Source organism: Lolium perenne, chromosome 2 (genome assembly GCF_019359855.2).
Source record: "Lolium perenne isolate Kyuss_39 chromosome 2, Kyuss_2.0, whole genome shotgun sequence".
NCBI classification, from domain to species: domain Eukaryota; kingdom Viridiplantae; phylum Streptophyta; class Magnoliopsida; order Poales; family Poaceae; genus Lolium; species Lolium perenne.
In genome coordinates, this window is record NC_067245.2 from 4,401,504 (window position 1) to 4,473,592 (window position 72,089).

Below are 72,089 nucleotides of genomic sequence, written 5' to 3' on the forward strand. Positions count from 1 at the left end.
AGTAAAAACATGGGTTGTCTCCCATAAGCGCTTTTCTTTAACGCCTTTCAGCTAGGCGCAGAAAGTGTATATCAAGTATTATCAAGAGATGGAGAATCAACATCATAATTTTCACAATTTGTCCCATTAGGTATCTTAGATGCTCCCTTATCTATAGTGGTTTTAAGAGATTTATCAATTTTAGGCCTATAATAGCTTTTTGGTTTAGGCCCCTTAGAGACATACATGAACTTTTGCTCCTTACCCACATAAGCTTTCTCTCTAAACTTTATAGATGAAAAGGTTGAACCCAATGTTCCCATAGCCTCTTCAAGTTCACTAATCCTTTGGGTTTGATTATCATGAATAGCACAAGATTCCAAAATGGCAATTTTCTCATTAATTCCACCTAGAGATTTATCAAGTTTATCAGTGCTATCAAGTAATGCTCCCAAAGTAGTATCAATACTTGGAAGGTTTTGCTCTATGGTTTCCAACTTTTTCATGACATCTTCAAGAGAGGTTTCAATTTTAACTTCATTAACAGGTGGTATTCCAAATAAACTTTCAATAATGCAACTAGCTTCTAAGGCAGGAGTACCTAGGAAGTTACCTCCCGCGAGACAATCAAGAACATACTTATTCCAGCTAGAGATACCAACATCAAAATTCCTCAGTAGGATAGTGGTGGAGTGTTTCTTAGTGCATCTATTATGGGCATCACTAATTCTATACCAAGCATCTTTTAAACATTCTCCCCTTTTTGCTTAAACGCGCGAACTTCAACTTCAGGATTACTCATTTTAGCAACAGTAGATAAAGCAAACTAGATAAAGTAAATGCAAGTAACTAATTTTTTTGTGTTTTTGATATAGAGTGCAAACAAGACAGTAAATAAAGTAAAACTAGCAACTAATTTTTTTGTATTTTGATATAATGCAGCAAACAAAGTAGTAAATAAAATAAAGCAAGACAAAAACAAAGTAAAGAGATTGGGATGTGGAGACTCCCCTTGCAGCGTGTCTTGATCTCCCCGGCAACGGCGCCAGAAATTTACTTGCTGGCGTGTAGTTGACGTGGGAGTTAGAAATCTCTGTGGTGTAATTTCCTTCGATCCCCAGCAACGGCGCCAGAAATTTAGCTTGACACGCGTACAGCACGCGACCGTTGGGAACCCCAAGTGGAAGGTGTGATGCGTATAGCAGTAAGTTTCCCTCAGTTAGAAACCAAGGTTTATCGAACCAGTAGGAGTCAAGAAGCACGTTGAAGGTTGATGGCGGCGAGATGTAGTGCGGCGCAACACCAGAGATTCCGGCGCCAACGTGGAACCTGCACAACACAACCAAAGTACTTTGCCCCAACGAAACAGTAAGGTTGTCAATCTCACCGGCTTGCTGTAACAAAGGATTAGATGTATAGTGTGGATGATGATTGTTTGCAGAGAACAGTAAAACAAGTATTGCAGTAGATTGTAGTCGATGTTAAAGAATGGACCGGGGTCCACATTTCACTAGAGGTGTCTCTCCCATAAGATAAATAGCATGTTGGGTGAACAAATTACAGTTGGGCAATTGACAAATAGAGAGGGCATGACAATGCACATACATGATATGATGAGTATTATGAGATTTAATTGGGCATTACGACAAAGTACATAGACCGCTATCCAGCATGCATCTATGCCTAAAAAGTCCACCTTCAGGTTATCATACGAACCCCTTCCAGTATTAAGTTGCAAACAACAGACAATTGCATTAAGTATGGTGCGTAATGTAATCAATAACTACATCCTCGGACATAGCATCAATGTTTTATCCCTAGTGCCAACAGCACATCCATAACCTTAGGGGTTTCTGTCACTCCCCCAGATTCACGGAGACATGAACCCACTATCGAGCATAAATACTCCCTTTTGGAGTTACAAGCATCAACTTGGCCAAAGCATCTACTAGTAACGGAGAGCATGCTGTAGGATAACGTTGCATAGAAAACAAAAAATTTCCTACCGCGAACACGCAATCCAAGCCAAGATGCAATCTAGAAGACGATAGCAACGAGGGGATGATCAAGACTAACCCTTGAAGAGATTCCAAAGCCTATAAGAGTAGGCTCTTATTGCTGCGGTAGACGATCACTTGCCGCTTGCAAAAGCGCGTAGAAGATCTTGATCACGATCGCTTCCGGCGCCACGAACGGGCAGCACCTCCGTACTCGGTCACACGTTCGGTTGTTGATGAAGACGACGTCCACCTCCCCGTTCCAGCGGGCAGCGGAAGTAGTAGCTACTCTTGAATCCGACAGCACGACGGCGTGGTGTCGGTGGAGAAATCCGGCGGAGCTTCGCTTAAGCGTGCGGGATATGGTGGAGGAGAGAGACCGCTAGGGTTTGGGGAGAGAGGGGGGTTGGGCGCCGGCCCTCTAAGGGGTGCGGCCAAGGCTGAGGTTTGAAGTAGTCAGCCCCCTCTCTATGCCCCTCATTATATAGGTGGAAGCCCCAAGAGTTCTAGTCCAAGTCTTCGAATAAGACCCCAACACTAAAACCTCCCATATGTGGGAAACCTACTCAAGGAGGGAGTCCTACCCAAGGTGGGACTCCCACCTTTCCTTGAGGTGGGTTGGCCGGCCACCCTAGGGGAGTCCACCTTGGACTCCTCCCCTTTAGGGTTGGCTGGTCATGCAAGTGGAGTCTCTTCGGGACTCCACTTTCCAAAGTGCCATTCTTCCGGACTTTTCTAGAACCTTCTAGAACCTGCCATAAATGCACCGGATCATTTCCAAACTTGGAATATGACTTCCTATATATGAATCTTATTCTCCGGACCATTCCGGAACTCCTCGTGATGTCCGGGATCTCATCCGGGACTCCGAACAAATATTCGAACTCCATTCCATATTCAAGTACTACCATTTCAACATCCAACTTTAAGTGTGTCACCCTACGGTTCGTGAACTATGTGGACATGGTTGAGTACTCACTCCGACCAATAACCAATAGCGGGATCTGGAGATCCATAATGGCTCCCACATATTTAACGATGACTTTAGTGATCGAATGAACCATTCACATACGATACCAATTCCCTTTGTCACGCGATATTTTACTTGTCCGAGGTTTGATCATCGGTATCACTCTATACCTTGTTCAACCTCGTCTCCTGACAAGTACTCTTTACTAAATACCGTGGTATGTGGTCTCTTATGAACTTATTCATATGCTTGCAAGACATTAGACGACATTCCACCGAGAGGGCCCAGAGTATATCTATCCGTCATCGGGATGGACAAATCCCACTGTTGATCCATATGCCTCAACTCATACTTTCCGGATACTTAATCCCACCTTTATAACCACCCATTTACGCAGTGACGTTTGGTGTAATCAAAGTACCTTTCCGGTATAAGTGATTTACATGATCTCATGGTCATAAGGACTAGGTAACTATGTATCGAAAGCTTATAGCAAATAACTTAATGACGAGATCTTATGCTATGCTTAATTGGGTGTGTCCATTACATCATTCATATAATGATATAACCTTGTTATTAATAACATCCAATGTTCATGATTATGAAACTAATCATCTATTAATCAACAAGCTAGTTAAGAGGCATACTAGGGACTTCTTTGTTGTCTACATATCACACATGTACTAATGTTTCGGTTAATACAATTATAGCATGATATATAAACATTTATCATAAACATAAAGATATAAATAATAACCACTTTATTATTGCCTCTAGGGCATATCTCCTTCAGTCTCCCACTTGCACTAGAGTCAATAATCTAGTTTACATTTGTAAAGATATAACACCTTGGCCTTCCGGTGCTTTATCATGTTTTGCTCACGGGAGAGGTTTTAGTCAACGGATCTGACACGTTCAGAAACGTATGTATTTTGTAATTCATTTGCGTCTCAACGCATCACTCATTTCCAAATGAGTCGGCATTAAATATGTTTGGTCTTCTGGTGGAACCTTAATTCCGCGGTCTGAAATATGTCACTAATATTGTCACACACAATATAGCTTCAAAGTTCTGACACTATCGGAACTACACCAAGTTCTCAAAGAACTTCTTGACTTAACATCCTTTGTCATTGTCAAAACAATGACATACTCTGCCTTCTTTTGTAGAATCCGTCACAATATTTAGAACTCTTCTAAATCTAGCATAGACAACTTCTAGCTCATTGTGCTACCTTTTAAACAACACTTAGTCTAATTTGAGATTTGAAATTTTATTTTCATATGTGACAAAATTAGTATCGGTGCAACACCTTACAGCGATTTGTTTTGTCATTTCTCCATATAAAACTATATATATACTTGGTTCTTCTTAAGTACTCAAGAATATTCTTACTGTTTTTCAGTGATCATCACATGAATCATGCTCATAACACTCTTAGAGCATAGGATATCTGATTGTGTACATATTATTCGTGATCTATAATCACTCATGTGTTTTTACTCATTGAGTGTCAGATACACTCAAGTCTTGTTAAAACTTCACATGACAAGAACATCTTCTTAATATTTCTATATTGAACTATTTCAATATCCATTCTATGTACTTTGACTTAAACTTATTTTGTGTTTCAATCTATCTTCATAGATCTTGACACTAAATTTGTTTCAGTCCATATCTTTTCATTGAAGTTAATTTCTCAATGAAACCTTTTTAATCAAGTATATAATTACATTATTTATAACCAAGTATATGTCACCTACATAAAGTATTATAAATATGTCTTAGCGCTCCCACTTAATTTCTTGCAAATGCAAGCCTCTTCATCGTCTCTGATGAAATCAAAAACTCTTTGACTATTTCATCTGGTGAAGATTCAAACTCCGCGATACTCACTTCATCAAATTGAAGTTTGTATACCTATCTAATATTCCACGGACCAGCAAAACTCTTGGTTGTATCTTGTATACACCTTTAATACATACTTGATAAGTAATGTATTTTGCCATCCTACTAGAATAATCCATATAGACTATAAGCATTTCTACGGAAGATCTAATCTTATCGTAGTCAACTCTTTGAACTTTGTCGTAAACAATTTTTCGACAAGTCGAGCTTCTTCAAGGATATTTCATCCAAGTCTATAGATCCATTTACTTTCAAAAAGTATTCATCTATTATGGATTTCATGGCGCATGGCCATTTTAACGGAGTCAGGGCCCATCATAACTTCTTTGTTTGTAGTTGGTTTATGATTGTTCAAAATCAATCCTTTGTCCACAAATCATTTATTTGATCACAAAGTAAACCATACCTACAAGGTTCAATATGTACTTCGATCTCCATGGCTAAAACACTTTGTAGTCATGGGAGCCATAATCGTTGTGGCCGCTTAGAAACCAATTCCGATGCTGCGCTACTCTGATCATTATGCTCAGGTTCATAAACCTTATCAAATTATATTGTCCTCCCACTCAAATACTTCACTAGAAACAATTTTTCGGAAATAAGAAACATTGACAAACACTTTTGTCTTTGTCTCGTGGGAAGAATTCCCAATTAAATCTCTGGGATAACCAACAAAGACATTCATCCGATTTTGGTTGTATACTCTTAGACCAAAATTTAAAGAAAGGACTATTAGGGTTTATACCCATGCCATAACTCGTATGGTGTCATTTCAACGGATCATGATGATGCTCTATTCAGTGTAAAAGCGGTAGTCACTAAAGCATAATCCACACAAAAATATAATGGCGTCATAATATTTTATCTCATCATTAATCCAACAAGATTTGGATACATCTCTCGGATACTATATCATCATTATGATACTTCAAGAAATGTGAGTTGTAGAACAATTTCATGACTCTCTTTGATGTTCGCTAAAACTCGTAATTCAAATATTTCCACCATGATCCAATCATAGATATTTGACTTTTCTATTACGATGATTTCCACTTCATGCTGAAATTTATTTGAATCCATTCAAATGTTTCAAACTTCTTCCTTATTGAATATATCCACATATATACTCAATTCATTGTTGAAAGTTTTCATGAAGTAGAAGAATCTCCCGCACACAACTATGCCCAGTGAACCGCATACATCATCATGTATTTTTCCACTAAGTTAGTTGCCCGTTCAACTTTTGGCCTATGAACGGTATTTTAATCATTCTCTTCAGAAAAGATTTGCAAGCGCCAAATGATTCAAAAATCAAATGACTCCAAAAATCCATTTGCATGGAGTTCCTTTATGCGTTCCTTTCTAACATGACCTAAATGGCGGTTCCACAAATAAGTGGAATTCAAATCATTTGCCTTATGGCATTTTAGCGTCAGTTTTATGTATGTGTGTTTCACCATTAAGATTTATAATAACTTATCCATCGTACATGGAGTAATGTCATAATTTGAACAACTCATTGTTTTCATTTGACCAGAGCAAAATAACAATTATTAAGTTCTTTATTATAAATTCTAAGGGCTAGATAGAATGCCAACGACGAACACAATAACACTTTATTTTGTTCCAGACGTGCATTCCTATCATATTCCTTGTCAGTCACTCAGGCCATTGTATTCTTGTATTGCGTTGTTTTGTATGACACTTCATACCAACCAATATGGTACTAATACCCAAGAATTTCATAGTGTGACCTAACTAGGAATACAACCATAACATGTATATCATTTATATACACCTGAGCTAGACTTTCTAGTCTTTTCTTTCTTTCTGCCAAAATATCTTTTGCAGTTTCTCTTTTAGCTTTCCTCATTATTCAGAAAAACACTTCAACATCAATAACTTCTAGGTTTGTTAGTCTAATACCAATAACCTTGAAGTACTTATTTTGAAGTTGATCATCATATGACAAGTGTTCTAGATTTCACTATTAGTAACTTTTTAATACGATGAACAATTTCACTCATAATTTTATCCATCAATTCATGACAACTTTCTGAGACCATGTCTGTACATGCTAGGCTCATAAAGTTTAACCTTAGTATTCGCATGTGCAAATCTGGCTTGCACCCGTTGTATGCACACGTAGAATCTATCACACCCGATCATCACGTGATGCTTCGATACGACGAGTCTTAGCAACGGTGCATACTAAGGATGATAACTTCATGGATATGCGAATATCGTTAGTGCCCCAATAGTTGGAGGATTGTGACGCCTGGAGTCTTCAACCTTCATACATTCCCATAAAACTTATGAGTTTATGTAGTCTCACCAAATTATATTCTATCATCTTGCAATAAGGTCTTAGATATCACATATATCTCATACCTTGATTATTTCTGAAAACTAAATTTTCAGCTCCTTACTTTTCAAACAAATTTGAACTTCAAGTTTGACGGAGACAAGATAACTTTAGGTACTAATTGAAACCATAGCTCTTTGAATCAACAATGTGAGGTTTACTAAAAGTTTGCAATAGGACTTAATCAATTCTTGATTCTTTAACAATACGGTACCAATCCGTAAAGTTTCTTGTCAGATTTTAACAGTATTTCTATCTCAATAACAAGACTAGCGCATGGTAGAAAACGGATGCCAATACTACAAAGTTAATTCAAAATACTACTCAGACTATGTTTATGATAATTAGTTCATGTTTTAATCTAATTACTAATGAACTCCCACTTAATACAACATCCCTCATAGTTGTTAAGTGGTACACGATCCAAATCCACTACACCAAAACCGATCATCACGTGAGATGATGTATCTTCAATGGTGAACATCAACATGTTGATCATATCATCCATATGACTCGTGTTCAACCTTTCGGTTTCCGTTGTCCCGAGGCCATGTCTGTACATGCTAGGCTCGTCAAGCAAACCCAAGTATTCCGCGCGTGCAACATGGCTTACACCCGTTGTTTGTGAACGTTGAGTCTATCACATCCGATCATCACGAGATGCTTCGAAACGACGAACTGTTGCAACGGTGCATACGAGGGGAGAACACTTTATTATCTTGATATTAATGTGAGGGATCATCTTATAATGCTACCGTCGCGTTCTAAGCAAAATAAGATGCATAAAGGATTAACATCACATGCAATTCATATGTGATATGATATGGCCCTTTTGTCTTTGCACTTTCGATCTTCATCTCCAAAGCACGGACATGATCTCCATCATCAACGGGCATGATCTCCATCATCGTCGGCGTAGCGTCAAGATTCATGGCGCCGTCTTCATGGTTGTTCACCTCATGTAGCAACTATTACAACTACTTTGAAATACTACTCAACATGAAAATTAAAGACAACCATAAGGCTCCTGCCGGTTGCCACAATACAATAATGATCATCTCATACATATTCATCATCATATCATGGCCATATCACATCACCAAACCCTGCAAAAACAAGTTAGACGTCTCTAATTTGGTTTGCATATTTTACGTGGTTTAGGGTTTTCGAGTAAGATCTAATCTACCTACGAACATGAACCACAACGGTGATACTAGTGTTGTCAATAGAAGAGTAAGTTGAATCTTCACTATAGTAGGAGAGACAGTCACCCGCAAAGCCTCTTATGCAATACAAGTTGCATGTCGAACGAGGAACAAGTCTCATGAACGCGGTCATGTAAAGTTAGTCCGGGCCGCTTCATCCCACTATGCCACAAAGATGCAAAGTACTCAAACTAAAGATAACAAGAGCATCAACGCCCACAAAACCATTGTGTTCTACTCGTGCAACCATCTATGCATAGACACGGCTCTGATACCACTGTAGGATAACGTTGCATAGAAAACAAAAAATTTCCTACCGCGAACACGCAATCCAAGCCAAGATGCAATCTAGAAGACGATAGCAACGAGGGGATGATCAAGACTAACCCTTGAAGAGATTCCAAAGCCTATAAGAGTAGGCTCTTATTGCTGCGGTAGACGATCACTTGCCGCTTGCAAAAGCGCGTAGAAGATCTTGATCACGATCGCTTCCGGCGCCACGAACGGGCAGCACCTCCGTACTCGGTCACACGTTCGGTTGTTGATGAAGACGACGTCCACCTCCCCGTTCCAGTGGGCAGCGGAAGTAGTAGCTACTCTTGAATCCGACAGCACGACGGCGTGGTGTCGGTGGAGAAATCCGGCGGAGCTTCGCTTAAGCGTGCGGGATATGGTGGAGGAGAGAGACCGCTAGGGTTTGGGGAGAGAGGGGGGTTGGGCGCCGGCCCTCTAAGGGGTGCGGCCAAGGCTGAGGTTTGAAGTAGTCAGCCCCCTCTCTATGCCCCTCATTATATAGGTGGAAGCCCCAAGAGTTCTAGTCCAAGTCTTCGAATAAGACCCCAACACTAAAACCTCCCATATGTGGGAAACCTACTCAAGGAGGGAGTCCTACCCAAGGTGGGACTCCCACCTTTCCTTGAGGTGGGTTGGCCGGCCACCCTAGGGGAGTCCACCTTGGACTCCTCCCCTTTAGGGTTGGCTGGTCATGCAAGTGGAGTCTCTTCGGGACTCCACTTTCCAAAGTGCCATTCTTCCGGACTTTTCTAGAACCTTCTAGAACCTGCCATAAATGCACCGGATCATTTCCAAACTTGGAATATGACTTCCTATATATGAATCTTATTCTCCGGACCATTCCGGAACTCCTCGTGATGTCCGGGATCTCATCCGGGACTCCGAACAAATATTCGAACTCCATTCCATATTCAAGTACTACCATTTCAACATCCAACTTTAAGTGTGTCACCCTACGGTTCGTGAACTATGTGGACATGGTTGAGTACTCACTCCGACCAATAACCAATAGCGGGATCTGGAGATCCATAATGGCTCCCACATATTTAACGATGACTTTAGTGATCGAATGAACCATTCACATACGATACCAATTCCCTTTGTCACGCGATATTTTACTTGTCCGAGGTTTGATCATCGGTATCACTCTATACCTTGTTCAACCTCGTCTCCTGACAAGTACTCTTTACTCGTACCGTGGTATGTGGTCTCTTATGAACTTATTCATATGCTTGCAAGACATTAGACGACATTCCACCGAGAGGGCCCAGAGTATATCTATCCGTCATCGGGATGGACAAATCCCACTGTTGATCCATATGCCTCAACTCATACTTTCCGGATACTTAATCCCACCTTTATAACCACCCATTTACGCAGTGGCGTTTGGTGTAATCAAAGTACCTTTCCGGTATAAGTGATTTACATGATCTCATGGTCATAAGGACTAGGTAACTATGTATCGAAAGCTTATAGCAAATAACTTAATGACGAGATCTTATGCTATGCTTAATTGGGTGTGTCCATTACATCATTCATATAATGATATAACCTTGTTATTAATAACATCCAATGTTCATGATTATGAAACTAATCATCTATTAATCAACAAGCTAGTTAAGAGGCATACTAGGGACTTCTTTGTTGTCTACATATCACACATGTACTAATGTTTCGGTTAATACAATTATAGCATGATATATAAACATTTATCATAAACATAAAGATATAAATAATAACCACTTTATTATTGCCTCTAGGGCATATCTCCTTCACATGCAAGATCATAAACAACACATAGATTGATAATCAACATAACATAGTATTCTCTATCCATCGGATCCCAACAAACACAACATATAGCATTATAGATAGATGATCTTGATCATGTTAGGCAGCTCACAAGATCCGACAATGAAGCATAATGAGGAGAAGACAACCATCTAGCTACTGCTATGGACCCATAGTCCAGGGGTGAACTACTCACTCATTACTCCGGAGGCGACCATGGCGGTGTAGAGTCCTCCGGGAGATGATTCCCCTCTCCGGCAGGGTGCCGGAGGCGATCTCCTGAATCCCCCGAGATGGGATTGGCGGCGGCGGCGTCTCTGGAAGGTTTTCCGTATCGTGGCTCTCGGTACTGGGGGTTTCGCGACGAAGGCTATTTGTAGGCAGAAGGGCAGAGTCGGGAGAGTCACGAGGGGCCCACACGCTAGGGCCGCGCGGCCAGCACCTGGGTCGCGCCGCCCTAGTGTGGCGCCGCCTCGTGGCCCCACTTCGTCTTCTCTTCGGTCTTCTCTTCGGTCTTCTGGAAGCTTCGTGGCAAAATAGGCCCCTGTGCATTGATTTCGTCCAATTCCGAGAATATTTCCTTACTAGGATTTCTGAAACCAAAAACAGCAGAAAACAGCAACTGGCTCTTCGGCATCTCGTTAATAGGTTAGTGCCGGAAAATGCATAAATATGACATAAAGTATGCATAAAACATGTAGATATCATCAATAATGTGGCATGGAACATAAGAAATTATTGATACGTCGGAGACGTATCAGCCCTCTCGGTGGAATGTCGTCTAATGTCTTGCAAGCATATGAATAAGTTCATAAGAGACCACATACCACGGTACGAGTAAAGAGTACTTGTCAGGAGACGAGGTTGAACAAGGTATAGAGTGATACCGATGATCAAACCTCGGACAAGTAAAATATCGCGTGACAAAGGGAATTGGTATCGTATGTAAATGGTTCATTCGATCACTGAAGTCATCGTTGAATATGTGGGAGCCATTATGGATCTCCGGATCCCGCTATTGGTTATTGGTCGGAGAAAGTACTCAACCATGTCCACATAGTTCGCGGACCGTAGGGTGACACACTTAAGGTTTGATGTTGAAATGGTAGAACTTGAATATGGAATGGAGTTCGAAGTATTGTTCGAAGTCTCAGATGGGATCCTGGACATCACGAGGAGTTCCGGAATGGTCCGGAGTATAAGATTCATATATAAGAAGTCATTTTATCAGATTTAAAATGATCTGGAAGATTTTACGAAAGGTTCTAGAAGGTTCTAGAAAAGTCCAGAAGGAATCACTAAGGAAGGAGGAGTCCCGGAGGGACTCCACCTCCCCATGGCCGGCCAACCCTAGAGGGGGGAGTCCAAGGTGGACTCCACCAAGGGGGCCGGCCACCCCCCCCCACATGGAAGGGGGGAATCCCACCTCAAGTGGGATTCCCACCTTGGGTAGGTTTCCCTACTACATGGAAGGTTTTGGGTTGGGGTCTTATTCGAAGACTTGTAGTCCAACACTTGGGGGTTCCACCTATATAATGAGGGGCCAAGGGGAGGGGGCCGGCCACCCCAAGACCACAAGGTGGCCGCACCCCTTAGTGGCCGGCGCCCCCTCTCCCAAACCCTAGCCGCCCCCTCTCTCCTCCACCACTCCCGCACGCTTAGTGAAGCTCCGCCGGAGTTCTCCACCACCACCGCCACCACGCCGTCGTGCTGCCGGATTCAAGGAGAAGCTACTACTTCCATTGCCCGCTGGAACGGGGAGGTGGACGTCGACTTCATCAACACCAAACGTGTGACCGAGTACGGAGGTGCTGCCCGATCGTGGCACCGTGATCAAGATCTTCTACGCGCTTTTGCAAGCGGCAAGTGATCGTCTACCGCAGAAACAAGAGCCTCATCTTGTAGGCTTTGGAAATCTTCAAGGGTGAGTCTCGATCATCCCCTCGATGCTACCGTCTTCTAGATTGCATCTTGGCTTGGATTGCGTTCTCGCGGTAGGAATTTTTTTGTTTTCTATGCATCGAATCCCTACATTGGAAAGGATCATCTTAACAAGAGTTGGGGTTTACTAAGGGCTTTTCCTAGGGTTTATATATTCTGAAGACTAGGGATCTTGCTTAAGGAATTCCTTTCCTAGATAGGCTAAGGTCTCATCTCAAGGTGGCGATGGGGGCGGGTATCTCCGGAGGACTCTCTACCGTCCCCGCACTGATCCCCGCTAATCCCCATCCCCGTCATCCCCGCCAAGCTTCGCGGGGGGAAGATCATCCCCATCCCCGAAATATCCGGGTACCCGATCCCCGCGGATATCCACGCGGGGATCAACAGTAGAAAAATAACACTAGAATAACAATAATTTAGAAGCAAAACAACTGCAGAAGATGACAAATGAAACATTAATTTTAGCAGATAAACGAAATATTATACTCCTGACTTACAAGAGTCCAATCAACATCTAATATTCCATTTATTAATCTAATAGGCTTCTCACTAAATCCTTGTAAATTATCTTGCTTTGATATCATGTGTCGTCTCTTTGATTGACCCCTTATGATCACTCCAACTATTGGAGTAGTGATTCTAAGTCCCTAGGTCAAACCTATTTAAGATCCTATGGTCACACTTCCTCCAATCATTCATCAACGATCTTGCTGATTTCATAGGGTTGTCATGTAATATTATTCTCTCTTGAAGGTTGGAAACTCTTTCATGGGCTCAGCCATATATTGGCAACTCATTTAATTTCCACTCTAAGATTGGTTGTGCCCACCAATTTGTGAGTATTTACTCATAAGACTTATCTCCCTTATGTATTTTCATATATAGCGTAGCTACTTATTCTAGAGTTAAATGTGGTTCTTATATATGCCACTTAGTCATATGATCATGACTCTGAACTCTAAGGTTAAGTGGCATTTGAACAACTAATGGTGTGTGTCTCTTCCAAAGGTTCATATGTGCACTTGCTCTTATACTATCTTGCCTATCCTTAGCTATTCTAAGGTTGTCTATTGCTAGATCAAATTCTCTCCAGCAGTGTCACCCTTACACTACATGTAAATCACTAGTGACTCAATCATGATCATTATAATCCTCTGATCATAATACTTATAGGTTCCATTTGACTTGTCAAGGCCCCTTGTCTAATAGGTGGTTAAACTTTTTCTACACTATTCTCGTAGTAGGTCCATTTGGCTAATAGAACTAGTTATTAGGTATCTCCACTTATATTTCCAAGATAAACTTTGGTATCCTTGGCTATAATATAACCTTATCTTAAAGATTATATTCTCATTTAACTTGGAATAGGTTTCACCTCCTCCAACTTCGAAAATGATCTTGATCCTAGGGTTTAAGGATGCACTAAGCTTCTAAACCTCTTCTCTCAGAAGATGGGAATTGATAGTGTGTTGAATAGAAATATTTCAATAGATCATGGTTTGGAAATCCAAGACCTGGATACTTGTCTTGATGATTTACTTGGTGATTGACAATTCTCAATCACAATTGATGGTAGATCAGATAATGACCAAGGTAATATAACATAAGATGTGATGGGATAGATTAAGGTAATAATAGAATGGATTTGGTGTTTGGTTGATGGATCATGTGCTAGAGAAGTATTCAGCACATGTGTTAGCTGATGGTCAGAGAAGATGATATAAGAGCATCTCCAGTCGCGTCTCCCAAACCGTCCTCCAAAGCGATTTGGGGCGCGCCGGACAAAAAAACATTCCGAGCCACATCCTCCAAACCTGTTTTTTGTCCGGCGCGGTCCGATATGGTGTCCGGCGTCCCGAGCCCGTCCCCACCCCACAGGGGACGCTTCGGGCACGCCGGACACAACGAAAAGCGAGGCGAAGCAACGCAGGCCCGATTAGTCAGTGGCTCGGAAGCCTAAAATCCCGTCGCCTACCTTTGGACAAACGACGTTAATGGCATCCCTGTTTTCCCAGGCGACGCAGGGACGCGTCTCGTTGTGCATGGCCGTGTGGCCGTCCGCGCCGGCGTTATTGCATGCAACCACCCGCTGCCGTCGTTGTAAATTAAGAGGCCATGCGGTTCATCTCAATCTCTCGCCGCTCCCAAATCTTGTCCTCACCGCCCCCAGATCTTCTCCTCGCCGTTCCAAGCAATGTCGTCCTCGTCCTCTCGCAAGATTGCCGCGACGAATGACTTCGGCCACGGCAGCCTCACCATGAAGGAGGCGTGGGCGCTGTACCACGCGGGATATCCCGTCCCGCCGGACATGCGCCTGCCAATCAGCGGCGGCTAGAAGATGGCCGTGAACGGCATTGGCGTCCCGCTGCCGGGCACGGAGTGCTGGAAGGACGCCATCAGGGCATGGCGGGCTGAACTCGACGCCGAGGACCTGGCCGATCCGATCTGGGCGGCCAAGAACAACAACGACTGGTGGGGCACGTACTTCAAGGCCAAGTACGACATGGAGATGCGCAGCACCACCGGCCTCATCTGTGGGCCGAACAGCTGGAACAGGGACGGGCGCGCCCTGTTCTGGGGCGTTTCGGGCGCACCCTGGAGAGTGTCATCCGCGGCATCCGCAACGGCGCTCCAAGGTTGGAGGCGCCATCCTCAGCGCCACCGTCTCCCGCAGCGCAATGGCAGCCGGGGAGGACCACGTACTCGTCCTCCTCGAACTCTTCTTCCTCAGGACCGGCCCGATCGACGCCGTCCTCGCCGTACCGCTCGGCGCCCTACACCGTCCCCAATCGCGTGAAGGAGGAGCCAGTGACGCCCGTCAATCCGAGGCGCGGTGACAGCGGCAGCTGGCGGCAGCAAGAGAGGCGCGGCGGCGCCCTCCTCATCCCGAAGCCGGAGGTGAAGGAGGAGCCGGAGGAAACGTCGAAGGCGGCGCTGCTGGCAGAGTACGAGCGGCAGCAGCGCCTCATCGCCAGCAGCGACGATCCCGAGGACTGCCCAGGGCTGCGAGCGGCGTACTTGGCGTCGCTGAACGACAAGTACGCCTGGAGGGGCGACCTTGACATGATGATCGCCATGTCCATCCGTGACTCCGGCAAGCCGCTCGTGGACCTCACCGATGACGGTGAGGCAGGACCAAGCGGCCTGGTGAAGGACGAGCCCGTCGATGAGCCCAACGAGCGCGTCAAGCAGGAGATCGTCACCGATGACATGTACAACTTCCATCAGTACTATGACGCCTCAGGCCACCGCAAGTACTTCTAGATTAGGTTTAGTTTAAATTTAGTCGAATCTATGTAATATATGCCAAATTTGGATGAATTTAATAGAATCTCGCTCAAGTTTAAAATTTCTGAAATTTTGTTTGGGGGACACGACTGGGGAGCGACGTCCCCCAAACGCGACACGAACAAAACACGTCCCCAAACGCTCAATCCGACGCCATTTGAGGGACGGTTTGGGGGACGCGACTGAATACTCTAAGAATCAAGGTTTATTTGTTTCTTTGGGATGCGTTGTGTGTTGATTCACTTTTATTTACGAATCTTACTTGTACATTTCATAACATAAAATATTACCAAAGGTTATTTTAAAGTTTTGACACTTAGCCAGTGATCTAGTCCTAAATCATCTTCTCAAGTGAAACTTCAATCACTTTGACAAGTTTTACCAAAAGGTTTTAAATTTCCCATGATTTATAACATGCATGAATGCATTTTCCTTATCAGGGAGCCACTGCACCCAAACCCAAAATAAACTGAATTGCGGTCCATTTTACAGGTGACCAGATGGGCCAAGTGCCTACTGCCTGATGGCCATGGCCCATAGCGGGTGGTCGCACGAATCTCGCAGCAAACCCCACCCTCCTTTTGTTGGTCGCGGCCTCGCGGAGAAGCTTCCAGATACTGCTAGGACACCGCCTCCCGCTCCGCCGCTCGAGAATTGGCAGGAACCTTCGGGAACCCCCACGAACTCCAAACGCTTCCGCCGGGACCGATCAGCTCGTGCGCACTGTCGAAGGCGCTAGAACATCTGCGCCGATCAACCCCGTCTCCGGGTATAAAAGCGCCACCAGTTCGTCCGACCTCTCCCCAAATCTCTCGCAGCGACAAGCAAATCGATCGCATTGCGCACAATCCATCCATCATCTACCACCACAACCAAATCCATCATCCCCCTTTCTTCTTCCTTCGACTGAGAAAAAAAATCCCCTTTGAGGTCGACGATGGCGTCGGACGTGCAGATGGGCGGCGCGGCGGCGGAGGCGGAGACCTTCGCGTTCCAGGCGGAGATCAACCAGCTGCTCTCGCTCATCATCAACACCTTCTACTCCAACAAGGAGATCTTCCTCAGGGAGCTCATCTCCAACTCCTCAGATGTACGTATGCTGCACTCCTCCCTCTGTTCCTTGTTTCCCCTGTTTCCTCTGTTCCTCTGTTCTTGTTCGTCGGATATGGACGGTTGGTTGCTGACTGATGCGGTGCCGAACTGATTGCAGGCGCTTGACAAGATCCGGTTCGAGAGCCTGACGGACAAGAGCAAGCTCGACGCGCAGCCGGAGCTCTTCATCCGCATCGTCCCTGACAAGGCCAACAAGGCGCTCTCCATCGTCGACAGCGGCGTCGGAATGACCAAGGCTGGTACGTTGCTCTGCTTCACTCCCTTCCCCTTCCTCGCTGAATTTTGGAATGTTGAACTATGCGTGCCATAAAAATGCTGTATTTCTGAACCACTGAATCTCTGAATTAAAGGGCGATCTCTTCCGTACCATAAAAATGCTGAATTTCTGACGGGAAATCTCTGAACTGTTGTGGGTGGCAGACCTGGTGAACAACCTGGGCACCATCGCGCGCTCCGGCACCAAGGAGTTCATGGAGGCGCTGCAGGCGGGGGCGGACGTGAGCATGATCGGCCAGTTCGGGGTCGGCTTCTACTCGGCCTACCTCGTCGCCGAAAAGGTGGTGGTCACCACCAAGCACAACGACGACGAGCAGTACGTGTGGGAGTCGCAGGCGGGGGGCTCCTTCACGGTCACGCTCGACACCTCGGGCGAGCGGCTGGGCCGTGGCACAAAGATGACGCTCTACCTCAAGGACGACCAGCTCGAGTACCTGGAGGAGCGCCGCCTCAAGGACCTCGTCAAGAAGCACTCGGAGTTCATCAGCTACCCCATCTACCTCTGGACCGAGAAGACCACCGAGAAGGAGATCAGCGACGACGAGGACGAGGACGACGCTGCCGCCGACAAGAAGGAAGGCGACATCGAGGAGGTAGACGACGACAAGAAGGACGGCAAGAAGAAGAAGAAGGTGAAGGAGGTGAGCCACGAGTGGGCGCAGATCAACAAGCAGAAGCCCATCTGGCTGCGCAAGCCGGAGGAGATCAGCAAGGAGGAGTACGCCTCCTTCTACAAGAGCATCACCAACGACTGGGAGGACCACCTCGCCGTGAAGCACTTCTCCGTGGAGGGGCAGCTGGAGTTCAAGGCGGTGCTCTTCGTGCCCCGCCGCGCCCCCTTCGACCTCTTCGACACCCGCAAGAAGATGAACAACATCAAGCTCTACGTGCGCCGCGTCTTCATCATGGACAACTGCGAGGACCTCATCCCGGAGTGGCTCGGCTTCGTCAAGGGCGTCGTCGACTCGGACGACCTGCCCCTCAACATCTCCCGCGAGACCCTGCAGCAGAACAAGATCCTCAAGGTCATCCGCAAGAACCTCGTCAAGAAGTGCATCGAGCTCTTCTTCGAGATCGCCGAGAGCAGCAAGGACGACTACGCCAAGTTCTACGAGGCATTCTCCAAGAACCTCAAGCTGGGCGTGCACGAGGACTCGCAGAACCGCGCCAAGCTCGCCGACCTGCTCCGCTACCACTCCACCAAGAGCGGCGACGACCTCACCAGCCTCAAGGACTACGTCACGCGCATGAAGGACGGCCAGAAGGACATCTACTACATCACCGGCGAGTCCAAGAAGGCGGTGGAGAACTCGCCCTTCCTGGAGCGCCTCAAGAAGCGCGGCTACGAGGTGCTCTTCATGGTGGACGCCATCGACGAGTACGCCGTCGGGCAGCTCAAGGAGTACGACGGAAAGAAGCTCGTGTCCGCCACCAAGGAGGGGCTCAAGCTCGACGAGGAGACCGAGGAAGAGAAGAAGCGCAAGGAGGAGAAGAAGGCCGCCTTCGAGGGCCTCTGCAAGACCATCAAGGACATCCTCGGCGACAAGATCGAGAAGGTCGTCGTCTCCGACCGCATCGTCGACTCCCCCTGCTGCCTCGTCACCGGCGAGTACGGGTGGACGGCCAACATGGAGCGGATCATGAAGGCGCAGGCGCTGCGTGACAGCAGCATGGGCGCCTACATGTCCAGCAAGAAGACCATGGAGATCAACCCGGAGAACGGCATCATGGAGGAGCTCCGGAAGCGCGCCGAGGCTGACCCCAACGACAAGTCCGTCAAGGACCTCGTCATGCTGCTCTTCGAGACCGCGCTGCTCACCTCCGGGTTCAGCCTCGAGGAGCCCAACACCTTCGCCGCCAGGATCCACAGGATGCTCAAGCTGGGGCTCAACATCGATGACCTTGGCGCCGAGGAGGAGGACGCCGACATGCCCGCCCCGGAGGAGGACGGCGCCGAGGAGAGCAAGATGGAGGAGGTCGACTGAAGATCGATCGGGAGGAACAGAGCCGCTGGTATCGTGTCGTCAGTCTAGTCTGAGTTGGTCACTGTCATCGATCAGTGATCAGTGTCGTTGTGTTGATTTGAGTCTAGTCCAGTCCGTGCCTCTCAATTAGGGGGTCGTGTAATGTAGTGTGTCCGGCGTGAGTGAACTGAAGGGAGTTTCTCCCTGAGTCCGTGTCTTGTTCAAATCTGAAGAAATGGATTGAGTTTGAGAGTCTGATCAGAAAATGTCCACTAAAGATCGTGTCCTCTGGATAAGCATTTTCAACAATTAGGTGGTAACTGACATGTTGTTGCTTCTAGTTGACAGCTCCGGTTTCATTTGTGCAGGAACGATTCTCGTAGATTCAACATGATAACTCAAGGGAGCACAGTTCTTCGAGGACGCATCTGACAATCTTATGACAGTTCAGCTCATGTAAATGTATGCTTAGGGCATGCCCAATGCATAGCTCCAGGGGTGCTGCCTCGCAGCTTTATCTTGGTTCGGGTGGTCCAAACTAGGTTCGGATAAGGAGGCAGCCTCTTCATCAGGAGGCAACCTCTTCAGCCATAAAGTGAAAACTGGGTGAAAATGTGAGAGAGAAAGAAAAACTAAATCAGCTTTTGAGAGAAAGACATATTAATGGGACCATAACATGACATGCATATGTCAAAAGTTTTATCCAAGCCTAGGTGGACAGCTGCTTCCATTGCTCATGCCCTTAGATGCTATAAAAGCTGGGTTTTGCTTCCCTTGGTGAAATTCAGAGCTATAACGAGATGTAATTAGTCATGGCGCAGCACGCGAGAACTCAAGGAACAAATGAGAGTCTGTAAAGTTCTTCTGTTTCCAAAATCTTCTACACACTGTAACTGTTCACCTCACCAATTTAAATCTCGATCTTGTTCATCTCCGTATCTATTTTCTGTAAATCAGCGCATGTTATTCCGGTTCTCTGTACACTCAGTGTTAACTGAAGAGAAAAGGATAACAGTCAATGTTCTGCAGAAGAAATGTGAAGAGTTTTTTTTTTTTTTTTTTTTTTTTTTTTTGAACAAAGATTGGTCCCGAAGGACCGAGAGACACTGCATTAAACGACGGTGGAGTTACAGATTACAACGAGGGCTTCAAAGAAACTACAAGTTACAAACAAGCCCTCAAAAAGTTTTAAAAGGACCCCAGAACACAAAGTTAAAAAGCAATCAAGTCCTTGTCCATGTCCTTCTCCAAATGTGAAGAGTTGAGATTCTGATCAGAACATTCCGTGTCATGTGATATTCTGCATAGTCTCGGAAGAAATTTTTATTTGAGGCAAGCACTTGATTTCTGAATAATTGCATAGTCTCAGCAGTAATGAATTTGCGTTGGTTAACTAGTAGACACACTACAGTGTTTGTGCGGGTGAGATTTAAAATTGCCACCGAACAGGCTATTCAGCCGAGCACAAGAACTTACTCAGCCTACTAACCAAAAAAAATCTGGAAAGAAATAGATTTTATTCGATCCACACCGTCGTACAAGTCTTAAGTCGCGAATATTCACACGAGCGCATGCGTTATATAGAGGTGTATAGTACTATCTAGAAGACAACAAAATGCTTCCTTATAATATGCTCTCAATCTATCTAGATTAGCAAAGTGGGACTAAATATTGCAATGCTCAACCAACCACACAACCTAGCATGTATGGCCCCCATTGGACTGACTCTTGTTTACTTGGGCCATACTAGTTCCAGCACTGGTGAGCTCAGTGTGCACCTCGTAAGAATTGCTAGCTCTGCTAGCTATCACAAAAATGTTGTCGGAAGATGCTTTTCATGACTATGCAAATTCCTGCTATGTATACACAGGCAAAACACAATGAAATTGTTGATTCAAGATAAACTCAAATGTTGGCCGGCTGCTAAAATCATCTTTTCCCCTTTTGTGAGGACGCAATGATCATGAAATTGTTGATTCAAGATAAACTCCAATGTTGGCTCAGCTGTTTTAAGAAACGATGGTAGTAAGTTTCAGAAACAATTATCCAGGGAACATTGCTTGCATCTCACAATCTTGATTCTATTCTCTTCTACAAAGTTGAACTAAATGTTATTCACATGTGTGCACTTTTACCTACCCAATTCAGACAATACAAGATCAGAGTACTGGCCCCAACTTCCTTCTGCAAAGAAAAATCCGTGTCATAGTTATTATTACTTAACCTCCCTTTTCATTCAATCAGGGGTTGAAGGAACGGCTGAATTACTAAAACGTTCGTTAGTTAAGTACAGAAGCGTTCGAACACCTCTATATAGCAGTAGCACAAGATAGCCTCACAATGTAGTACGCTGCGAATTGCAAACACCAGGACGAGCCAAGGTCACCATCACCCCAAATGGCTCGCTGTTTTCTTCTGCCGCTTCTGCTCGCCTTCCTCGCGGCCACCTCGAGTACAGTCTCCTTGTCCAGAGCCACACACCTAGCGGCGGCAGCTCGCCGTCCTCCGCAGGATGCAGTAGCAGGGGCACCAACATCGCCTTGTCCTTGTTCGTGTCCTGCTCCATCCCCGGCTCCGTCGCCTGCCGGCAAAGAACCTGACGACGGTGGGTTCGATATGTCGGCGATGGCGCCGTGGAGGAAGATGGGGCCACCAATCTCGGACGAGCCAAGCTACTACCGCGTGTCACCTGGCAAGATCAAGGGGCAGTACTAATTGATACGACATTTTTGAGTGCCATCACCGACCACCTGCTCTTTTCTTGATATTACGAATCTTGAAAATGAGGTCAGGAATTTATATAAATTTAAATTATCTAGACAAACATATTTTGAGTGTTCACCGCGGGAGCAAAAAAGCTCCCGCCTAAATATATCATTTCATCAATGGATCAGGTGAATGCCCGAGTATTGTTGACGAAGAGTGTGAGTTGTTGGAGATCATACATAAAAAAAACAGGCTAAAGAACAAATAACAAGTGGCACCATGAAAGAAACATGTTAAAGAAAGAAATAAACAAGTGCTACCATGAAGCAGCACATTTCATGCTGCCCAAAAGCGCAAAAGGGTATATTCAATAATCAAAAGAACCAAATATCTTAGCACTTTTTCGCCTTGTCTGTATTTTATATTCGAACCAGAACCCTTTATATACAGATGTAACGAGCAACGTCTCTACAGCAAGTAAATAACCAAGTTGCAAGCAGAGCTACATCAACATAGCCTAGAGAGAGAGAGACCGTAGCAAGGATGGGTCAATCCAGCTCTACCGGACAGCCAGAGGGAGGGTATATCCGCCATCCATTGGCAGCCGACGGCAGAAACAGGTGATTTCCGGAAGAGCTTGCTTTATATGTACATTCAAATTGGCTTTGTATCGATACTTGTTGCTGCTGGAAATTTTCAACTCCTACTAATAACCAAGTGCTGAGAACCCAGCTTCTTGTTTTCTTCGAGTTCAGTGGGTGTAATTACGAGGAGTCCGAAATTATATAGTGACATTTTTTTTGTCTCCAACATTCAGGTACGAGCAGTTTGGCAAGTCAACGAAGGCCGAGAACAAATACTACAAAAGATCAACCAAGGACGGTCTTGTTCTGAGGGCAACACTGGAAGCTATCACAAGAATGGGATAAAACTACGAATTTGCAGAAAAGAGAGATGGCATATTCTCTTGTTATTGTAGGCGTCAATCCTGCATCTAGAAAGGCTACCAAATTAATGTGCTTCTCATCTTTGTAAATATTTATTCAATAAAAGGCGTCAGAAAATTGTTGTGAGAAAATTTCTCATATGAACTACTGCTTAGATCTCTTTCACAATTTTTATTGCTCCTTGTCCCTTGAAGAAGTCATGTTTACTCCTTCTTAGAAATGGTGGTGATTGATGCTACTTTCTTCTGTAAAACAAAATCCGTGTCATAGTACTTGACCTCCCTTCCATTCAATCGGGAGTTAAAGGAACAACTGAATTACTGAAACACCCATCAGTTTAGTTTTTTTTTTTAATAGAAAGCCTCCACTTCCGGCTTTGTATATAAAGCCTCACACGGCGTGAACCAAGTTTAGAGTTTACAAACAAATACACACCCTCAACAATAAAGTATCGATCACACCCGGATCATGGAACGACAATACAACAAGGAATTAGAAAGCGCGCCCAAACTCTAGCCTATGATAAGTAGTGCGCCTAATCATCCTCTTCCTCCAGGGCTGTCCACCCCCGCCCTAGTACTCGCGTATAGCCGCCTGACGTCTCCCATCACCGCGTTCAGAAGCTCCATGTCCTTCTGTCTCAGAACCCTCCAGCTCTGCATGTGAATAGTCATTTGATATAGAGCATCAACGGGGTTGCTAATTAATTTTCCTTCTATTGCTAATTTGTTTCAAATGTTCCAAAGCGTTCATCATTGCGCTGCGAAGGTAAACCACACTAGTCTACGCAAGCGAACTTACATCCTTTAGGTGATAGCAATAAAGGCGCCTGTCCCCTACAAGGTTCTAATCACAATGAAGGAGCTCCCTACGTTCTGCCCACATGAATCTCGCCAAGTGACACGGGGAAAAATATGTGGTACCAGTAGCACACTCTAGCCTCACAAAGTAGTCCACTGCAAATTGCAAACACAAGGCAAAAACCAAGGTCACCACCTACCCAATGGCTCGCTTCTTTCCTTCCTCGTGGCCACCTCTAGCACGGTCTCCTTGTCCAGGGCCACCCACCTGGCCGATAGCTCGCCGTCCTCTGCAGGGCTCGTGTCCTCCTCCATCCCCGACTCCGTCGCCTGCCGGCAAAGAAGCTGAGGACGATGGGTTCGATATGTCGGCAATGGTGCTGTGGAGGAAGATGGGTCCGCGCCGATCTTCGCCGAGCCGGGCTACTACCGCGTCTCCCCTGGCAAGATCAAGGGACAATATTGATCGATCAACGAGCTACTCATCGATGCCAATAACTCGAGGCACCACGTGACGCACTGCTCTGCAGTTTGAGTGCCATCAACAATCGTTTATTCGATCATGAATTCACTTCGATATCACTTTTTTGTTTTGTTTTTTGAGGGGTACTTCGATATCACCTGTTTGTTTGAGCTGGAGAATGCGATAAATTCCGAATAGGAGCAGTAAAGTGAGGGCGTGGGCCAGTGATGGGTTACCTGCTAAACTAGTACAGGCTCATGGGCCGGCCCACAGTAGACAGTAGCAAAAAAGCCCACTAAGCCCAATCTCGGTTCCATGTTCCCGCATCGAACGAGAAGCAGAGAGGTGACGCGACACGCCTGATTCCCCGCCGGCGGCCGCCCGCCGCCCGCCACTCTCTCGCTCGGGCCGTCAACGCTCGTTGCCACAGCTCTTCCCGCCGGACGCCCACCGCCGGGGCACCGCGTCCACGCCTCAACACTCCCGGTGTCAAGCTCTGAATCCCCTCGTCCTCGATGCTGCCTCTCCGGCACGCGGGCCGCCGCCGCCACGCCGCCCTCCTCGCCCCGCCGCCGTCAGCGGCGTCCGGGTCTCGCGAGCAGTGCCACCCGCCGTGCTTCGCCGCCGGAGCGCGCCGCCACGAACCAGTCTTCTGGGCTGGCATCAGGGTCCGGATGCTTTCGACTTGCGCTGGTAACCAATTCTATCAACTTATTCGCCTAGTTCATTCACATGAGATCGGTCCTACTTCACCCTTATACCAGCACCAGTGCCGAGCTGTTACTTCTCGACAGATAAAATGTTCGCCCAACTTACGTAACCAGCATTTGGGTGGCTGCAGAGCATCACGATTTCACGGCGAGGGCTGGTTTGTCTGCGAGACTCACGCAAGCCGGCATTGTGAATGCTCTGCGCAAAGGCGATCGGCAGCGAGCATCCATCATGCTCTCGAATCTTCAGCAAACCAAAGAAGCGCTAACTTCAGAAGATTTCTCTCGTATACTGGAGTACTGTGCAGAAGCGCCTGATCCTTTGGTAAATCCGCTGCCAGATACGTTATTTTACCGAAAGCACAGAGTTTGGCATAGTCATTTTGATTAATATTACTCTTTTTGGATCCTCTCCATATGTATAGTTTGTTATGGACATTTTGGAGATGATGGAGGATAAGGCCATAGATATTAGTAAAGGCAATTACAGATCTGTCACTCGAGCACTCACCAAAGGAGGGTATTCCAAGGAGGTACGCCGTACTTCTCATGTCACGAGTGCAAGTTTTTTGTCCTTTTAACTTGTTTGGGGGTTCAATCATAGAAATGCACTTGTGTGAAACTGCTTTAAGTAGTGGATTGGTAGCAGTAATTATGTAATATACACTTGTGCCGTTATATCCACTGTGTCTTCTATGTAAAGTGTCCAACTTTTCATTCCTTAACGATACTAGCTAGTAGGCAGTCAAAATGTCAATACCATCCATCCTAGGCAAGGCCTGTTTTCCAGGTACTTGATAAATGGTTCTATTATTTCATGCCTTGGCCAAAATGATGCATCAGATATTTCTTTCACTTGTCAGTGTCTCAATAAGTTTGTGTGTGGTCTTCATGCCCACAATTTTTTTGTCATGCTCACCAATTGTTTGGTTTCACATGTAGACCATTACTTCGACCATCGTTTGGTACAGTTTCTGTACCTAAACTTCAAAACCATCTAGAAGTAATCCTGATCGCTCACTGTCTGCAACCATTATTTCCATATGACCTGGTGGTCTTCCCTTATGCAACAGTGTATTTTATTGTTGCTGATTTTCTGGTGACGTGGGCATGTGGCAGGCAAATGATAGTGATGGGGTAAGCACATGACATCCATGTCATCTAAAACTGCTTCAGATTTCCGCAAGGGAGTCAGGTGTATGGTATTGGAAGTTGAGGGTCTGATTTTTGGCTGTTTGGGAGTTATATGGAGAGAAGCTAAAGGGGGTCCAGAGTTCAGGGTTTTAAAGTGGACCTTTTCATTGTTTGTGTATAGATAGTTGTAGAAGATTGCTGAATTAGACAGTGCGTGCGTTGTACCTTTTGCAGAAGCAATCTGATTTTGTTTAATCTTCTATCATGGACCATTTTGATGAAAAAATATGTTGTTTTGTTAATGTTTATCTTCTTCTGCTACCTGTGCCTTGCAGTTCTATGTAATTTAATTTCTTGCATTTATGCTCTTATGTTATATGTTTATCTGCTTATTGAATAATGCACTATAGCATATCAGTTTTTGCTGGAGATTCTGTTGTCTCCTTTCAGTTTTCAAGTTGTTGACAATCATCTTTCCAATGCAGGCACTTAAATTGCTCACTCTTCTGGGAGAAAAAGAAAGCACTCATGGTGTTTTGCCGATTTTCAACATATTTTTAAGTGCCTGCAGAACAAATCTGAATGACGTTGGGAGCTGTCTAGAGAAAATGGAAGGTCATCTTCTTGGGAAGTCTGAAATAACGTACTGTGAGCTTCTGAAGGTTCGTGTAAATAAATGTTCAATCTGCCTATTTATGTTATTCAGAAGTTTGTTTTCATATCTGGAGAAAAACTATTATTATACCAGACCTAGTTGACTGGGGAGACGTAACCATCCATGGTATTGTTGAGTATTTGATCCTTGTTTTGTGGATTAAACATTTGATCGCCTTCCTTTGTAATTTGTATTCCCTTCTGGTCCATCACTGTAACCACCACTTAGTTTCTGATGTTTTTGTTTGGAAACGGTTGCATGCTGATCTTAGTTTCTGTTAGTTCTGGTCACATGCTTTTTCCTTTTATGTATTTCATCTTTAGGGCGTCTCTCGAGTCATTGTTTGTTCTGTTTCATGTTATTGTTGTATTTCACATGTTTCTTGGGATAAATCACATATATGCCGCATGCTATGCTTATTGAAATATGTGAAGATGTTCATCTGTACATGGTTCTAGATCAACTATTGCGCGAACTTGCTTATTTGATTTATGTATATTTGCAGGTTGCAGTTTTGCAGGGAAATTTGTCTGCAGTTCATGATCTATGGAAGGACTGCACTAGGTATTATAGTCCAAGCATTATTGCTCTGAGGAAATTCGTGAAGGCTTTCTCTACACTAGGTGACCTTCAATCTGCATATCATATCTTGCAGCGTATGGTCGTCCTTGCTGGAGAACACACTGACCATCTGACGGTGTCTTCTAAAAGGAGACGCCAATCAACAAGATTAGACATTCCTGTACCTGCTTTAAATGAAGTAGAAGATCTCAAACTTGTATCGGACTATGATCTGCCATTGTCATTTCAAGGAAAGACGGGAACCGAAGGATATTTGGTTGATGCTCAGCCGGAGCTGTTCCAGGTGGAAACTCAATCATCAAAACATAAGCAATTGAAGAGTTATGTGTCAATTATTTCTGCTGGTATGTTCTGCATTTCAATTTCATCAGCCAAGTAGTATACTTGTAAACTCATTTTTAATTAAATTTGTAGAACTTATGTACGTTCAGTCTTGTCCCAGGTGACAATCTTGGTGACAATTCTGGACTAGACAGTGGGAGGATGACGAAGACATTGAGATTTGCACCAGTTGCAGTAAAGAAAATCTTGCGATGGTCTTTCAATGATATTATACATATGTGTGTGCAAGTTGACAACTGCCACTTGGCTGAGCAATTATTTCTAGAGGTAAGAAATATGTAAGTTTTTGTTGGGTTAATGTAGTGTTATATTATGGCTTGCAGTATTTCTATTGACTTAGGTCTTTACCTAAGCACTTTCATTAGGTTTTTGAACCTTTCTTCTGGATGGTTGAACATCAGTGTGGTGACATTCTAATTACTTACATAGTTTAATTTATCTGCTGTGCCTGTTTCATCTTGGCCACTTTAATTGGATTCAAACTCCCTGCAAAAAACGGATTTGAACTTTGTTTCTGCAATCTTGTGCTTTTGATTTTACTTTTTTCTTCTTAAGATAGTAACAACAACCAAAGCATGAAGTCTGTTTCTGCATTAAAGCAAGAAATTCATTTGAATTTCGTAACTGGCATGTGGGCCTGCACACCAGAATTTGTCCCATATTTTAATTGTATATTGATTTGCTGCTTTTATTACTGGAAAAGGTGGCGGCAAGTTCAAAAATTGCATGTGTCCCTTATTTTAATGGTTAACGTATGTAAAGTTAATTTTTTTAGTGTTTTACATGTGTATACAAACTGCGTTGGCGATTTGAAGACCAGAAATTATTGGTGCATATTTCACATCTGAGGAGTTCAATGTTTATGCTCAATGTTGTCCTTTCTTGCTAGATGCACAAGATTGGACTGCGACCGTCAAGATTTACATATGATGGTTTTATTAAATGTGTGCTAGCTGGAAAAGGAGTGGCACATGCTCGTAAAGTGGTATGCTACCGAGTTTATGATATTTTCAGTTACATGCCAGGACATCTTGTTTAATATGGTTGTGCACTGCACACTACCTATTTTATGAAGCCCTTCGTATAGTTATGCTATACCTACATTTGCATAAAAGTAACATGCTGTACTGACTGATTTTACAAGGGGTAATGTAATTCTAATGTTTATCAGTGTTACTCCCCTTGAAAGCTACTATGTGAAACTGAACTGTACCTGTTCTATTGTGACCGCTAATCACTATATTTAGTTATTCTCCATAAATTTGCTACTACTATATTTTATGTTCTCATTTAGTTATTCTCCATAAAATTTGCTACTACTATATTTTATGTTCTCATGCTTTCCAGATTGGAGTGATGGAGAGAAGGGGTATTAAACCTTATGATGGTACACTTGTTGCTCTCTCAATTGGCCATAGCAAAAGTTTACAGTTGGATCTGGCTGAGGACTTCTTGGGAAGAGTTTCAGATATAAAACCAGAGTATATTCATGGTTTTAATGCTTTTCTTTCTGGTTGCGACATTATGGTAATGCATCGACTTTTGAAAAGAGATTCTGACATGCCATGTTTGCCCCCCTACCTATTGTCATCCTAATTTCAGCTTAGTCATATATGTTAAGTGTATTACTGAGCTGCTGACATATGGTCTATCAATTATCTCTGTTTTACCCTGTTTTAAATAGTTGTGCTCTATTTCACATAAACGATTTTATTTTTTCTTTATTCGTCGGTGCACCTAATTTTACTTAATTGTAAGAAATTACAAACTACTAAGTCTCCTCTCATCATTTTTGTAGAATGAACCAGAAAGGGCTCTCCGTGTACTAGCTAGAATGAAACACTTGGATTTGAAGCCACAAATCAGGACCTATGAGATTCTGTTTTCTCTTTTTGGCAATGTCAATGTTCCTTATGAAGAAGGAAATATGCTATCACATGCTGATGTTTCCAAAAGGATCAGTATAATCGAGATGGACATGTTAAACCATGAGATCCAACATAGTTTTGTGTCTATGAAGAACTTGGTATGCTTACCTTATACTATATCCTATATATGTAGATCTTCATCAATTTTTTTTGTACGTGTATCACTTGTAATATTCTTGCAAAAAACACATATATTTCTATGTAGAAGTAAGAACTCACAATAGTTGACTGTTTTGGTAACAATTTTTTTTAATATGCTCTCTTCTCTATGGTCAGTGGGAAACAGTGAGTCTAATTTTCCTGTTTCCCTTTTCATATGAAAATTTCTCCATCAGCAGAGTTGGCACTTGATGCTAGTAAGAAATAAGTATGCAGCACATAGGTGTCTAACCATTCTTTTATGAAATAATACCATTTTTGTGGCTTTGTTACTTCATTCACATAATGCTTTAAGCTGGTCCAAATTTGTTGTTGTTTGTTGATGACAGTCTGTCCATCCATGAAAATAGGTAATTTATTGAGTCTATACCATGGCTTATTGGCCTGTACGATATCCTATCTTATCCAGCACTCCCAGTGTCTAATCCGTTATAAATTTATAGTAGTACCTCCGTTCCAATGAATACAGCTATCCTATCTTATCCAGCATTCCCAGTGTCTAATCCGTTATAAATTTATACTACCTCCGTTTCAATGAATACAGCTTATTTTTTTTTTTGAAAAGTCAAGTCAATTAAAGTTTGACCAAACTTTTAGAAGAATCTATCAACAACTAGGATATTCTGTTGATATCATATGAAAATATATTTCATGATGTATCTAATGATATTGATTTTGTAGTTTGCATGTTAATGATTTTTTATAGAAACTTGGTCAAGTTTGACATGGTTTGACATGGTTTGAAACTTGGTCAAGCCTTATTCATTGGAATGGAGGTAATACTTCATAAAAAAGGGAAGCAATGTTTAAATTTGTCTGAATAGGATATCTGAATCATTTTCATGTGATGTAAGACTGGATTTTAATTGCTAATATGCATGTGTTGGTCAGACCTAGGAGAGTGGGAAGCACTTTGCTGTGAATGTCATTCACAATATTGCTTGCCTGTTGATGATCTACTGGGATTCTGTACCTATGTGCTATGGCTTGTACGATATGGTGAAACTAGCATATCATCAGTTACCCAGTCATACTTCAAAACCTCACTGGCTTAAAATTTTACCATGATAATTTTCAAATTAGATTGCTAAGATCATTCAGTCACTTGTCTGTATGATCTTCCATAGTTCTTACTGTGATAGCATTATTTGAAGTCTTGATGTTTTATTTACGACTTTATGTTATCTCAGATACGAGCCTTTGGAGCTGAGGGAATGATAGAAGAAATGCTGCGGTACTTGAATGTTGCGGAGAGTGTCTTGTCTAACATGGATCCTTATCAGAAGAGTGATCTCTACGGCATTGTGTTGCATGCCATGGTTAAGGCCAAGGAAGTACGAGTCTACTGTCCTTTACCATTTGCTTTGTTACATGAATTGATGAATTGGATTTAATTTTTCTCACAAGGCTATTTTGTATGCTTCCTGTGTTTTCAATGGAACTTGTTGAATTTGATGTACCTCTTTCTGGTCTGCAGACACACAAAGCAATAAGAACTTTCAAGATCATGAGATCATGTGGTCTTCCAGCTAATACTGCAATTTATAATGTCATGATAGAGTGCTGCAAATTGTTGCCGTGTTTCAAATCAGCTAGCACCTTGTTGTCTTTGATGCTCCGAGATGGCTGCTGCCCTACAGTTGTGACTTACACATCTCTCCTGAAGGTAAGGCTGGATAACTGCAGGCCTGTTATTACTCACTATGTAACATACTGCTTATTCCTATGTTTTAGTTGATTTGAATTGCTGTGCGCCATTTGAATCTGATGTCATGTTTTCCATGGTAGGTTCTATTAGCAAAAGATGATTTTGAGGGGGCACTGGATCTGTTGGACTTATGCCTAACTGAAGGAATTCAACCTGATATAGGGATTTTCAACACATTACTCTCAGATGCGAATGCAAGAGTATGTCTATGATATAATTTGTCAATTTCACTGAAATGATGTCAAAGTTAAACTCATGTCTGGTCATTCTTCACAGGGTAATATTCATGTCATTGAATGTATTCTTGAGTGTATTCACAGAGCAAAGATTCAACCCGATGAATCAACGCTTTGGTACACATTCTGTGCCTACGTGGATCAAAAATTGTACAACACTGCAGTCGAGGCATTACAGGTTCTCAGTATGAGGATGATATCTGAGGACGCAAGCGTTCTCAAGGAGAAAGGAGCAGCTCTAGAGGATCTAATCCTCAGCGAAGAGCCAGATGCTGAACTAAGTATCATTAAGGCGTTTGGAGCAACCGAGGAATGTAGTGTGGCAGCCTTGTTGAACCTGAGGTGGTGTGCGACAATTGGTTCCACCATATCTTGGTCACCTGAGGACAGTCTCTGGGCGAGGAGGCTGGCATCTTCTTATGATGCTAACAGGAGACTGCACATGCCATGAAATTTGTGCTCAAAGTATTGGATGTTTGAACCGACTGAGGACATAGTTCTGCCGATGTGTTGCATGGTTTTGACATGCTCTCGTGGCGAATTCCTGGTGATGTAATTGTTAACATCATTCACCTGGCATCATTCGCTGAGCTGTTGTGTGGTTTTGACCTGCTCTTGAGGCCAGTAGCAGTTGTCCAGGAGGAGCATCAGGTCCACTAATTTTGCATGTGGCCGAGGTTGATGGTGACGCACAAAGCGAACCACATCTAACTCACATCCACTCAGTGTATTGTTTGTTACATCAACTTTGTCACTATACACAGAACTTTGCTGTTTAAAATGAAGAGAAGGTTTTTTTTTGGGCATGCATATGTATGTACACAGTCACTGGGATTGCAAGGCAGCAGAGAATGGCATGTGAAGTTTTGTTGAAGGCAAACAAGTCTAGTTTGGTTCTACGATGCTAGAAGTTTGTAGAAGTACATTTTAGAAAAGAAGTATGTGCAATTATATGGAAAGAAAATAAATCTGAAATCTTCTCCTCCTTGTTACTGCAAGAACAGCTTAATTAAACTCTGCACGTTGCCCGGCCAGAATTTTCTGCAATGCCAGCTTCTGTGTAATGCAGATTTCCCCATCTTCTGTACTTATTGGCCAATGACTATTTGTTTTCCGTTTCTGATTCTAAATCCATTTTGAACTATTTGCCGTGAACAAAGCAGTCGGTCGTGCACATTTATTTTTCCCTGTAAGGAGTATTTGGTTTGGACACATATTATATTTTGGCTAAGTATATGGGTTAAGAAGAGGTCCAGAAACCATCTCAACACTCACCTCACGAAAATCTAATTTTCTTACTACTCATTTTCAAAGTAAAATCTGCATTTTTTGTTTAAAGGAAGCAGCAAATTGTAGAGTCTACCAATATGATTGTGGCTGAGCTATTTGTAGCCTTGTGGGCCTGTAGTGGGTTAGAACTGACAAAGAATGGGCTCTGAAGGTCTCACTAGGGTTTAACGCCCTCGACGCAGCACGTCCCAAGGAGAAGAAAGAAATGGCATCTTTGGGCCGCGCCGCCGCCTCCGCCGCGAGAGCAGCCCTCCGCCCGGCGCCCCTCGCCGCCGGCCGCAGCCTCGGCTCGTCCCTGCCGGCTGCCTCCCCCGCACGAGCCGCCCGCCTCCTCCGCAGGTACGTTACTACTAGGCGGTCCGCTAGATTGATGGGCGTGGGTCTGCGCTTACATGGAGGTTCTTGCAGGTCGGCGGTGGCGGGATTGGAGACGCTGTTGCCCCTGCACACCGCGGTGGCGTCGGCGCGCCTCAAGTCCTGCATCGCCGTCGACTCCACCTGCTGGAGCTCCCTCTCCCAAGGTAAACATGCCCACCTCCTCCCTTCCTTCAAAACCATTTAGTTATCCATGTCTACGTTAGCCTGGATGTGTAGTCATTGTCCTGTGGATTGGTTTTTCTCAACTTTAATTATCCACTTACCACTAGTACATGTTTGAGCTTTGTGCAATATCGCGATAGAGAGTAGCTGTTGATACTGCGATGAACATGGCTTAGTTATTATGCTTATGCCACATAGGAACCTAGAATTAAAGGAGATAATCCTGTTGATGCTACAGGATTTATGAGTCTTTCAGTAAGCAAATTATAGATTCAGTGATCAACACGTGTAATAGTTAATCATATGCTGGCGAGAAGTACTCTTTGTTGAGACCAAACCAGAGCCTTTCATGACCTTGATATCTGTAACTTCTCCAACCATTTGCCTATGTTTCTTCCCAGAGAGAAGTCCATATTACCCCCTTAAACTTGTCGCAAAGTTAACATTACGACCCTCAATTCCGAGTTGGTCCAACTTCCACCCCTATACTATGAAAACCGTCTGGAATACACCCTTCCACCGTTTCATCAGGTTTTTACCTGGTTTTGATTGCCACATCAGCATGCGTATTACTCCGCGACCTGGGCAGGGCCATGCCGGTGGCCTGGGCAGAGGTGCGGCAGACGATGGCGGTCTGGTAAATGGTGGCCGTGGATGACGGCGGTCGATCAGCGGCTCTGCGGCGGCTGTGGATGGCGGTGGTCTGGTCAGCGGCACAGCGGCGGCGGTCTGGTCAGAGGCACTCGGCAGGACATGAGCACGGTGGCAGCCTTGGTAGGAACACCGTGGCGCTGTGGCTGTGGTTTTTAACCACGATACTGACTTGGCAATTAAAACCAGATAAAAATCTGACAGAAACGGTGGAAGGGTGTATTCCAGACGGTTTTCATAGTATAGGGGTGGAAGTTAGAATTGTGGGTTGTAATGTGACTTTTAAGACAAGTTTAGGGGGTTTAATATGGACTCCTCTCCCCTTTCCATAACTATTTTAACTTTTTTCACCACACATACCCTCTGAAAGCCTCTCCTCACCATGTTGTCTCTTGTACTTCACCTCGTGTCTCTCCCAACTAGGATTCAAGTGACATGCTAGGAAACGATGCCATATCTTGCCACCATTTTGGGAGGTCTACATACCAGAATATTAGCTTTTTCTTTGAAACAACGTGCTTGATCTCCTCCAGTAATGTAAGAGCTTACTGGCTCTAGGAGAATATTGATATTATGTACTTGAGGTTGATGAGCTATGTGGCATGTTTACACTAAGTTTTTTTTTTTGGCATGGTAGAGTAGATCCTGGTTTTGCAGCATCTGGTAGCAACGTTAGTATTTTCTAATTTTATGCCCCAAACGTGTAGAGTCTTTCGCAGCAATGCATGTCAGGTGCTGCTGCTATTGAGTGTGGTTTCTCTTTTGGTGTCTGTAATAACTATTACGCTTCAAATGCTGCTAGTATTTTTTTTGTTAGCTAATAGCTAACATACTGAAAATTGAGGTCTTGTTTGGTAGACCAGGCTCCTTCAGTATAACCAGGAAATATCGAATTGATCAATTATAGCTATCAAGTGATATGAATATGAGATGTTTGTAGTTGGCACCAACTGGTTGTTATTCTCTGTTGTTTCTTCTTGGAAATCATAGGGTATTTATGTATTGACTATGGTTATTATAGGTTTTAAAAAGCGCATCTGATCATGGTTAGGAGCTGCACAGGTGAGAAGCGAAGACACCTGAGTTAAAAACAAAGTGCGTTTATTTGCCGATAGTCCTTCGACCGTTTGTCCCATCCATTTTCCTATTGCTCTTGATGAATGTACTCTTAACAAAACAATGGAGCATGCAAGAAGTTGCCCCCGTGTAACTCGCTGTACCTTCCTTTTTTGTTGAGCCTGGGAAAACCCTGGGATGATATTTGAAATCATATTATTGCTTCATTGTGAGCTGGAAATCATCCTGAATCTGCATGAGCTTGAAATCTTCCTAATCTTCCCCTGAGCTTGAAACCATCATGTAGAATTACTCCTTATCGACCTGACGCGATATACTTGTGGATTGTGTCGTGTACTCTTGACCTGACTTGCCTTTGCATTTCGTGATATAGGATATGCTTTGCCTTTGTGACAAAGAGCTGCAAGTACCTGAAGATGCCAATGAACATTAGGGATTACAGACACCTCGGGCTGTAATAATTAGGTACTTGTAAACTGATGGTGCACCCAAACCTGTTAAGTTTTATAACGTGATCCGTTCATGTCTTGGTGTTGAAAGTTTTATACCACATTGATTTTCCGCAGCTCTTCCGTTGTTACGAGTACTGTATTTCCTTGAGCATTCACTTCTAATATTTGAAACTGTGTTCCTGTGAATTGTCTCAAAGCGTTTACATTTCAGATTAAGAGTCCCTTATAGTCTCCTTATCTACTGTAAGTCTTTGATTAGTCTACATGCCCTCTTTGTTTAGAGTGGTTCATCCTCAGCCCTCTGATTAGTTATAAAAGGCTTTTTACTTGAGGGAGTGACACATTAACAGTAAGCTTGGATGCTCACCACCATTCTTGCTGCACCAGCAGCATTTGCCATGGCGCTGGCTGGAGTTGGCAATGGAGGTGATGTTGCTGTGCTGCTTTTGCTGTGCATGCAGCCTTTTCCTGCGCACAGAAGCTGGATTCATCCTTGCTTTCTGGTTAGCTCTTTGATTGATAACGTGTTGAGATCGAGCAATGTTTAGATCTCTTGCTAGTAGAGTTTTGATCTCAACATCCTTTTTGTGGAGCTTTGGTGAAACAGGACCATTTTAACTATGAAAACAAGTTAGTTGAGCTATGATGCTTTGATACAAATTCTGTGGACGCATGGGAACACAAGGAAGCAATGTTTTTGTGCTGCGTAAATTATTTGCAGCTTTTCTGTTTCTTCTCATTTTCTTAATAACGAAAACAATGCCACACATGACATGGGAAGCACCTAAATGCAACCTATCTGCGCGATCACACGAACTTGGAGGCGGGCACCATAACGTCGTCGTGTGTCATGGCACACATTCATGTTATGGTTCATGTAGAAACCACAATACATATGCAAGGAGAACTGGAAAACAACCAACATGGCACGCACATGTCGCGGCTCATGTGAAAACCAACATACGTATGCTTGAGAAGCCACCAACATGGTAGGCACATGCACAGCTCATGTGAAAATTAAAATACACATTCTAAAGAAAACCCGAGAAACAAAACCAACGACCTAGTGCAAAGATCATCTGGGATTTGCTCCTAGACATGTTTGAGGATGCCCGCGTGAGTGAGGAGAGCCCAGACATGAGTAAGGAATTCTCCTCCTTGTGCGAGGCGTTCCATGTGTGCCGTGACGTTGTCTGATGGCGCGATGTAGATGATGGTCTCGGCCCAGAATTCTGCCATCACTTTCCAGCAGAGGACAACATCTTCCTTCTCCAGATCCCTCCCTAGCTTCAAGCCTCTGACAAAGATGGTATGCTCAATATTGTTGTCACTGCTGCTTTCGGAATTGGCGATGATGTTGAGCAATTCATCCCTACTTGTCTTGCCTTTACCAAGCAGACGGCATCCCTCTAACATCATGTCATGCAAGACGAAAGTTGTATCTGTAGAGTTCCCAGGAAGCAATTCTGGAATGAAGAACATCAAGTAGGCACAGTATTTGGATAATGTGGCCGTGACTTGCTGGTAATTTTCGAGTTTCACCTTCTCTTGTTGCCGATGATGCATCTGGTCTGCCTCCTCATTGGAAGATGCAATGCTGCAGTACTCAGTTGCGATGTGCCAAGTAAGCATGACCACTGTCTGGCTATTGTCCCCTAGTGCCCAGGAGAAGTCTTCGTAGATGCCATTGAGAAGCAATGCTGTCTTTCCATTAGTTAGAGGACTGCCACCGTCGCTGCAGCAGTTCCTGAGGCTGCGGTCTTTGGTGTTGAGCAGAACCTGGAGGGTTCTGATACTTCAACGCCGCGCCTTCAGCCGCCTGCGTCGAGATCAGGAGGATCTCTGCATTGCGGCAATCTTTCGCTGCGGTCACCGTGTGTGTCGAGATCAGGAGGATCTCCACATGCGGGCGGGGACTCGCCGCGATCGCCCTCTACTCCGACTCTCCGCGGGTCGCCGTCGTACGAGGACGTGGTGGCGTTCGGAGGCATCAAGGACTGCTCCAAGCTGGGCTTGCGATCGAGCTCGAGGATCCAAGCACAGCCTAATGCGGACGTGCCGCAAATGGAGCGGGCAATGGAGCTTGCAGCGCGGCGGACTCCTTCCTCCTCTCAAGGTACGAATTGCATTAAGAAGCTAAATTTTGTTGATCTTCCAGATTGTGAGATAGAACATAGAGCTAGTGTCTTAGGAATCTCATTAGGAAAGTCCTCTGATCAGATTTTAAACTCTATTAAATCTCTTAAAAATTTAGAAGTGCAAAGAAATTTAATTTTTCTTAATAAATCTATTAACCTTGGGGAGGATTCGTCTAGCTTGGTTCTTTCAAAAGCTTCTAACTTATCCGAAGATTTGGTAGATGCTGAAAATGATGATCATGATTCATGAGGATCTAATGCATGTTCCACTAATCAAGTGGCGCAATAAAAATAAGGTTAAGTCTTCTCGTTTGATTCGACGAAGTTCTAGGATTAAGAAACTTAAGAATCTGGCTATATGAGAGGAATTTGGTGGAATTGCGAGGGTCTAGCGGATCCTGCTAAAATTTGTTTTATTCATGAGTCAGTAAGGGAGCACAAATTAGATTTCATAGTTTTGTTAGAAACTGGAAGAGCTAATTTTTCGGCACCTTTCCTTAAGCACCTTTCCGGGGGAATAGACTACATGTGGTATTGTCTACCACCTAGGGGAAGGTCTGGGGGTATTTTGGTGGGTATCAACATGGAAACTACTTTGATCCAAAGAGTGGAGACAGGTGATTTCTGTGTTAAAATGTTCGTCAAAAATAAATCTGATGGTTTTGAGTGGATTCTTGTTGGGGTGTATGGGGCAGCCCAAGATGCTCTCAAACCAGATTTTCTGGCAGAATTAGTTAGAATATGTGAATCTGACAACTTACCTCTGTTGGTGGGAGGGGATTTTAATATTATTAGGAGACAAGAGGAGAAAAATAATGATCGCTTCAATGCGAGGTGGCCTTTTATTTTTAATGCGATCATCGAGACACTTGATCTAAGAGAGATCATTATGTCCGGTAGACAATTTACTTGGGCAAGCAGGCGGGAAATACCCACCTATGAGAAGTTAGACCGAGTTCTAACTAATGTGGAGTGGGAACAGAAGTTCCCTTTGGTCACAGTACGGGCACTCACACGTACTGGCTCGGATCATACTCCCCTCTTTATCGATTCTGGTGAGGCGACTCATATGGGCAACAAAAGCACCTTTTCATTTGAGTTATCTTGGATGCTGCAAGATGGCTTTTATGAAATGGTGCTTCATGAATGGAATTCGGTCCTTTCAGGCTCATCACCTATCGAAAAATGGCAACACAAGGTTAGACATCTTAGACAGTTTTTACGTGGTTGGGCTAAGAACCTTAGTGGTGTTTATAGGAAAGAGAAAGAAAGGCTCTCTCTTCTTATAGATGAGCTTGATTTAAAAGCTGAAACTATTCCCCTAAATGCAGCCGAGAGGGCTCAGAAAAGGGAGGCCGACATTGCCATTGCTATGCTTCGGCGTGATGAAGAGACCAAATGGGCTCAACGCGCAAAAGTTAAGCACATACAAGAAGGTGGTAATAATACCAAATATTTTCACCTTATTGCGAATGGTAAGCATAGGAAAAAAAGAATTTTCCAACTTGAGCAAGATGAGGGGACCATTGTGGGTCAACAAAATCTGAAGGTATTCATAACTGAGTATTATAAGAAGCTTTTTGGAGCTCCTGAAATGAATTTCTTCACCATGAGAGAAGAAGTCACTCATGATATTGCTCAACTTTCTGAAACGGAGAAAACAATCCTCACATCTCCTTTTACAGAACAGGAGGTGTTTGAGGCTATCTCTAGTATGGAACATAATAAAGCTCCAGGTCCAGATGGGTTTCCTGCTGAGTTTTATCAGAGGTTCTGGCCGGTCATTAAGTCTGATATGATGGCTATGTTTGCCCAGTTACAAGAGGGTGATATACCATTATATAAGCTTAATTTCGGCTTCGTCACTCTCTTGCGTAAGAAAGAGTATGCGAACAGAATAGAACAATATCGCCCAATTTGTCTACTCAATGTTAGCTTTAAAATTTTCACAAAGGTTGGTACCAATCGTGCAACAGTCATTGCACATAAGGTTGTTCGTCCAACTCAATCTGCCTTTATCCCTGGTAGAAACATCCTAGAAGGGGTTGTTGTTTTACACGAGACCATTCATGAGCTTCATAGGAAGAAGCTGGATGGGGTTCTCTTCAAAATAGATTTTGAAAAGGCTTACGATAAGGTGAAATGGTCCTTTTTACAACAAGCTCTTAGAATGAAAGGGTTCCCACCTGAGTGGTGTAATTGGATAGCACGCTTCATTCAGGGTGGTAGTGTCGGAATTAAAGTCAATGATGATATTGGACATTATTTCCAAACACTAAAGGGTCTTAGACAAGGAGACCCACTTTCACCTATTCTTTTTAATATCGTCGCAGATATGCTTGCTATCCTTATTGCAAGAGCAAAAGAGGATGGACAAGTTGGTAGTTTAGTTCCTCATTTGGTGGATGGGGGTATATCGATTCTACAGTATGCAGATGATACCATTTTGTTCATGGAGCATGATTTGGCAAAAGCTGTAAACATGAAATTAATTCTTTCTCTTTTTGAGTAACTATCTGGTTTGAAAATAAACTTTCATAAGAGTGAACTTTTTTGTTTTGGCAAGGCCAAGGATGAAGAAGACGATTATAGGAGTATTTTTGGATGTGAGATTGGCTCACTTCCTTTCAAATATCTCGGAATTCCTATTCACTTTCGGAAACTTAGAAATAAGGAATGGAAGCCGATAGAAGATCGTTTTGAGCGAAAGCTTGCTGCATGGGTGGGCAAACTGCTATCTTATGGGGATAGGCTCGTTCTAATAAACTCGGTCTTGTCTAGTCTACCAATGTTTCTTCTCTCATTCTTTGAAATACCTAAGGGGGTAAGGAAAAGACTTGATTTCTATAGGTCTAGATTTTTCTGGCAGAGTGATGGCCAGAAGAAGAAATATAGATTAACCAAATGGAACATTGTTTGTAGACCAAAAGACCAGGGGGGTCTTGGCATTGAGGTGCTAGATATTAAGAACAGATGTTTACTTAGCAAATGGCTATTTAAAATGCTGACAGAGGAAGGTGTTTGGCAAGAGTTGTTGACAAACAAATATCTTGGGTGCAAATCTTTGTCTCAAGTTCAGTCTAAGCCTACAGATTCCCCCTTTTGGAAAGGGATTATGAAGGCTAAAGACGATTTCTTTAAGCGCGGTTCTTTTACTGTAGGAGACGGTATGAAAACCAGATTTTGGGAAGACACCTGGTTAGGTGACACGCCCCTTAACATCCAATATGCTAGTCTCTATAATACGGCCACAACTAAAAATGTATTAGTAGCCGACGTCCTTGGTAATGTACCACTAAATATAAGATTTAATAGGATGTTAACTGGAGATAGATGGGATGCTTGGATCTCTTTAGTGCGCAGGTTAATGGCTGTCCATTTATCAAATGAACCAGATAGTTTTGCATGGAAGCTCTCTTCCACTGGTATTTTCTCAGTTAAATCTTTGTATGCCGATTATTTGAATGGCCATACGGTTTTTTTGAAAAAATACTTGTGGAAGATAAAGGTACCACTCAAGATTAGGATCTTTATGTGGTTCCTTTACAACAAGGTGATCTTAACAAAAGATAACCTGGCAAAACGAAAATGGAATGGATGTACTGATTGTGTCTTTTGCGGTCAAAGAGAAACAATAGATCATCTTTTCATTTCTTGCCATTTTTCTCGTTTAGTTTGGAGAGTAGTGCATTTTACTTTTAGTATACCTCCACCCATGAACATAACTAATTTGTTTGGTAATTGGTTAAATGGGATTGATAAAAAAACAAAGGAACGAATCCGCATTGGGGTTTGTGCTTTAGTTTGGACAATTTGGAATTGTCGGAATGAGGTCGTTTTTAATAGGTGTGCTAATCCAAATTTCTTACAGGTTATTCACAGGGCGGCTTCGTTGATTCACCTATGGTCATACCTCCTCCCTGTGGAACAGCGGGAACCTTTGGATACCGGATGCAATCGTTTGATGGCGGTCGTTCGGGCTATTTTCAGCCAGGGTGGCTGGTTGCAATCTAGACGCATTGGAGATGGCACTTAGACTTTATTTGGTTTCATCTTTCTTTCTATGGCTGATTTTTACAGCCACTTTGATTGACCCGTGAGCGGGGTGTAATATCATTTTGCTGGATGATTTGATACTTTAAACTATGCCATAATAAAACGGCCGTGTGCATCTTCTAGATGCAGAGGCTGGGGCTTTAAGCTCCCATTTCGAAAAAAAAGTTAGAGGACTGCCATTGCTAGATGCCCGCAGGGAAGAAACTATCTCGCTCCTAATCAAAGCAGGAACCACTTGGAACGTTTTCTTTGAGAATACCATTGAACCAAAGAACAACATGTACACAGCTTGAATAATTTCCTTATATTCCAGGGGAATCCTATAAGATGAATTGGCACTTAAGCAGCATTTAATAAGAGATGACTGGCCTATCTGATTTTTCCAAAAATTAGTCCCACCAAATATTTTTTTTTCGTGACGAGTGCCAAACATTTTTCTGAAGGTAAAGATGAGGAACCTTCTAAGAAATTGGCTGATGGACACGGGGAGTTTGCAGTTGTGCTGCTGTATGGTATAGCTCCAGGCTAGTGAGACCATGGCCCAATCTGATGTGAAGTATAATATAACCTGAAGCGTTTCCAACATGAGGAGGGCTAATCATGAAAGTGACGATAACATCAACCCTTTTCATGCTGACCTCGATTATGGGGACATTTGTCAAGATAGTGGGGGAGTTTTTAAGTAGATATACCCCCAAGGAGCATGTGAAAATGAATTTGAGAAGAACCAAGAAAAAGAATGTATTCTCCGCTTGGAAGAGAACAGCATAGTTAGTGAAGAAGAAGTCGTAGAGAAAGCCCAGTTCCACCTCGATGATATGAAATGCCGTGGAGAAACCGGTGGCTTGATCCTCTTCCGCGAGCAATCCCTCGAGTGCGAATCTGCGTGTCTGAGGAAGGCCGGCTTCGGCACAATCCATCCCAAAGAGGCGGCGGCGTAGCAAGTGAAACAGAGTGAAGGAGAGGCTTACAAGCTTTAGTTGAGAGCCACCCTGAGTTGCTGTGTTGAGCATGCTGTCATCAAATGTCATGTCCCATATTTCCTTGATGGTGATGGCCTCGTCCACATGTATGCCTTTTGGTCTGCCCCACAGTACACGAGGATTTACAAGATATCTGTAGCCCCTCATTGTGATGGGGTCGAATTGCGCGCTCCTCAAGGCCGTTCATTGCATCCACCTGGCCCCGCATGTCGTCAGCTACTGTTTTGCTTGGAATAGAATGCGCGACATTGCAACCAGCAAATATCCGAAACATATTGGTGATCAGCACCACCGCAGTTAGGAAACAAAGAAGCTAGATAATAAGTGGCGGGAAGATGATATCCTTTTGAATCTCGAATGGATGTTGCGGACGTGAACTATAAGCAGGTTCGAGCAGAGTATATGTGATGGCCGAATAGACAAAATACTGGAGGAGATAGAAGACGTAGAGGTTCCACTGCTTGCTATCTTCGAGGCTGTAGACCGTGAAGACGTTTGTCCATCCGGCTGCCCACAAGAGGAGAACAGCCCAAAAAGGATACAAGACGTTCTTCACGGGAGAGGTTGCCATCTGGCTGAAGGTGTAGGTCATGAGAGGGAAGGAGATGTGGTAGACAAACCACAAGATAGCTTGCAGGAACCAGCGGTCCGAGCGACGGCGCTGGGGAGCCAAGAAGAGCTGCAGGAACAGCATGAAAACTGCAGAGGACAGTAGAGCTTCGATCACAATGACGGTCCGTCGCGGGTGCTTGAGGTAGGGGGCCAGAGCCTCCAGTGCCCTCGTCATGTTCATCCCGTTCCCATCTTGGGGCGGCGGCAGCGGCTCTCCAGGGTCCATATGGATGGCTGGCTGGCTGGCTGGCCTTGGGTATGAGTGTATGGCTGGCTGGCTGGCCTTGGGTATGAGTGTATGACTGGCTTTTACGTACCTACTCGTGGGTTGAACTTTGAAGGGAGGGAAATAACTAAAGACCTCCCGGCTAGCTCGCCTGTAAAGGCTCACCAAAGCACTTATGGAATTTGATACCCACTTGGACTAAAGCAGCTTGTTCCGAGCAAGCTAGGGCACCACCACAAGTAGTGGCTTTTCCTCTTTTTTCGTTTTACTTATGTTCTAAGGCATTTTCTCTTTTTGTTTTGTTTCTTTTCCTTTAGGTGAGGGGCAGGGGCATCAATTTTTTGTATGCTGCCTTTCACTGTTCATTTTCGTGCTTTTTTCAGGCGGTGAACACTCACAATCGGAGTTTCCTCGTTTTAGTTTCAAACCATTTTCTATACTATCATTTTTCCTAATGCAGTACAAAAGACAGTCAGGAAATGCACTTGACGACTATAAAAATATATACAGTCGACAGCTACGTATAAACTAGTGTGTTGAGGAAGTTAAATAATGATTCAACACACACTTGTACGCCGAATTGAGGTTCGGATCACGATCGATCTTGTCCGTCGCCTCTTCTCATGTACGCGGTATTAGATCAACGGTAACTCTTGATGTAATAGTTATGACCCCCTGAACTCTCTGAGCTACACTCGCCTCTGTCCTCTAGCACAATGCAAAACCGAGACAAGGTGTTTCTGGTCCCGAGCTCAGCTGCTCTTGTTTTGTCGACCACACATTTGGCCCGAAGATCTGTGCCAGCCAGGTTTTGAAGCAGAGATACGACATATAAAAATTGGCTGTACAGAAAGCCATTTGTATGCGACAGTGTTCTACGCTGGGCCATGGTTTAACGGCAACTTGAGGGCAGTTTTATTCACCGTGACTGGAGCAGTTGGGCTTGTGGCTGAGGACTAGGGTAGCATCTCAATAAAGAACGGAACAGTGGCTCACAGTAAAGCAATCGTTGGACGGTTTGGCAGACTTTATTTATTTCCACACAACAACGGATTTGGTACTGACCCCAAAACTTTGTTATCTTTTGACCCCCATCCTACCCATGAATCATGATTCAACATGTCTCAGCAGCTGTCATTCAAACATTTGCTAGAAAAACTTTGGCCTCTAGTATATGAGCATCCAACTCTCCCCTCTCGATGTGCACCGATGGACCAACGCCGGCTTCCGGCTTCTCAGTGTCGGCAGTCACGGCTACGTGCATCATACAGAAACAGTCTCCGGTCTAGTCCGTCAAAATTATCTGAACCGATTGAGCACTTCGGCAGAGTTTGCTATCGATACGTGTGCAGACGTGGGCCATAGCGCAGCAGACCATTGCTTTATAAAAAGAGTGTACGACACAGAATACCTCAATACCACCAATCACAAAACGAGCTATTTGTGCCCGGGTTCAGTTTGACATTTTCGCCGTTCAAGGTGGATGTGAGTGTCAATCCACATTCTTACAAGACGAGAATCACACGCATGCAATGCATGCTTGTGACGCGTGCGCGCATGCACGCAGGACAGAGGTATAGTGATCTACAGTAGTCCACGACTCAATCCAGCACGTACCGTACGATCGCCCCCGTACAATTTATTAGTACAAAACAACTCAACATTGACACTGACACTCGCTCAGCGCGCCCAGATCGACATGGCCTGTTGGAGATCGAGAGGCTTGGGTTCGCTAAGGTTTGCGCGCATCCGGAGCGGCGTGCTTACCCTGGCAGTTGCAGTCGTTCTTGAGCACGCATTCCACGAAGCAGAGCTTCACCTTGTCGCCGTCGCCGCCCTCGATGATGCACTTCCCGGCGCAGGCGCAATTCTTGGAGCAGATGCAGGCGTTGGGGCTGGGGACGTCCTCCAGGTAGTTGACGCAGGTGTCCGAGGACCCGACACCGAGGCCGAGGGTAGTGGCGCCGGCACCGGCGATGAACAACACCATCATGCCGACCACGGCGACGAGCATCTTCATCTGGCCAGCGGAAGCCATAATTGGTCGATCGTGTGTGTGTATATGTATATGTGTGTTATGTACGAAGTACGTGGACTATGCTTGCCAAGCTGTCTGTTTGATGCGTGTGCATGCTATGCTGAGTCACAGGCCCCTGACACGTATTTATAGATGGAGAGAACAAAAAAATGCACGTAAGGCCGGGGATCCTCCCGCGCGCTCCTTCTCGGAAGCTCTATGCCTAGCGCGGCCTAGCTGAGGCAATATGACGGAGGATGAAATTGTAAGGCAAGCAATCAAACTTGGCGTGCAGGACAGATATACACACTGGCCAAGGGATCAACCGTCACCATCTCCTATCACCCGTTTATACATGGACTAGCTATGGTGGCTAGACGTACTATATATACATATCTATCTATCGTGAGCAATCCATCATCTTGGGCAGTACAGGTGTGTTCGTGCAGCACTTGGGTTTCCGGATGGTGGCTAGACGAATAAGGCTTCACCAACGTAAGTACAGCTAGCTAGCTATGCTATGCTATCTATTTATCTCCTCCAGAATAGGGCTTCACCATGCATATCATGTAGAGTGAGTCTAGCACGCATCATCGGCCGTGCTTGAGAACAGGGCATTATTATTACCTACTAGGAGGACTACAGTGCAATCACGTCAGTGCACGTACATCAGTACATGCGTCAACATAATTATGGTCTATCTTGTTTCCCAAACAGGACTAAAACCACGACAATAACTATGAACGGAACACACACACAAACACAAACACACACACGTATAAGAGAATCTCGAGTAAAACACAAATGATAAGAAGACGAAACTCAAGCCCGCTTCCTAAGCTCGTCTAGTGAGTAGTCCAAAATCATTCTATTCTCGGCATCCTGGTTCACTGGTGGAAAAAGGGCCTTCCATCCAGCCCCATTAGTCCCCAAATATTTGGAACCGTGACTAATGGGACCTTTAGTCGCGGTTCGGGAGGCGAACCGCGACCAAAGGCCTGGGCACAGGGCGCTCGCTGGCCAGCTGGTGCAGGTGAGGGGCTTTAGTCGCGGTTGACCAGGCCAACCGCGACTAAAGGCCTTCGGGCACCTTTAGTCGCGGTTCCCCTCCCCTATATATACCCATCCAGCAGCCAGCACTTAGCCATTTGGAGCCATTCTCTTCACAAACTTCACAAGTGGGTGTTAGGTTTGCTTTTGGTTCATCTTATGCACACAAGGTGTTTGATGAAATGCCCCAAGAGCATGAAACAAACATGATATGAAGTGTCGGAGCCACACTTGAGCTTCCTCATTTATTTTTTCCTCCTCGATCGCGGTTAGCAACTTGAACCTTTCATGTGTCATTGATAAAATATGCATATGTGTGTAGTTCATTGTTTGATTTCTATTGTTTGTAGTTAGTTAATTAGTTTAACAAATGCATGATGGTTAATTATATATTTTATATTATAATAATGCAGATGAATCGGCAATGGATGTACGGTAACCGACTCTCCGGCGAGTTCACTACGGGTTTGAAAGATTTCCTCGTAGTGGCTAATGCGAACAAGCAGGGGGGTTTTGTTATCTGTCCATGTGTTGCCTGTAAGAATCAGAAGGGTTACTCTTCCTCAAGAGATGTTCACATGCACCTGCTTCGGCAGGGTTTCATGCCAAGCTATAATTGTTGGACCAAGCATGGAGAAAGAGGGGTTATAATGGAAGAAGATGAAGAAGGGGATGATTTCATCGATGACAACTATCTTGATCATTTTGGTGATACTTTCATGGAGGATGCTGAAGGTGGGGAAGGTGAAGGGGAAGGTCAAGGGGAAGGTGAAGAAGAGGCACGTGATGAGCCCGTTGATGATCTTGGTCGGACCATTGCTGATGCACGGAGAAGCTGCGAAACTGAAAAGGAGAGGGGGAATTTGGATCGCATGTTAGAGGATCACAAAAGGTCGCTGTACCCCGGATGCGATAATGGTCTGAAAAAAGCTAGACTGCACACTGGATTTGCTGAAATGGAAGGCACAGGAAGGTCTATCTGACTCGGGATTTGAAAACTTGCTGAAAATGTTGAAGAATATGTTTCCAAAGAATAACGAGTTGCCCGCCAGTACGTACGAAGCAAAGAAGGTTGTCTGCCCTCTAGGTTTAGAGGTTCTGAAGATACATGCATGCATCAACGACTGCATCCTCTATCGCGGTGAATATGAGAATTTGAATGAATGTCCGGTATGCACTGCATTGCGTTATAAGATCAGAGGCGATGACCCTGGTGACGATGTTGAGGGCCAGAAACCCAGGAAGAGGGTTCCCGCCAAGGTGATGTGGTATGCTCCTATAATACCACGGTTGAAACGTCTGTTCAGGAACAAAGAGCATGCCAAGTTGTTGCGATGGCACAAAGAGGACCGTAAGTCGGACGGGCAGTTGAGACACCCCGCAGATGGAACGCAATGGAGAAAGATCGACAGAGAGTTCAAAGATTTTGGTGACGCAAGGAACATAAGATTTGGTCTAAGTACAGATGGCATGAATCCTTTTGGCGAGCAGAGCTCCAGCCATAGCACCTGGCCCGTGACTCTATGCATCTACAACCTTCCTCCTTGGTTGTGCATGAAGCGGAAGTTCATTATGATGCCAGTGCTCATCCAAGGTCCGAAGCAACCCGGCAACGAGATCGATGTGTACCTAAGGCCATTAGTTGATGAATTTTTATAGTTGTGGGGCAGACCTGGTGTACGTGTGTGGGATGAGCACAAAGAAGAGGAATTTGACCTACGAGCGTTGCTTTTCGTAACCATCAACGATTGGCCTGCTCTTAGTAACCTTTCCGGACTGTCAAATAAGGGATACAATGCATGCACGCACTGCTTACATGAGACTGAAAGTGAATATTTGGGTAATTGTAAGAAGAACGTGTACCTTGGGCATCGTCGATTTCTTCCGAAAATTCATCCAGTAAGAAAGAAAGGCAAGCATTTCAACGGCAAGGCAGATCACCGGCCGAAGCCTGCGGAACGTACTGGTGCTGAGGTATTTGATATGGTCAAGGATTTGAAAGTCATCTTTGGAAAGGGTCTGGCGGACAATCAGTTCCGCAGGGAGCTGACGGGCGCGCACCCATGTGGAAGAAGAAATCTATATTCTGGGAGCTAGAATATTGGAAAGTCCTAGATGTCCGCTCTGCAATCGACGTGATGCATGTTACGAAGAATATTTGCGTGAACCTCCTAAGCTTCTTGGGCGTGTATGGGAAGACAAATGATACAAAGGAAGCACGGCAGGACCAGCAACGTTTGAAAGACCCTAATGACCGGCATCCGGAATGGTTTCAAGGTTGTGCCAGCTACGCTCTGACCAAAGAAGAGAAGGTCATCTTTTTTGAATGCCTGAGCAGTACGAAGGTCCCGGCTGGATTCTCGTCGAATATAAAGGGAATAATAAACATGGCGGACAAAAAGTTCCAAAACCTGAAGTCTCACGACTGCCACGTGATTATGACGCAATTGCTTCCGATTGCTTTGAGGGGGCTCCTACCGGAAAATGTTCGAGTAGCCATTGTGAAGCTATGTGCATTCCTCAATGCAATCTCTCAGAAGGTAATCAATCAAGAAGATCTACCACAGCTACAGAACGATGTGGTCCAATGTCTTGTCAGTTTCGAGTTGGTGTTCCCGCCATCCTTCTTCAATATTATGACGCACCTTCTGGTTCACCTAGTCGAAGAGATTTCCATCCTCGGTCCGGTATTTCTACACAATATGTTCCCCTTTGAGAGGTTCATGGGAGTATTAAAGAAATATGTTCGTAACCGTGCTAGGCCAGAAGGAAGCATTGCCAAGGGCTATGGAAATGAGGAGGTAATTGAGTTCTGTGTTGACTTTGTTCCTGACCTTAAGCCGATTGGTCTTCCTTGATCGCGGCACGAGGGGAGACTAAGTGGAAAAGGCACGATCGGCAGGAAATCAACGATATGTATGGACGGCCATTCTATGACTGAAGCACACCACACAGTTCTGACCAATTCCAGCTTGGTGGCTCCGTACTTTGAGAAACACAAGAATATTTTACGCGAGGACAACCCGGGGAAGCCTGAATCCTGGATTACGAAGGCCCACATGGAGACTTTCGGCAGTTGGTTGAGAAAACATTTAATTAATGACGATCATGTTGTAGATCAGCTGTACATGTTGGCCAAGACACCTTCTTCGACTATAACGACTTTCGAAGGGTACGAGATAAATGGGAATACATTTTACACGATCGCCCAAGATAAAAAGAGCACCAACCAAAACAGTGGTGTCCGCTTTGATGCAGCAACCGAGAATGGGCAAAAGGTCACATATTATGGTTACATAGAGGAGATATGGGAACTTGACTATGGACCCTCCTTTAAGGTCCCTTTGTTCCGTTGCAAATGGTTCAAGCTAACAGGAGGTGGGGTAAAGGTGGACCAGCAATACGGAATGACAATGGTGGATTTCAACAATCTTGGTTACCTTGACGATCCATTCGTCCTAGCGAAAGATGTCGCTCAGGTTTTCTATGTGAAGGACATGAGTAGCAAACCGAGGAAACAGAAAGATAAGAAAACGATCAGTACATCATGCGATGATCCAAAGCGCCACATTGTTCTTTCAGGGAAAAGAAACATCGTGGGAGTGGAGGGCAAGACAGACATGTCAGAAGATTATAATATGTTTGGTGAAATTCTGCCCTTCAAAGTGAACACCGACCCAAGCATTAAGTTAAATGATGAGGATGCTCCATGGATACGGCTCAATCGTAAGCAAGCAGGGACACAAGGGAAAAAATGATGTGTAATAATTTATTGTACCAAACTTTGTTGATTGGATCATGTGAATTATATTATCTGTGATGTGTTTGGTGTCCATTTTCGAATGATTCGATTGATTCGAGATACCACTGATGATACATGAAATTTGGAGTGACTAAGTCATACTCCTGCCTAGGCGTATAATGGGAAAAGGACTAGAGGAGCCGTAATTGCATGGGATTTGGTGGATCTAGCATTGCCGAAATTGATTGGCCATGCCATAAATACCACTGATGATACATGAAATTTGAAGTGACTTAGTCATACTCCTGCCTAGGCGTATAATATGCATACTCGTAGTCTTCATAGTCGCCGCCGTTGTACTGGTAGTCATCGCCTTCTAAGTTGCCGCCCTTGTCGTCGCTGCTGTCGTCGTCGCTGCCGTCGGGCGGCGCTCGTGGCTCGAACTGAGGGTAGCGCAGGCGGGGGATATCGCCGGCCGTGATGTAGTCCATGACGCTCTGTAGAGTCCGGCCGTACCACCATAGCCGACGGCCGGCCTCGTGGAAGTTCCCAGGAGGAAGACCGTCCTCCTCATACCTGGCGAGCGCCTTGTCACGCCGATTGATGAAGAAGGCGTCCCAAGTATGCTGGTTATCGGGATGCCAGCGGGGATTCATCCGCTGCTCCGGCGTGAGATCGAGGTAGTAGTGGTTCGTGATGGCCGCCCGGCGCGCAGTACCCTGAGGGACGGGAGGGACTGGCACGCCTCCGGCGCTTAGGCTTCAGCCGGCGGGGATGCGGTAACCCGGTGGGCAAGGGTAGTTCGAGGCGCAAAGCTCCTCCACCTGCTGGTAGGCTAGAGTGGGTGCGGTGGAAGCCATGAGAGAGTGATGAGAGATTGTAGAGATGTGATAATGCTGGCCAAGCTGGGCTATATATATGTAGTGAGAAATGGCGGAAAAATGGGAGCGGGAAGACAGGAGGCGGGAAGAAAGTGGCGGGAAGAAAGAGGCGGGAAGACAGGGAAGAAATGGCGGGATAAGGACGTTTGGGTAAGCTTTAGTCCCGGCTGGTGGGTGCAACCGGGTCTAAAGGTGGTTTTGTATCATCTAACAAAACTGTCGGTGGATAAGCACGTCTGGGTAAGCTTTAGTCCTGGCTGGTGGGTGCAACCGGGACCAACAAGCCAACCTAGCAGGTAGGGAGAGTTTCATCCCCATGGATGGAGTAAGGGTTGGAAAATCTCCCGTGGCGCAACTTCTCGAAGATGTCGTCGGTGCACACGCCCTACGGCATCTTCGGAAGTTGCTCCTCGGGATTTTTTCCTGCAAACCCATGAAAGACAGAGGCGGGAAGACAGAGGCGTGAAGAAATGGCGGGAAGACATAGGCGGGAAAGAACTGGCGGGAAGACAGACCGGGGAGAACTTGTGGGAAGACAGAGGTGACCGGGAAGAACTGGTGGGAAGCGGGGGGCAGGAAGACAGATGAGGGAAGACATTGGATTTTTCTGATTTTTTTGATATATTATTTGTATTTTTAACATTTTGAATTGAATTAGTTTTATTTTTATGAATTTTTTTATATACTATTTGTATTTTTAACATTTTGAATTGAATTAGTTTTACTTTTCTTAATTTTTTGATATATTATTCGTATTTTTAAGATTTTGAATTGAATTAGTTTTATTTTTCTGAATTTTTTGATATATTATTTTTATTTTTAAGATTTTGAATTGAATTAGTTTTATTTTCTGAAGTTTTTGATATATTATTTGTATTTTAAAGATTCAGAAATGAATTAGTTTTATTTTTCTGAATTTTTTCATATATTATTTGTATTTTAAAGATTCAGAAATGAATTAGTTTTATGTTCTGATTTTTTTCATATATTATTTGTATTTTGAAGATTCAGAAATTAAAAGAATTTTGAAAAACATCTTTAGCGCGCGGGAACCGCTGGAATTCGCCGAAAAGACCTTTAGTCGCGGTTGGGTTGGCCAACCGCGACTAAAGGTCCACCCAACCGCGACTAAAGGCCACTGCCTATATATTTCGCGCGCGGCCCTGGCGCGTTTTTCACTTCTTCTTCCTCGAAACCGCCGACGCTCGATCGCCTCGCCGCCGCCGTCTGTCGCCTCGCCTCTCGCCACCATCGTCTGTCGCCGCCTCGCATCTTCTCGCCGTCGTCTGTCGCCGCCCGCACGCCGCCCGTACGTCGTCGTCTCTCTCGCCGCGCGCGCGCCGGCCGCCGGCGCCGTGTTTCGCTTCCCCGCCGCCCGTACGCGCCTCCCGCACGCGCCTCTCTCGCCGTCTCTCTCTCGCCGCGCCCGCGCGCGCCGGCCGCCGTGTTTTCCTCGCCGTCTCTCTCGCCGCGCCGCGCGCGCCGGCCGCCGTACGTGTTTTCCCTGCGCCAGACGCCGCCGCACGCGCCGGACGCCGCCGGCCGCCGCCGCTCGCCCGCCGCTGCGCGCGCCGCTCTCACCGGCCCGCCGCCGGCCTCACGCCACGCGCGCGGCCGCGCTAGTGTACAGAGGAGAGATGGAGGGAGAGAGACGAAGCAGGTGCCGTGGCCGGCGGCTCCCTTTTTTTGTTTTTTTTTTGTTTTTATTAATTAACTCTCAAATTTGTTAATTAAAATTGTAAACTAAAATTTGACTTAAAAAAGATTATGTAAAAAAAACTAAAATTTGACTTAAAAAAACTAATAATTGACTTAAAAAAGGTTGTGTAAAAAAAACTAAAATTTGACTTAAAAAATATTGTGTAAAAAAAAACTAAAATTTGACTTTAAAAAACTAAAAATTGACTTAAAAATTATGTCTCAAAAAAGAACTACAATTTGACTTTAAAAAAACTCAAATTTGACTTAACCACCGCGCGTATACGGAGGGGGCAGCGAGCCCCTCGTCGCCCACTCCGTATACGCGCGGTGTTTTTTTTTTGGATCGAGAGGGGGCGGCGAGGGTTATGTGTGTTGTCCTCTCGCGCGCCAGAGAGAAAGAGAGAGAGAAAGGAGGGACCGCCACCGCCACCGTCACCGCCACCGCCCTTTCGCCACCGCGCGCCCTTTCGCCACCGACCCCGCGTGTATACGGAGGGGGCGGCGAGAGGCCCTCGCCGCCCCTCCGTATACGCGCGGGGTTTTTTTTGTTTTTTTACGAGAGAGAGGATCGGCACCGCCACCGCCACCGTCGCCGCCACCGACCCCCCTCTCGCCTCCCTCGTCGCCCTCTCTCTTTATATGTAGAAGAGATGTGATAATGCTGGCATATACACAATTAATTAGTTTTTACTACATGTTTTCAGGAGTGACACATATGGCGGACGATAGAGCCGACCCGATTAGGGATAACTATAATCCGGAAGCCGAGGCACATATTTTCGGCATCATAAACGGCGACATTCTTTATGTGCCGCCGCCCCAAGAAGATGAAGAAGACGATATCTCTTCTTATATGAACCTTGGCGGTGAAGATGAAGGTCGTCAGCGAGGTGATGACGAAGGAACGGGCACTGTTGATGGAGGTGAACCGTCGACAAACACCTCCGGCGATGTTGATAAGCAATTAGCAATCACCACCTCCGGCGAGGTATATATATACATTGAGCCTCTGGTGATACAAATTTACCGATTTCAATAAATATGTGTATTAACTCGACTCTCTTTCTTATTTTAGCCCTCGGCCAGCGGATCGTCGAAAAAATGGTGAAGACAAAGCGTGGCAAAACCAAGACGCTGAAACAAGGAGTAATATATACCATTGATGTTATCAGTCCAAAAGGCAAGCCGCTGGAGCTCGAAGAGGCATACACCAAGTTCATCAACCAATGCGGAGTCGTTGTTAGAGACAGCGTCCCGATCACCGTCCAGGAATGGCATGAGCCAGTGAAGGCACGTGTTGGTTCCAGTTTTGTCAGCAAGAGAAAGAAAAAGGAATGCTGGAGAACGCTTATGGAGCATTTCGTTCTACCTCCGGAATACCGCAAAAAAGATGAATTCGGTAACGACGATCCGGAGGGACATAAGAGGAGGAGGCTGGTCAAAGAGTTCGCTCTTCAGAAGATGGCCACAGCATTCCGCACATACAAGAAAAATTTAGCGGCTCAATATGTCGAGAAGGGGAAGACTCCGGATTTCACCGGACAGTATGAGAAGTGATACGTCCAATTTGCATCACTATTTTATATCATAATTTGCTGTTATTCATTGATATATTTCATATTTGGAGATGATACTTATGTTATTTCATCTATTTTGCATGATTCATGATTATTGGAGGATCGCGCACCGGAGTCAGGATTCTGCTGGAAAAAGCGCCGTCAGAATGCAATATTTCGGAAGATCAACATTCGACGGACATTATATGAAAAATCCTATTTTTCCAGAAGACGAAGGGAGCCAGAAGGGGGAGCCGAGGGGACCCGAGGTGGGCCCACCTCATAGGCCGGCGCGGCCCAAGGCCTGGCCACGCCGCCCTGTGAGGAGGGGGCCCACAGCCCCCTCTCGCCTCCTTTTCTTCGCGTACGCCTTCGTCCCGAAAACCTAAGCCCCAGAGAAATAGTCGCAGAGAGTCACAGCCGCCTCTGCGAGGCGGAGAACACCAGAGAGAAAAGAGCTCTCCGGCAGGCTGAGATCCGCCGGGGAAATTCCCTCCCGGAGGGGGAAATCGACGCCATCGTCACCATCATCGAGCTGGACATCATCTCCATCACCATCATCATCATCTTCATCATCATCACCGCCATCTCCACCGCTGCACATCGTCACCGCTGTAGCAATTTGGGTTTGATCTTGATTGTTTCATAGGGGAAACTCTCCCGGTGTTGATTTCTACTTGTTATTAATGCTATTGTGTGAAACCGTTGAACCAAGGTTTATGTTCAGATTGTTATTCATCATCATATCACCTCTGATCATGTTCCATATGATGTCTCGTGAGTAGTTCGTTTAGTTCTTGAGGACATGGGTGAAGTCTAAATGTTAGTAGTGAAGTATGGTTGAGTAATATTCAATGTTATGATATTTAAGTTGTGGTGTTATTCTTCTAGTGGTGTCGTGTGAACGTCGACTACACGATACTTCACCTTTATGGGCCTAGGGGAATGCATCTTGTACTCGTTTGCCAATTGCGGGGTTGCCGGAGTGACAGAAACCTGAGCCCCCGTTGGTATATCGATGCAGGAGGGATAGCAGGATTCAGAGTTTAAGGCTATGGTTAGATTTATCTTAATTACTCTCTTGTAGTTGCGGATGCTTGCAAGGGGTATAATCACAAGTATGTATTAGTCCTAGGAAGGGCGGTACATTAGCATAGGTTCACCCACACAACACTTATCAAAACAATGAAGATTAATTAGTCGTATGTAGCGAAAGCACTAGACTAAAATTCCGTGTGTCCTCAGGAACGTTTGGTTATTATAAGTAAACAAACCGGCTTGTCCTTTGTGCTGAAAAGGATTGGGCCACTCGCTGCAATTGTTACTCTCGCACTTTACTTACTCGTACTTTATTCATCTGTTACATCAAAACCCCGTGAATACCTGTCTGTGAGCATTTACAGTGAATCCTTCATCGAAACTGCTTGTCAACACCTTCTGCTCCTCGTTGGGATCGACATTCTTACTTATCGAAGATACTACGATACACCCCCTATACTTGTGGGTCATCAAGACTATTTTCTGGCGCCGTTGCCGGGGAGTGAAGCGCTATTGGTAAGTGGAATTGGTAAGGGAAATTTCTACTGTTTGTGCTGATTTTATTTCTGCCTGCTGCCATAATTCATTATGGAGAGATCTTCTCTTGAGTCTACTGCAAAGGTAGTGGATGAGGCGCCAGGTGAGGAAGAGATACCATACAAAATACCTATGAAAATTATTGAACGTGTAGTGGATAACCGTTATACAGGAGATGGAACTGTCCACCCTGGAGATCATTTACTGTTCTTACATGAATTATGCGGTTTATTCAAGTGTGCAGGTATTGCTATGGATGAAGTGAGGAAGAAACTATTCTCTATATCGCTGTCTGGTAAAACGGCGCATTGGTATAAATTACTGGATAATGGGGATTCTCTTGAATGGAATGATATTGTGCCCCGGTTTTATTCTAAGTTCTATCCTCCAAGTGAAATTCATAAGGATCGGAACCGCATATATAATTTTTGGCCTCATGATGGAGAGAGTATTGCCCAAGCGTGGGGGAGATTGAAGTCTTTAATGCTCAAATGCCCCATTCATGAGCTTCCTGGTATTGTTATTATTGATAATTTATATGCAAGACTTTCTTTTGAAGACAAGACCTTGCTGGATACTTCTTGTTCTGGATCATTTACACGCAACAAAGAAGAGTTTAAAAGGGACCTTCTTAATCGGATCCAGGAAAATACTGAAGGATGGGAGAACGGCAAAGATAGAGAATCAGGTATAAATTATGATTACAAATGCATTGAAGCTTTTATGGATACTGATAAATTTCGTAATATGAGTGCTACTTATGGTCTTGATTCTCAAGTTGCTGCAAATCTTTATAAAGCTTTTGCCTCTCATTATGAATTGCCTAAGAAGAATTTTGATAAGTTTCATGAACCGTATAAAGATAAAATTGATTCATCTATAAATAAATGTGTTGTAGTTGAAACTGTGGATCATGTTATTCCTGAAGCTTATATTGAAAAAACTCCTTTTCCTGCTAAAATGAAGGAGTACTCTGTTATAAATAGTGCGGTTAATAAAAGTGAAAAGAAACCTATAGAACCTGAAGAACAAATAAAAGTTGAACCTGCTGTTGCAATAGTTAAAGATCTTGTGACTGAAAATTTGGAGGATGGTCATATTATTTTTTGTGAAGATGCTTCTAATATTGTTTCACATCCTAATAAGTCTAGGAAAGCTAGTGTTCCTATGCTCTCTGTTAAAATTGGTGATCATTGCTATTATGGTTTATGCGATATTGGTGCAAGTATTAGTGCTATTCCTTATGAGCTTTACACGGAGATTATGCACGAAATTGGTTCTTGTGAACTTGAAGATATTGATGTGGTTATTCGGCTGGCTAATAGAGAAACTATCTCTCCAATTGGTATTGTTCGAGATGTGGAAGTTCTATATGGTAAGATTAAATATCCTGCTGACTTTTTGGTACTTGGTTCTGCTGCTAGTAAGTATTGTCCTATCATTTTTGGTAGACCTTTTCTAAATACTTGTGGGGCTGTTATAGATTGCAAGAAAGAGAAAATTTTGACTAAATTTGCTGGTGAATCTTATGAGTTTAATTTCTCTAAATTTGCCAAAACTCCTTATAAAGGTGATTCGCCTAATAATGATTTTAGAGTTGAACAGTGTGCATCTATTTCTCTTGCTCCTAATAATCCTTTGCAGCAACATTTGGAGAATAGTGAGAGCGAAGTTTTTAGGGAAGAAAGAAATGAGCTTGATGAAATTTTCCTTCGTCAACCTATACTTAAACATGATTTACCGGTAGAAGATCTAGGTATAACATTGCCACCAAAAGAAGATCCTGTTTTTGATTTAAAACCATTACCTGATAATCTTAAATATGCTCATATTGATGATAAGAAAATATATCCTGTTATTATTAGTTCTAAGCTTACAGAGTTTGAAGAAGAAAGGTTATTGGAAATATTGAAGAAACACCGAGGTGCTATTGGCTACACTCTTGATGACTTGAAGGGGATTTCTCCCTCTATTTGCCAACACGCCATTAATATGGAAGATGATGCAAAGCCTGTTGTTGAACCTCAGCGTCGTTTAATTCCTAAGATGAAGGATGTTGTAAGAAATGAGGTATTAAGACTTCTTGAAGCTGGTATTATATATCCTATTGCTGATAGTAGATGGGTTAGTCCTGTGCATTGTGTTCCTAAGAAAGGAGGAATGACTGTTGTGCCTAATGATAATGATGAGCTCATACCTCAAAGAGTAGTTGTAGGGTATAGAATGTGCATTGATTATCGTAAAGTTAATAAAGTTACTAAGAAAGATCATTATCCTTTTCCTTTTATTGATCAAATGTTAGAAAGGTTATCCAAAAATACTCATTTTTGCTTTCTTGATGGTTATTCTGGGTTTTCACAAATTGCTGTTAAAACTAAGGATCAAGAGAAAACCACTTTCACTTGTCCCTATGGAACTTATGCTTATAGACGTATGCCTTTTGGTTTATGTAATGCTCCTGCTACTTTTCAAAGATGCATGTCTGCTATTTTTCATGGCTTTTGCGAGAGTATTGTAGAGGTATTCATGGATGATTTTTCTGTCTATGGGAATTCTTTTGATAATTGCTTGCGGAACCTTGATAAAGTTTTGCAGAGATGTGAAGAAACTAACCTTGTTCTTAATTGGGAGAAATGCCACTTTATGGTTAATGAAGGAATTGTATTGGGACATAAAATTTCCGAGAGAGGTATTGAAGTTGATAGAGCTAAAGTTGAAGCAATTGAGAAGATGCCCTATCCTAGGGATGTTGAAGGTATTCGTAGTGTTCTTGGTCATGCTAGGTTTTATAGGAGGTTTATTAAAGACTTCTCCAAGATTTCAAAGCCTCTTACTAATCTTCTTCAAAAAGATGTACCTTTTGTTTTTGATGATGATTGTAAGGAAGCTTTTGAAACTCTAAAGAAAGCCTTAACAACTGCTCCTATAGTTGAACCTCCTGATTGGAACTTACCATTTGAAATTATGTGTGATGCTAGTGATTTTGCTGTAGGCGCTGTTCTTGGACAGCGAGTAAATAAAAAATTGAATGTTATTCATTATGCTAGTAAAACTCTTGATGCTGCTCAAAGAAATTATGCTACTACTGAAAAAGAATTGTTAGCTGTAGTCTTTGCTTGTGATAAGTTTAGATCTTATATTGTTGATTCAAAAGTTACTATTCATACTGATCATGCTGCAATCAGATACCTTATGCAAAAGAAAGATGCTAAGCCAAGACTTATTAGATGGGTGCTTCTGTTGCAAGAATTTGATTTACATATTGTAGATAGGAAAGGTGCTGATAATCCTGTTGCTGATAATTTGTCTAGATTGGAAAATATTGCTTATGATCCTGTTCCTGTCAATGATAGTTTTCCAAATGAACAATTGGCGGTAATAAAGGTGAGCTCGCGAGACAGTCCTTGGTATGCTGATTATGCTAACTTTATTGTTTCCAAGTACTTGCCTCCGACCTTTTCAGCTCAGCAAAGGAGGAAATTCTTTTATGACTTGAGGCATTATTTCTGGGATGACCCACACTTATATAAAGAAGGAGTGGATGGTATTCTGCGAAGATGTGTTCCCGAATATGAACAGCATGAGATATTGAGTAAATGTCATGGGAGTGCTTATGGAGGGCATCACGCCGGAGATAGAACCGCGCAAAAGGTTCTGCAATCAGGTTTTTATTGGCCAACTCTCTTCAAAGATGCAAGGAAGTTTATTTTATCTTGTGATGAATACCAAAGGGTTGGTAATATCTCCAGACGCAATGAAATGCCTATGAACTATACTCTTTTTATTGAACCGTTCGACTGTTGGGGATTTGACTTCATGGGACCTTTTCCCTCTTCAGAAGGTAACACTCATATACTTGTTGCTGTTGATTATGTTACTAAATGGGTGGAAGCCATACCTACAAAAAGTGCTGATGGTGAGACCTCTTTAAGAATGCTTTTAGATATTATTTTTCCTCGATTTGGAGTTCCTAGATATATTATGACTGATGGAGGTTCTCATTTTATTCATGGTGGTTTTAGAAAAACTCTTGCTAAATATGGCATTAATCATAGAATTGCTTCCGCTTATCATCCTCAAACTAGTGGGCAAGTGGAACTATCAAATAGAGAGATTAAATCTATCTTGCAAAAGACTGTTAATAAAACTAGAAAGAATTGGGCTAGTAAATTGAAGGAAGCACTATGGGCTTATAGAACTGCTTATAAAAATCCCATGGGAATGTCACCTTATAAAATGGTTTATGGAAAAGCTTGTCATTTACCTTTAGAACTAGAGCACAAAGCTTATTGGGCTGTTAGAGAATTAAATAAAGATCCTAAACTAGCTGGTAATAAGAGGTTGCTGCAATTGAGTTCTCTAGATGAATGGAGAAGTGAAGCTTATGAAAATGCTAAACTCTTTAAGGAGAAAGTTAAAAAATGGCATGATAGAAGGATTATCAAAAGAGAATTTAATATTGGGGATAAAGTCCTATTGTATCGGTCTCGTCTCAGATTCTTTGCAGGGAAATTGCTCTCGAAATGGGAAGGACCATATGTTGTTGAGGAGGTGTATCGTTCAGGAGCAATAAAAATTAGCTCTCTCCAAGGCAATGTCACACAAGTGGTAAATGGACAAAGACTCAAGCATTATATCTCAGGTGATTCTTACAATGTAGATGTTGATGTTATTCGAGTGGAAACACCGGAGGCTTTCATCAAAGGACAAATTGACAGTCACGTAACTCGACTTTGAATAGGTAACAGTACTGGTAATAAAAAGTTCGCAATTTACTTTCCGAACAATGTTTTTGCTGTTTTTGGAAAATATGAAAAATTACGAGATCGAAACGGAGTGGAGGAGACGCACGAGGGCGTGCCCCCATAGGCCGGCGCGGGCCCCAGCCAGGCCGCGCCGCCCTATGAGCTGGCCGCCTCGTCGCCTCTTTCCGACTCTGGTTCGACCTGGTACTTTCCTTATGACATAAAAATTCTTGCTATATAATCCCCCGGACCCCTGGAGGTCCGTATATCTTTTTCTCGACGTGTTTTGTTTCGAGCTGTTTCTGCCAGGTTCTACTCCGGATCTAGATCCATCATGTCTACGTCGGGAACTCCTAAGAACAGTTTCTTTGAGGACGTCATCAACCCGTACATGAACGAGTTGAAGATGCACCCCAAGGAATTGCTTCTCGTAGATGGGGAGTTGCAGATCAAAGATGTTCAGGGGCCTAAAGGAGAAGGAAGCTTGGAAGACAGGATGGAGAAGCTAGAACAAGAGGTCTTCAACTACAAGAAGATGGCTGAGCGTGAGGTGGATATCTTCCACAAGATTGTGTCTGAACTTATTGATAGACACAAGAAGGAGACTGCAAAGCTGTGGGATGACATCCTCTCGCTTCATGACACCACCAACCAACTCCAAGCTCAACTCTATGACATTCGGAATCAAAACTGTGAGTATGAAAACAGGTTTAAACGCATAAGCTATGCTGCTAGTTTCAGGATTCCCGAGACCAACATGTCGTTTGTTGATGGAGAGCCTCTTCCTTGGAAGTCTGATGATGGGAATTCATCACCGCCATCGCCGAAGGAGTAATTCGTCATCGGTATTGGCATCCCCTTGGTTTGTTCCAAGCTTGGGGGAGTGCCGCGGTATCACATCATCACTATCTTTTACTTTTTACTATCAAGTAGTGTCATATCATGAGTAGGGAAGTTATCATATAAGATGGGTTGCAGTCTGGAAGTATCTCTCCTTTAGTTGGTTGTCTATGTATCCCTTGGTGTGAGTTATCGTTATGGAATATTAATGAGAAGTCTTATCATTTACATATTGCACATCTTATTTTAGTTTGCAATCCTTATTTATATGATTGATCTTGTTATTAGTATTGGTATCACTTTGGGAGCACTGAATAAATCTATTTGGTTTTGGCAAACTTAGCATTGGTCAATAGCAACAAAACTTTGAGGTTTAAGTAGAAAAGAGAAATACATGTAGTTGTTTCATTATCTTTCTTTCTTTCTTGTTAGCTCATAGCTTATTATTCCGAAGTTAAAATTGTTTGTGCTTACAAGGAAGCTGCATGATTGTTTCTATCACATGTATATTTGTTTGTTTCCCTCGACTCTTATGCTTGCTAATTAACCTTGCTAGCCAAAGACCTGTACTGAGAGGGAATACTTCTCGTGCATCCAAACCTTAACCCAAAACCTATGCCATTTGTGTCCACCATAACTACCTACTACATGGTATTTCCTGCCATTCCAAGTAAATACTTCGTGTGCTACCTTTAAAACAATTCAAAATTTATTACCTCTTATTTGTGTCAATGTTTTATAGCTCATGAGGAAGTATGTGGTGTTTTATCTTTCAATCTTGTTGGGCAACTTTCACCAATGGACTAGTGGCTTCATCCACTTATCCAATAATTTTGCAAAAAGAGCTGGCAATGGGATTCCTAGTCCCAAATTAATTAACCTAAATAGACACTCCTCCATGGTATGTGATTGATGGACGGCACCCGAAGGATTCGGTTAGCCATGGCTTGTGTAAGCAAAGGTTGGGGGGAGTGTCATCATAATAAAACTAAAATAAAAAGGCACTCCTTCATGGTATGAGATTGTTGGCAGGCACCCGAGGATTCGGTTAGCCATGGTTTGTGAAAGAATGGTTGGAAGGAGTGCCACACAAAAAATAAAAATAAAATGGGAGCCGCTCTTTGAAGGTTTGTCTGGCAAGGGGGTTAGAGTACCCGCTACCAGTCGTTGACAACATCAAACACCTCTCAAAATGTTACTTTCATTCTCTTTATATGATTTCAAAACTGAAAAAGCTCTAGCACATGATTTAATCCCTGCTTCCCTCTGCGAAGGGCCTGTCTTTTACTTTATGTTGAGTCGGTAAACCTATTTCCCTCCATCTTAAGCAAGCATTTGAGTTGTTGTGATCAAACCATCTATATTGTGATCTATTTCATCATGTCTTTTATTCTTCCTTGTTTAGTACAAGTTTTATCTGAATGAATATAGCTTTGCAAGTTATCAATGATCATGAGGAGGTTATTATGATTGAGTATGCAAGTTGTACCATATAAACTTTAACATAAGAGCGCTGCTCGATAGATAAGTATAACCTGTTAACTGTTCTTTGACCAAGAACGAAGTTTGCCATCACCAACTATGATTTCTTATGCACCTTTATTTGTGATTACCTTATACTTGTTTCAAGTTGAATTATATGAGGAAGTTGTTTACTAAAATGTCTTGTGTGAATGAATATGAAGCTTCTTGTCCGTATTTTATTTATCGATTCTTCACTCCATAAACATGCGGTCCTATTTACCGAGTTCAGTTTCGCTTGGGGACAAGTGAAGTCTAAGCTTGGGGGGAGTTGATACGTCCAATTTGCATCACTCTTTTATATCATAATTTGCTGTTATTCATTGATATATTTCATATTTGGAGATGATACTTATGTTATTTCATCTATTTTGCATGATTCATGATTATTGGAGGATCGCGCACCGGAGTCAGGATTCTGCTGGAAAAAGCGCCGTCAGAATGCAATATTTCGGAAGATCAACAGTCGACGGAAATTATATGAAAAATCCTATTTTTCCAGAAGACGAAGGGAGCCAGAAGGGGGAGCCGAGGGGACCCGAGGTGGGCCCACCTCATAGGCTGGCGCGGCCCAAGGCCTGGCCGCGCCGCCCTGTGAGGAGGGGGCCCACAGCCCCCTCTCGCCTCCTTTTCTTCGCGTACGCCTTCGTCCCGAAAACCTAAGCCCCAGGGAAATAGTCGCAGAGAGTCACAGCCGCCTCTGCGAGGCGGAGAACACCAGAGAGAAAAGAGCTCTCCGGCAGGCTGAGATCCGCCGGGGAAATTCCCTCCCGGAGGGGGAAATCGACGCCATCGTCACCGCCATCGAGCTGGACATCATCTCCATCACCATCATCATCATCTTCATCATCATCACCGCCATCTCCACCGCTGCACATCGTCACCGCTGTAGCAATTTGGGTTTGATCTTGATTGTTTGATAGGGGAAACTCTCCCGGTGTTGATTTCTACTTGTTATTAATGCTATTGAGTGAAACCGTTGAACCAAGGTTTATGTTCAGATTGTTATTCATCATCATATCACCTCTGATCATGTTCCATATGATGTCTCGTGAGTAGTTCGTTTAGTTCTTGAGGACATGGGTGAAGTCTAAATGTTAGTAGTGAAGTATGGTTGAGTAATATTCAATGTTATGATATTTAAGTTGTGGTGTTATTCTTCTAGTGGTGTCGTGTGAACGTCGACTACACGATACTTCACCTTTATGGGCCTAGGGGAATGTATCTTGTACTCGTTTGCCAATTGCGGGGTTGCCGGAGTGACAGAAACCTGAGCCCCCGTTGGTATATCGATGCAGGAGGGATAGCAGGATCTCAGAGTTTAAGGCTGTGGTTAGATTTATCTTAATTACTCTCTTGTAGTTGCGGATGCTTGCAAGGGGTATAATCACAAGTATGTATTAGTCCTAGGAAGGGCGGTACATTAGCATAGGTTCACCCACACAACACTTATCAAACCAATGAAGATTAATTAGCCGTATGTAGCGAAAGCACTAGACTAAAATCCCGTGTGTCCTCAGGAACGTTTGGTTATTATAAGTAAACAAACCGGCTTGTCCTTTGTGCTAAAAAGGATTGGGCCACTCGCTGCAATTGTTACTCTCGCACTTTACTTACTCGTACTTTATTCATCTGTTACATCAAAACCCCGTGAATACTTGTCTGTGAGCATTTACAGTGAATCCTTCATCGAAACTGCTTGTCAACACCTTCTGCTCCTCGTTGGGATCGACATTCTTACTTATCGAAGATACTACGATACACCCCCTATACTTGTGGGTCATCAAGAAGCTGAAAGATGATTGGCCCGAATTTGTGAGGCAAAAGAAATCAGAGGAATTCAAGGCCATATCGGATAAAAATAAGGCAAATGCGGCTAAGAAGCAGTACAATCATATTATGGGGCCAGGAGGATACCGCCTTTCTGAGCCTAAGTGGCAGAAGATGGAGGATGACCTGAGGGCGCGAGGAATCCCTCTAGGTACCGAGGGATGGGACCCTAGGGCCAAAAGCTGGTGGTACGGGCATGGAGGAACGCTAGACACGGTGATAGGGGAGTGTACCCACCGAGACACAAAGTTTAAACCCACCCAAGCCCTTATTGACGCAATGAGGGATGCTCAAGAGGGGAAGATCAAGTTCAACAGAGAGAATGACCAGCTGACAAGAGCCCTCGGGAATCCTGAACACGGAGGACGTGTACGAGGCAAAGGCGCCATGTAACATCCCAAAATTTCAAAACAAAACAAATGAATTTCCCTAGTTCCAAATTTTGGAACTAACAAAAACTTTTATTAAATTAAGTATGATACATAGTGATCTTGCTTAATTCTTGTGCTATTGCCATGATTGCTTGTTATTAGTATTTAAAGTGATCTTAAACCCTAAACCTCACCTCTCTTTTCACCACCCTAGCTAAAATAAAATAAAAGGAAAATAAATAAGAAAAAGGTATATGTGCCTATGGCTATATTTATAAAACCTTACCCTAATCTTTTCTACTTTGCTTAGAGGTTTGGAAAACCTTCATATACCATACCTAGTACCTATCAAACCAATTCCAAGTGGTTTCCAAGAAAATTAAAAAGAAACTAAAAATGCCATAGAGGCATATGAGAGCAAAATAGCAAATTTGTGATTTTAAGAATCTTGACCCTAATACATGTTGTGAATGGTGGGATCACTTCCATATACCATTTCAACACTCAACCACACCAATTGGGTCAAGCCAAGTCAAATTTAAAACCCAAATGCAACATATGCATAGAGGCATATGTGACACATAGCCATTTCACCAAATTTTGCCCTATGACTTTAAACCTTGACCAAATGATGGGAAACCATCTCTAAACCTAATATAATACTAAATTTACCCTAACCCAAGTCCAAGTAAAGCAAAGTCAACAATTTACAAGTTTATTGAAATTTGACACATCACCTCTTATGTGTTATGGCCATTTTTGCAAATCTTTGAACAAGACCATTTGAATTGGTTTCAATGGTTGGAAAATGTTTCTAAACTCATAAGAACCACATTAGAGTCAATAAAAGTCAACTCAAATGGGGAGAAATCAACTAGGGAGAAAATCCCCAAAATTCACTCACATACACTTAGCCAAAATTGCAAATCTTCACCAAAGGCCACCATAGCTCCATCTTTGGTTTCTAAAATACTTATATAACTCAAACAAACACAAATGCATCAAATAAACCAGATTAAAATCAAGGGAAATTTCAAATTTGACATACATATGATAATGGTCATATGACCCATTTATAAAATCTTCACTACTTTACCCCCCTGCATTTGAATCTTCCTAAACTAAACTTGGTCAACTATGACCATGTCATCCAAGACCAAGTCAAGGTCAACAACTTTCATGTTGACCACACCTGCTAGTTTTGACTAGGTTGACCAGAATAGAATGGACAAGTGGAGACTTTAAATTAAAGAGAAGATAACCCCAAATTTGAAATCTCACAAACCTTTGCCAAAATGAACACCACCACCACCTTTCCAACCCTTTATTTATATGATTAAGCTCCACCAAAAAGAATTCCAAAATTTGACCAAAAGTTTCATGCGGCCATTTTATCAAACACCTTGCAGGCAGACTTTGGCACTTGCAACACATGCTATTACACACTGGATTTTCGACTAAACCTTGCATGGTCAGAGGTGATCATCACTCCCCTACCTCCCCTGCATCTCTACATGTACTGCCTTGGTTGATTAAAGAGAGAAAGGGGGAGAGAAAGCTCATGCCAAGTCCCATGCCGGCCACACTAACTCCATTTCTCTCTGGCTTTCCCCTCTCACTTTCACCATGTCACAGAGCTTCCTCTACACACAAGGACGACGCCAGTACCAAGCCACAGCTCGCCGAGCCACGGCATTGGCCAAACATCGCGCGCCCAGACGCGCCAGAAAACGTGCCAGGCACGCGGTGAGCGCGCCCTGGCATGTCTCTGGACGCGCCAGAGCACGCCGTCGACCCGTCGCCCTCGTCCTCCTACCCCTCTCTCACTTTGCACGCGCACGGCCCTCTGCACCAGCTACCTACTGGACATGATCACTGGCCCGCGGCCGCCTTGTCGCCGTCGCCATCATCGAGAACCTGTCGCACCCGTACCGCAAGCCCTCAACGACGCCAGCACGCTCCCGTCCATCATTGGCCACGCCAACACGCTCCCTATCTCCCCTTAGCCGTCGCCTACCTCGCGCGCCCTCTAGCTTGCCCCTTCGCACCCTGGACAGCCCTCGCCGTCGATGCCCTCTCACAGCACCCGCCGGTCACCTCGCCATCTATAAATAGAGGCAACCAGAGCACAACTCCTTCACACCAATCTCTTCCCCTCTCATCACTGCCTCTGCCTGACCACCCAATCGAACCCCACCTCGCCGGAGCTGCCCCAATTGGAAGCTCAGAGCCGCCGGAGCCCGCAGATCACCGTCGCCGATTCACGCCGCCCCGAGCCTCGCCACCGGTACCAGTCGATCCCTCGTCGTCGACAACGCCGCCTCGCACTCACCAGAACCCCGCAGGAACCTCCGTCACGCCGCCGACCCCCTACCTCCGCCGTGCCCGCGTCTGCTTCTCGCCATCGACGACGACGACGCTCGACCGTCGATCGTCCATCTAATCCAACCGCCCTCAGTAACAGGTACCGATTCGGTGTTTAAGAGTCACTGGCGCGCAGGCCCCACTTCGTCAGACGGCCCGCGGCGTGGGCAGCGCTAGTTGGGCCAGCCCAGCTCGTCTCCCCTCGTCCTGGCCCATTCTGTTTCCCGCCTAGCCCACAAATTCAAATCTAGATTTGATAATTATTCCAAAAAAAACCCTGCAGATGCTTTAGTAATTTTTGAATAGTTTGAGATCTACCAAACCAAATCTAGCAAATTTTATATATTCGAAAAGCTCATGAAATTATCTATCCAATTCAACTGGATTCAAACCAATAGCTGTTGTAGAATTAAAATAGCAAAAATAACAAAACAGATACTTTTCTGTATTTAAATAAATCTTAAAAATCAACCATTGTGAATTTTGAAGTGAATCCAATTGCAATAATTCACATTTAACAAACCCTAATTTACTATGTAAAAATATGGTATGGGTTCTGTACATGATCATGGGCTAGAATCAAAATATTGGCTATGTAGTCAATACTAGCCCATTTAAACTATTTCAAATTTTAGGAATTTAAACCAATGAGGTGTAGCACCTCATTTAAATCATTCTCACAAGTGGTATGAAGTAATGTGTTGACCCTTAAATGCTTAGGCTCATACTTGCTCACTTGTAGAATTTAAATCAACATAGTTTTTAAATTGCAAAGGTTAATTAAAACACATGAGATGATGAATCTCATTTAAAACACCTTTCTCAAATACTAAGTGTGAAGTGTTGACCTTGGTCAACATGGTATCATCCCTGGTTATTTGAGAATAGTGAATCACCTCAATAGTAGTTTTATTAAATTAGTTACAACTATGTGTTAAATCATATGAGAGGTATTCCTCTCATTTAAATCTTGTTCTCAAGTAATTCAACATGAGGTAGTGACCATGGTCTAATAATCTCATATTGAATTATTTGGTGGCATTAAATCACTACCATGTTAATATTAAATTGCATGAGGTATGGAACCTCATTTAAATCATTTTTCTCAAATGATAAGTATGAAGAGGTTGACTTTGGTCAACCTAGGTCAGATATTATTCATAAGAGAAATTAAATCTTAAGGAGATTCAATGAGAGGAAATTATTTCTCCAAACCAAAGAGAGACCCTAATTCGAATTTTCAATGAGAGGAAATTATTTTCCTAATTGTTAAATAAAGAAACCCTAGAATAATTTGTGAATAGATGTTAAGTAGTGATGCTAAGATCCATTGTGTGAGCCATTAAGGCTAATTAAGACTACTTAAGTGTTGTTTGGTGATTGTATCCTCGTATTCGTTTATAGACGCTAGTACCGGAGACTATCAAGAGGAAGAGGTCTTCTACCAAGAGGAAGAGCAAGAAAACTTTGATCACATCACCAATCAAGGCAAGCTAACACTCTTGCAAGGTTCACTTGTGCAAAGCTCTACAAGAGCAAGGCACCAGTACATTTTACTTTATGAACCTATCCCAAGTTTTTACTTTACAAGCTTTACTTGATTTTATTTATCAAAGTTACTTTTTGAATTATGACTCATTTGGTTGAATTATAGAGTAGTACAAGAGAATCACACTTAGCCTAGCAAGCTCCAAGATACTTAGCACCCCCCATAACTAGTGGCTAGTGCTCAATATTAGAAGTGACTACTCTAGTTGGGAACTTGTGAATTGAAATGACTTTGAAAACCTTGGAATGATGAGTCATTCTATTGAAAGATTTTGAAGGTGAATATGACTGGTGAATGACTCGGTGAATTTTACAAAAACACTGATGGTTGGGTTCGGATGCGGTACCATTCCAATTTTACAAGTACCCCCACAATACCTGAATCTGGGTAAGGCTTAGCTGGAAACTTATGTATTTTAGTATGGGTTCCCTCTGAACAAGCGTCATAGGGGTTATGCTTGAGGCTGCCTCCGTACTAGTGAAGTGATATGAAATGACGTGAAATGAGGTGAATGTCCGGCCCAAGCCCTGTGCAGTTCCCGGGTTGACTGCGGTTTTCACCGGGAGGCCAAGCTCATGGGGAGAGGTGCCTATACTAGAATATGTAAATGAAAGGTTATGATTGGTAGTTCGCGTACTGCGTACGATAAATCAGGGCCAGTTACCCCTGACGAACTATTGCAATTGTTGTGGCACAAGTGTACAACCTCTGCAGAGTTAAACCTATTCGAATAGCCGCGTCCTCGGTTATGGACAGTTGGAAAGGCCATACTGTTCCGTCATCAGAACTTTTCTAAAAATATGAATGGTGACTTGTGACTTGAATTGAAAGGTGACTTTGACTTTGAATCACAACTGAGTTGTGGGAATGACACTAATGTTCCCATTTGAGTTAGTTAAATGAAGAGGCTTTGATTTAGTAAAGTGTTTATGAAATAAAACTGGCTTTATGCAAATGAAACTAGAGCTTAGAACCCCCTTACTATAGTTGATAGTGTTTACCTTAGTATTAGTTTGCGAGTACTTTAAAGTACTCATGGCTTTGTCCCTGGCTATTCAAATGGCCAGACTATGAAGAGGAGTACCAGAACCCGGAAGAAGGACAGCAGGACGTCTACGACAACTAGGATCACTCCTGACGTCAACGATTTGCTGTGGAATAGATGGACTACTACTACGCTACTTTCGCTTCCGCTATGTGTTATGTAATGAATAAATAGAACTTCTACTGTTGTAATGAGAATGGATCATGTGATCCTTTATTTGTAAGACGATTATGGTATGTAATGAAGGATGTGTTGTGATATCAATCTATTATGTCTTGCAAAAACAATATTCCTGGGATTGCGATGGATGGCATAATAGGCATCTGGACTTAAAAATCCGGGTGTTGACAAGTTGGTATCAGAGCCATTGTTTGACCTTAGGAGACCCTAGTTAGAATGGACGTCTGCAAAACTTAGTTTCAAAACCAAAGAAGTGAATATTTGTGAAAAACTTATTCTCACTCTTATCCTTGAGATCTTCTTCAAAAATGAGAAATTCATGCCCTACTTTTCATTGCCATTTTTACATAAAATTTTGCACACTGGAATACTCCTCTAATTTACTCCTCTTTGTTCATAGATGAAATACCAATGGGAGTGCTATCAGCTTGGTCACGGAGGAGAACTAATGTTCGAAAAGGATTTGAAGCAACTAGTGAAATATCTAGGACACCTGTACCCCGAGTTTTTCGGAATCCCCCTCAACAATCCATCGGGAGAACCCCCTCGGTGGGAAGTTTCTACTGATCTACGAAGAAAGCTTGGAGCCCCGGTATGGGAAACCATCTGGTTTTCTGTAACAGGAAACACTTGGAATGAAGGACTAGTCAGAGCTATGCAAGAAGCAATTTTCCGTCTGTGTGGACAAAATGAGAACCAGATCAAGAACACTCGCTTCATCTACTACCCAAGACATGACTTCATGGGAAGACCGATGATCATACCACCACACACGAAAATGAACCACTATGTAGCCCCTCAGGACTTCAGGCTGTACCAAACCCGCAGGAATTTGGACAACGCCCTCGCCTCTCGCCAAGCACATCACCCGTGAAGACGAAGAATCCACCCCGAAGAGTAGTATCATTAAAGCACTTTCGTAGGTGTGAGTTGTATCAGGATCCTCCTTGTATCGTAGAGCGATGAATGGTTCTTCAAACCAACGGTGTGTTAGCTTTGTAATATGTGATGTTTGGTATGAATGAAAAAGTGTTGTCAGTTTTACCCCTGCAACACTACTCAACTCTTTACGTTATGAACTTTTAAAACTCGACCAAAACAAAACATAGCAATTTCCCCCTTATCTTATCATCTACCTCAATGTTCAGATGGCCCCACCAACCCGCAACACCACCCAGGAAGCCATGATGCAACTACTGCAGACAATGATGGCAGACCGAGAAGCCGAAAGAGCTGAACGACAAGCCAATATCGCTGCGCTACAACAGATCGCTCAGAACAACAACGGCCATGGAAACCACGACCACCCGGGGTCAAAGCTAAAGAATTTTCAGAACACCAACCCTCCGATGTTCAACAAGACTGAAGAACCCCTCGACGCCGATGACTGGCTCCAGACCATGGAGAACAACCTTGAAGTTGCGGGAGTTGAAGCCGCAGAAAAAGTACTATTCGCCACCCACTATCTGTCAGGACCTGCCAGAGCCTGGTGGACAAGTGCCCGTGCAATGAATGCGGGACAGATGATGACATGGGAAGACTTCAAGCTGAAATTCAGCAAGTACCATGTGCCCCAAGGACTGATCAAGAAAATGAGAGATGAGTTCCGGGAACTCAAGCAAGGAAGGATGTCCG

General features: G+C 43.8%; 3 protein-coding genes across 5 annotated transcripts; all 3 read left to right on the plus strand.

The window, feature by feature from the left end:
- Positions 1–16,449: 16,449 nt before the first annotated feature.
- LOC127330961 (heat shock protein 90-1) lies at positions 16,450–19,358 on the plus strand. Its single transcript, XM_051357044.2, has 3 exons — positions 16,450–16,829; positions 16,950–17,091; positions 17,273–19,358. The coding sequence occupies exons 1-3, from the start codon at positions 16,677–16,679 to the stop codon at positions 19,111–19,113; spliced, it is 2,136 nt and encodes a 711-aa protein (XP_051213004.1). The 5' UTR covers positions 16,450–16,676; the 3' UTR covers positions 19,114–19,358.
- A 5,005-nt stretch (positions 19,359–24,363) lies between these two features.
- On the plus strand, positions 24,364–32,268 carry LOC127330962 (pentatricopeptide repeat-containing protein At1g76280). The gene is made up of 13 exons (XM_051357045.2): positions 24,364–24,701; positions 24,850–25,043; positions 25,144–25,251; positions 26,338–26,514; positions 27,013–27,433; positions 27,532–27,698; positions 28,321–28,416; positions 28,779–28,958; positions 29,230–29,457; positions 30,709–30,852; positions 30,996–31,184; positions 31,307–31,426; positions 31,503–32,268. The coding sequence occupies exons 1-13, from the start codon at positions 24,524–24,526 to the stop codon at positions 31,911–31,913; spliced, it is 2,613 nt and encodes an 870-aa protein (XP_051213005.1). The 5' UTR covers positions 24,364–24,523; the 3' UTR covers positions 31,914–32,268.
- A 618-nt stretch (positions 32,269–32,886) lies between these two features.
- Positions 32,887–35,658, plus strand: LOC127330963 (uncharacterized). Of its 3 annotated transcripts, none has more exons than XM_051357048.2 (4): positions 32,887–33,091; positions 33,161–33,273; positions 34,965–35,005; positions 35,394–35,658. In XM_051357048.2, exons 1-3 carry the CDS (start codon positions 32,958–32,960, stop codon positions 34,982–34,984), a joined length of 267 nt encoding a protein of 88 aa, XP_051213008.1. In that variant the 5' UTR covers positions 32,887–32,957; the 3' UTR covers positions 34,985–35,005; positions 35,394–35,658. The 3 variants fall into 3 exon arrangements, 2 of the variants coding, with proteins under 2 accessions (XP_051213008.1, XP_051213007.1); XR_007869478.2 differs by having other exon boundaries at positions 32,888–33,091; positions 34,965–35,038; XM_051357047.2 differs by lacking the exon at positions 34,965–35,005 and having other exon boundaries at positions 32,890–33,091.
- The last annotated feature ends 36,431 nt before the right edge of the window (positions 35,659–72,089 follow it).

Bases quoted from the DNA above. Each gene is read 5' to 3' on its own strand.
- LOC127330961 (XM_051357044.2), top strand. From the start codon at position 16,677: ATGGCGTCGGACGTGCAGATGGGCGGCGCGGCGGCGGAGGCGGAGACC. The intron at 16,830-16,949 runs GTACGTATGCTG...AACTGATTGCAG, and splicing joins TCATCTCCAACTCCTCAGAT to GCGCTTGACAAGATCCGGTT. The intron at 17,092-17,272 runs GTACGTTGCTCT...TGTGGGTGGCAG, and splicing joins CGTCGGAATGACCAAGGCTG to ACCTGGTGAACAACCTGGGC.
- LOC127330962 (XM_051357045.2), top strand. From the start codon at position 24,524: ATGCTGCCTCTCCGGCACGCGGGCCGCCGCCGCCACGCCGCCCTCCTC. The intron at 26,515-27,012 runs GTTCGTGTAAAT...GTATATTTGCAG, and splicing joins CGTACTGTGAGCTTCTGAAG to GTTGCAGTTTTGCAGGGAAA. The intron at 30,853-30,995 runs GTACGAGTCTAC...TCTGGTCTGCAG, and splicing joins CCATGGTTAAGGCCAAGGAA to ACACACAAAGCAATAAGAAC.
- LOC127330963 (XM_051357048.2), top strand. From the start codon at position 32,958: ATGGCATCTTTGGGCCGCGCCGCCGCCTCCGCCGCGAGAGCAGCCCTC. The intron at 33,092-33,160 runs GTACGTTACTAC...AGGTTCTTGCAG, and splicing joins GCCGCCCGCCTCCTCCGCAG to GTCGGCGGTGGCGGGATTGG. The intron at 33,274-34,964 runs GTAAACATGCCC...TGGTTATTATAG, and splicing joins CTGGAGCTCCCTCTCCCAAG to GTTTTAAAAAGCGCATCTGA.